General features: G+C 57.0%; 3 protein-coding genes across 8 annotated transcripts in view; all 3 read left to right on the forward strand.

Moving 5' to 3' along the window:
- The first annotated feature begins 9,314 nt into the window (after positions 1-9,314).
- On the forward strand, positions 9,315-27,420 carry CSF2RA (colony stimulating factor 2 receptor subunit alpha). 3 transcript variants are annotated; one of them, XM_037140584.2, is made up of 12 exons: positions 9,315-9,927; positions 14,094-14,189; positions 14,541-14,683; positions 15,681-15,804; positions 17,943-18,072; positions 18,171-18,343; positions 21,246-21,379; positions 21,862-21,891; positions 22,858-22,993; positions 24,649-24,745; positions 25,290-25,347; positions 26,233-27,419. In XM_037140584.2, exons 2-12 carry the CDS (start codon positions 14,120-14,122, stop codon positions 26,326-26,328), a joined length of 1,191 nt encoding a protein of 396 aa, XP_036996479.2. In that variant the 5' UTR covers positions 9,315-9,927; positions 14,094-14,119; the 3' UTR covers positions 26,329-27,419. The 3 variants fall into 3 exon arrangements, with proteins under 3 accessions (XP_036996479.2, XP_036996504.2, XP_053518823.1); XM_037140609.2 differs by lacking the exon at positions 9,315-9,927 and adding an exon at positions 11,835-11,910 and having other exon boundaries at positions 26,233-27,420; XM_053662848.1 differs by lacking the exons at positions 9,315-9,927; positions 24,649-24,745; positions 25,290-25,347; positions 26,233-27,419 and adding exons at positions 11,835-11,910; positions 23,082-24,062.
- Positions 27,421-27,432: 12 nt separating this feature from the next.
- Positions 27,433-52,294, forward strand: LOC119045499 (granulocyte-macrophage colony-stimulating factor receptor subunit alpha-like). The gene is made up of 13 exons (XM_053662850.1): positions 27,433-30,277; positions 33,425-33,525; positions 35,244-35,386; positions 40,817-40,943; positions 41,073-41,202; positions 41,716-41,903; positions 45,697-45,830; positions 46,099-46,153; positions 47,669-48,003; positions 49,120-49,315; positions 49,899-50,001; positions 51,302-51,383; positions 51,705-52,294. Exons 2-13 carry the CDS (start codon positions 33,450-33,452, stop codon positions 51,882-51,884), a joined length of 1,749 nt encoding a protein of 582 aa, XP_053518825.1. The 5' UTR covers positions 27,433-30,277; positions 33,425-33,449; the 3' UTR covers positions 51,885-52,294.
- Positions 52,295-59,158: 6,864 nt separating this feature from the next.
- The window catches only part of IL3RA (interleukin 3 receptor subunit alpha), a 17,308-nt gene continuing 7,901 nt past the window's right edge, over positions 59,159-68,565 (forward strand). Inside the window, exons 1-4 of one of the 4 annotated variants that reach the window (XM_053662855.1) lie at positions 59,159-59,325; positions 61,143-61,242; positions 66,671-66,789; positions 68,342-68,465. In XM_053662855.1, coding sequence (XP_053518830.1) covers positions 61,179-61,242; positions 66,671-66,789; positions 68,342-68,465 — 307 coding nt within the window. In that variant the 5' untranslated portion in view covers positions 59,159-59,325; positions 61,143-61,178. Of the gene's footprint in view, positions 59,326-61,142; positions 61,243-66,127; positions 66,294-66,670; positions 66,790-68,341; positions 68,466-68,565 lie in introns of those variants that run through there. The other 3 variants (XM_037140572.2, XM_037140551.2, XM_037140562.2) reach the window with 3 other exon arrangements.

Consider the following 68,565-nt stretch of genomic DNA (forward strand, 5'->3'; position numbering starts at 1 on the left):
CAAATGTAGCCAGCCTAAAATACAGTTGAAATCTAGGCTGCAGGTTTGATGTTTAGTCCGGGGCATATGGGAGAGACGTTTGTCTGGCACACATCGATTTTTCTGTCTGTGTCTGTGTCTCTCTATCTCCCTCTTAGTGTAAAAATCAATAAAAGCAATAAAGGAGCGAGGCTGTGACTCAGGCTGCCTCGTGAATGGACCACGACCACAGCAATGCTTCGTGAGAGACCCCCAGACACCCACGGACAAACATGGTGTGATGATCCTTTATCTGAATGGTGCAGCGTCCAAAACCAGAGTCCCCGTTGCAGAGGGAGGGTCTGGTGCAGGGAGGAAATGGGGAGCAATGTCCCCTGGGGACCGGGACCCCTTTGGGGTGGTGGGAGGGGGGCGAGGATGGAAGATGCCTTGGGACAGGCCATGCCCAGCCCTGGGGCATCGCGTCCTCTGAAGGGGCGAGCACTTCGTGAAGAGAGTTTCACTTCAGCAATTCTGTAAAGGTCATGTCACACCCGAGGGTTGTCCCGCCCACACAGGCGTGCTCATATCCTAAGGAAACAGCTGGAAAACGGTCCCAGGAACAGCGCAGAACGCAGGTCAAGAGCGGCTGTGTCATGGGCTCCAAGGGCCTGGCCTGTCTCGTGTGTCATAGGGCCACCGCGTGGGGACATCCTGGTCAGGCTCAGTGCTGCAGTCAACTGTCACCCTCCTCAGAAACGTCATGGAAAAAAAGCGTCTTCTCTTCGGTGCACGGTGGCCCTGCTCCGTGTCCCTCCCCACCTGACAGTCCCACCCTCAGCCCACCACCCGAACGAGGAACTGAGATGGTCGTGGGTACAGGCCGTCGCCGTCACACTCCCCGAGCCGTGGAGAGGGCCGGGGTGGCCTTTCAAAAAGCCAGGGGCGCTTTCTCTGGAAGGAAGCTCAGGGAGTTCCCACCGGGCCACCTGTCCCCACTGCCGGCGGAGTTCCCCTGCACAGGACCTCTGGCCCGGGGATTCTGTGGTTGTCGTGGCTGCCAGCGAACCCATGCTGAGGATACATTGTTAATAGCGCTATGGAACCCATGCGGAGGACACATTGTTAATACATCCAGCAGCATTATTGGACCCACGCTGAGGATACATTGTTAATACATCCAGTAGCATTACTGGACCCATGCGGAGGATACATTGTTAATAGTGCTATGGAACCCATGCGGAGGATACATTGTTAATACATCCAGCAGCATTATTGGACCCACGCTGAGGATACATTGTTAATACATCCAGTAGCATTACTGGACCCATGCGGAGGATACATTGTTAATACATCCACCACAACCAGTGATGCTGGGCATACACTGACGCATGAGTGGGACTGAGTGCCCAGGGATAGTCTGCATTCCGGTCACCGTGGGCGTGGGGGCACCCACAAAGACGTGCATCCATGGGGATCACACAAGGCAGTTTCCCTGCCCTAAACCGCCCCGTCTCCCCGATTCACCCCTGCCTCTGGCCCCATGACTTTTGGCAGCCATGGATTTGCCTGTTTGCGGCCCAATTTTGCTTTCTGTCGAGTGTCCTAGAGCTTGTGAGCACACACCATATATCCTGGTCAGATGAACTCCTGTCTGTCAGCCACCTATACATTTACATTTCCTCCATGTCTGTTCACGGTTTCACCTTTCTTTTTTTAAGTACTGGATGTTATTCTTTTGTCTGGGTGGACAGGACTGGCTATTTCTTTTTAAACCCAGTTCCCGCATCCTCATTTTCAGTGACGTTACCGCCATGTTCCCCAGGCAGTGACCACATTCAGTGGGACCACGGTGTGCAGGGCAGACCAGAGCCAGGCCGCCAGGGACCGCTGTGGTTGGTGTGTCTCGTTTACAGAGGTGTCCCATGCAGCAAAACCTCACAGGTTCGATCTCCCCTTGGGGCGTGTATCGAGGTGGTGAATTCTACGCCCGATGTGGGCACGTCTGAGAGGCAACCGATCCATCTCTCTCTCTCTCTCTCTCTCTCTCTCACATCCAGGTTTACTTCTGCGTCTGTCTTCCTTCCTCTCTCTAAAACCAGTAAGCGTGCTTATTAACTTTTTTTTAAAAAAGATCACGGGATAGACTGCGAAATACATTTTCATTATAAGGTGTAGCAGTGACTGAAATGAGAGCTGTTGATAATGGGTGTTTTTCCCCAAGTACACGCTCCCTTAGGAACTGCCCTCCTCCCCCAACTTGCTGAAAGAGTAAATCAGCTTCTCCACCCTGGTAACCGCCCTTTGAGCTCCATCTCCCTGCCCGGAGGGGTTGGTTGGAACCCCCTGCAGCCCCCTGGACACCTTGTCTCCTGGTGGGTGGCCCAACCTCGGCCTGTCTCAAGCTCCTTCCAAACGCCACCCAGGAGCAACCCAGCGGCAGAGCAGGGGCTGAGCAAATGCCCCAGGGTGACGGTGACTCACTGATCCTTCGGGACACCCGTGGGCTTCCTCCAACCTGGAGGCTGAGTCACGACAGCCCGAACTCTTCTGGGGAGGCAAACCCCGGTGTTGCCTTTCAAGATCGTGCCTGCAGATGGGCCCTGAAAATGCGAGCCCTTATTCGGACCATTCCTGCATGGCATTTTCTCCCCCATCCCCCTGCCCTCCCCCCCATCCGCGTTCCCGCCCCAGCGTCTGGGATGCTCACAATCACAGCATCAGGGCGATGCAGGCTGAGCTCTCACTTCCCCAGTTCCTGACGACGCCGGACCTCTGACTGGACCACGGAGTTCCACAGCTGTGTTCGTCAGAACGATGCCGTCTGTGGGTTTCTGGTGAACAGATATGTGGATTTTCCCACTTTTGTGCCTGCTCTTGGGATTATTTTTTTTGACATGCCAATAAACGGGTGTATGACATTGTGCCCCCATGCTTTGCCCTGAAACGGCGTGGGATTTCATTGGCCCAGGGGTGGAGGATGAAGTGCCACACGGTGGCCAGCAGAGGGATGTGGCCACACTGTGGTCATCTGCCCATGAGGACAGCTGGAACTCACGGCAGCCACACTCAGCACAGAGAAGGTAGCGAGTCTGTGAATGCTGTGGACGCAAAGGGGCCCCTGGTGAAATCCCACACACTGAGGGGGGCTGAGAGGTGGCCTCCCACAGTCAGACCTGGAAAGGAACCGCACGGCACAGTCTGAAAGGAGAGCTTCCTAAGGCAAAGCTGGTCCTGGGCAGCTCGTCCTGCCCGAGCCTGGAACACTGTCTGGCGAGTGCCCATCTTCCCCGGGACCAAACCTGTCTGTTGTCTTTTTGCCTCAGTAACACTCCTTTGGGACGTCCGATTTCCTTGGCTGCACCCCTTGAAACACAGACTCTGCACCTGGGGGAGGCCGCAAATTCCTCACTGTTACTGTTATCGGGTTAATTGTTTGCTGTGAAGAATCCCGCGCCCCCACCTGTGTGAAAAAAGTAATGGTAACCCCTTATGCCCCCTCCTCCGATTGTAATGTCTACAATACGGTGCTACACTGCCATTTTCTGGAGCATTTTCTCACTCCCTTCACATTCGGCTTCCGAGCAATGCTCACCATTTTGGCTCCAACAAACCTGTGAAAATTCTGACAGTTTGGTCGTTTCTGAGGTTGCCCGTGTCCAAGAAGCGGAAGCTAAAAGATACCCTGAAAACAGCCCTGGCTGCTGTGGCTCAGTGGGTGGAGCCCAGGCCTGCAAAATAAAGGGGTGCCGGCGTCTCTCCTTGCCAAGGATGGGGTCCTGAGTTCTGTGACCTCACCACTCCGAGTAAGCGTGAGGCCCTTTCAGGGAGAGAGCCCGGCTGGCTTGTCAGAGGCAGCTGCTGACCCCTAGTGACCAAAAGTTGTGTGGGAGGCACACGGAGGAAGTAACCTGTAGGGCTGGTTTGTCTGAAGCCCCGCCCACCAGGGCAGAATCCCGCCCACCTGGACTGAAGCCCTGCCCACCAGTATGGAAGCCCCACCCACCAGTACGGAAGCCCCACCCACCAGGACGGAAGCCCCGCCCACCAGGACTGAAGCCCCGCCCTCCAGGGTGGAAGCCCCGCCCACCAGGACCAGGGAAGAGAGACCCTAAGGGACACAGGTATGATGCTCTGTGCCTGGGCCAAGTGTCCCAGCTGCTCTGACCGGGGCCCCCGCTTGAGTTTCATTGTGTCTCCGACACCCAAAAAGTTAAAATCTGAACCTTAGTCTTCTCAATATGATGTTGTCTGGACACAGAGTGTCTACAGATGGGACGAGTGGAGGATTTGAGGGGAGGTCGTCCTGGGTCAGGGTGGCCCTGCATCCAGCGACAGTGTCCTGAGAAGGGACAGAAGAGGAGACGCAGACACGGAGGAGAAGCCACGTGGAGACGGAGGCAGAGACGGGAGGGACGTCTGGAGCCCCCGGAGCTGGAAGAGGCGGGAAGGCCCCTCCCTGGAGCCTGCGGAGGGAGCTTAGCCCGGGACCCCTGGATGACCGCAGAGGTCCGGTCTCCAGGGTGGGGAGGGTGGGTTTATGTTGTGTTCAACCCCTGCTTGGTGGTCATCCGTTACAGCCTCCCAGAACGTTCCTCACTCCAGCGTGACCGCCTTTCGGATGTGGCACAGAAACAAGCCGGTGTGAAATCCCCCAGAAACTCCTAAAATGGCCCAGCTCAGAAAGCAGCTCTGCCTGTCAGGGACACCCACGGCGAGGGAGCGGCGGGTGGCCATGGACCGACCCCCAAGGACGAGACCAGTTGGCCTGGCTCAGCTCTTGCCTTCAGAACCCACTCTCCAGGCAAGTAAGAGCACAGACCAAGCCCGTGGTTCTGGAAGACAGTGAAGAGTAAGTGCAGACAGGGAGAGAATGAGTGAGGTGCCTTGAACGTCTGTGCTGTCCCATGTTTGGGGTGAGGTGTGCGAGTGTTGGGGGGGTGCAAATTTCCTTCGTGGTCCGCAAACCGCAGCCTGCAGTCTGGCAGGCGATTTGGTCCCTCAATTTGTTTCTCGTACGGACCCCAATGGAACTGGGTGTCAGACTTCATGAAGACCGTTCTCCTAACCCTGAACCCGCCCTGAAAACTGTGGTCTCCCCACAAGGTCTCCTGCATGGTAGGAGGGGTTCGAATTTCAGCTTTTGTTGGGGGGAGGGGAGGCACGCAGTTTGACCCACGTGGGGACACTGGCCACAGCGGCTGGGGCACAGAGGGGCTTCATCTACCTGCCTTCTCAGCCGGTCCTGTCTCAGGGCCAGAGGGTCCTGCAAGGCAGGGTCCCTCGTGAGAGGGACCCAGGCTCCTGCGCCTCCTGCCTTCTCTTGTCCTCGAATCGAAGTTCTGGCCACCAGGAGTCAGCAGTGCGCTCTGAAACGCCAGTGCGGCGTCCACTCCGTGAAGCAGAACCTTTGACAGCTTCTGTTTAGGCGGCTTGGTGTGGGGAAGAGGGCGCAGAATTGCGAGCAGAGTCGCTGTCAGAGGTACACAGGCAGGGCGCCACTGAGCCCCTGACACACTTTGAACACATGTGGTTTATGGACGTGATTACCTGCCCCAAAAGTCCCCAGGCAGCAAAGCGGCCACTTCTGCCTTTTTGGTGGCAGGGACCCCCACCACGCTGGGCGGTAACAAGGGGTATTTGTCCCCTTCCCGATGAAGAGACAAAGGGTCCGAGTGGACCTCCTGCTTGCTTAGATCACCATGTCCCTCACGGTGGGGTTAAGACTCAAGCAGACAGGGACCGAGACAAGGCCCAGCCCTCACTCCTCACCTGCCCCCTGGCCTGCGACCCCCTCCGCTCCCCCCCCCCAGGTGCCTTGTCTGGGAGGCAGCTGACTCTCTGTGGCTCACGGAGGCAGGACAAACAGAAATCCTGAGGTCTCTGAGCTGGGAGTTCCACACCCTCCACGGTTCTCCCAGCCCCGGGACACTGGAGGGTTGCAGGGAGGGGAGGTGGTTAAGGGTCCGCAGCAGCCCCTGAACAGCCCTGCACACACCACACACCCGCTCTGCCTAGACACCCACCCATTCCTCGCCTGGGTCCGCCGGCTGCTCCCCCATCAGAGCTGCCCCCCCCCCGCCCCGCACTCAATAATGGGCAGGGCGCCCCAGTGAGCCGCAGACCACCCGCTCCTGGTTTCCACCCCTTGGATGTCCCAGTGCCCTGGTCCACAGCATAGGAAGCAGCTCACAGATAAAGGGGTGTGTGCAAAACTTCTCCTCTGGGCTTGGGGGGCACAGGCAACGGTGTCACCCTGTGCGGCTGGAGCTGAGGTCCCGTCCGTCCCGGGTGGACGGCACAGAGTGCCCAGTGAAGTCTGCATTTCAGGTCGGTGACAAAGTCTGTTTGGTGCCGATACCCCCGCCCGTGGCGGCGAAACGGTTTTTTAAGACAGAAGTGGAGTCGTGGTTGATCTGAAAGTCAAGGTGTCTCGTGTTTCTGGTCGCGGCACGGCACACTCTCTCCTGAGGCTTACACACCCCATCCAGCCACCCTGCTGGGGAAGCAGATGTCCCCTCGGTGGGGGGAGGGGCGGGGCCTCGGGACAGGCCTTTCCGAAAACAAAGGGAGGAGGGAAGTCTGGAAGTGCTCAGGGATTCCCAATCAGCAGGGACTTCCTGATTTCGTGGAACTGTGGTTCAGGAAGTCTGAGGGCCATTTGCCTCTCTGGGTGCTGAGGCTGTGGTTCCGGCAACTCTGGTGGCTCCCCAACCCTTCCTCACTGGGACGGGGATGGGGGATGTTTTCTGGATGAAATCATTCCCCCCAAACCGCACTGGCTCAGCCCCACAGAGCCGCTGAGGGGTGGGCGGGGGCAACTTTGCCTTTGCAAGGAAGCCAGAACTCCAAGGCATATCTGGGGATCTCCCACGGCTGACACGTCCTAAGTAACTTCTCGGGAATAGTGGATGAAAGGTTAATCTGTCCCTGATGACACCCAGGCACTTCTTATTCCATTGTTGCTTTCCGATGCGTTTTCATAAAAGTGGGTGCATTCCGGCGCTTCCGCAGGGCTGTTATTTCTTTGTACTCACCTCAGGTCGTGCCTTGCACGGTACCCTCTTCCTGGCTTTTGTTTGTCCCTTCCCACCCCCCCCAAACACATTGCAGAGCTGGTTCTGGGCCCTGCTGGGGAGGGGACTCATTTCTGTCAACAGTGGCACCGTATAAGGTGTGTGAATGGCAACACAGTGTTCACGTTGCTGGTACTGGTGGGCTTTCGGACTGCTGCTACTTTGTGTTACTTTGTTTGTTCGCTTGTTTCGCCCACACAGCAACTAGCAGACAGTGTGTCCAAGCACAGAGCCCTGTGGGGTAATTCAGGGGCAGCTAGCAAGGAATTGCGGTCATGACCGTGGCCCAGTTTGTCCCTGGAGACTTGTGGCCCCTACAGAGTGTCGGTCGGGGATGTGTGTCTGTCCACATGAGTGCCGTGTGGCCTTTATCAACTTTTCAAATGCTTCTTTTTATCCTAAGAGCATGCAGACCTTTTGTGTCTGTGTGTGTGGTTATGTGTGTGTATTTACGAGGTCTGTTCAGCAGGTGCCCAGCAGGTGTCTCTGTGAAAAATAGAGACATTCACGGAAGAAGGTACAAGATACAAGAAATTGTACATAGGATAATGATGCCTCAGTGCCCTTCAAAGTAGTCACCTTGGGACCGCACACGGTTCTCCCAGTCACCATCAGTTGCCCTGTTGTATTTTCCTGAATCTCGTCGATGGTCTGAAATCTCTTCCCTTTCAAAGGTGATTTTAGTTTTGGGAAAAGGCAGACGTCCCAAGGCACCAAATATGGGCTGTAAGGGGGCTGAGTCACCTGAGTGATTGGATGTTTCCCCAAAAAACTCTGCATGAGACGTGATATATGACTGGGCACACTGTCCTGGTGAAGCTGCCAATCACCAGTTGCCCATAGCTGCAGCCTTCTGAATCATCCAGTTTCCATGGAGAAATGTTCAAGCTGAACACAAAATCTGATGCAGATTCTTTGCTCTATTTGCTCATTTTGAATGTGACAGCCACACAGCGCACATGCTCACTCAATGGCATCTACCACCCCCACTGACGAGTACAGTGAAGTCGTCCTTGTTCACGCATGTGCATCCCAGTCCACTCTCCTTGGCTGCCCGGTTACACGGATCTCATGCAAACCGTTCTCTTGTAGGAACGATGGCTGGACTTTCTCTGGACAGACCTGGTACGCGTTTGTGTAAAAGACCTGTATCTTCTCTCCGTGCAGTTCAAATGTGTCCTCCGGGCCCGGCGAACCAGCTGCCTTTGCACACGGACACGCGTGTGTCTGCCTCTGACACGGGACTGGGAGCTCCTGGCGAGCGGGGCATGGTTCTCAAAGGACCGCGTGCTGGTGATGGCGTTTCTGAGCTGGTTCGGGAGTGTCCCGCCTCGGTTCCCTGGTCAGATTGGAAGACACTCACGACTGTCTCCAGGAGTCAGGGCCACACAGAGACCTCGGGGTGCTGTGGACAGAGACGCCCGCAGCACCTTCCGACACTCACGATTGAATTTAGAGACAGCCCCACCCCCAGGCAGCCCTCGGGCCCCCTCCCCTGGGTCCTCAGCCTGCTGGTCCCCCTGGCAGGTTTTGGGGGGACCCTGTGAGCCAAGTCCTTAAAGGGTCTTCTTTTCTCCCCATTCACACCCACGTCCCACGGGCTCTGTGTCTCGGAAGATGTCTGGCAAATACAGATTTTGTGCCCACATTGTGGTTCTAGAACTCGGCCCGGGGGTGGGGTACAGGAGTCGGCCAGTCAGGGCTGTGGTCCGTAGTTCGTTTGTTTACAATCATCCATCAGATCTTCACGACCTCCATCATCACCATGATGATCAGGATCATCTACACCATCCTCATCATCACCATCACTACCAGATTGCATCCCCCTTGCCCTCTTTGCTGACTCTACTTTTCCTCCAACTCGATACCCATCTTTTGGCCATTACGCCGTCCTGGTCATTCTGCCTGCCCCTGCCCACTCACAGCGGTCCCCCGCACCCGGCTGTCCTTCCACTCCTCAGCACTAAGAACCAGCTCATGACGGGGGTCTGCGGCAGCCACCCCAACTCGGCCACCTCAGGTGTGACGACCAGCCTGGGCAGAGCTGGCTCATCCCCACCCACGGCCTGAGGCCGCGTGACCCATGAGCTCAGCTTCCGTGCCTACCTGCCCACTCATGAAAAGACGCTCGTCCCAGCCTGGGGCTGCCCGTGGCCACCCACTTCTCCATCAACTCAGGAGGAAGTTACCACATTCTGTGTGGCAACATCCAGTTCCCTGCTTGCGTCCCCTCCCCCCCCATGAAACTGCTGCTCAGCCTTCTCCTGAGCAGCTCCTCCTCACCCCTCTGCCAGGTGCCCACGCCTGGGGCGCTGAGGAAAGACCTGACGGGGTGCATTGAACAGAACCGGCCCGCGTCCCAGAGTTCGCAGGCAGGCCTGCATTACCGAGGACAAGAAGACCACCCAGCGTGCTGTCCACTCTCAGCCCCCCCTCGTGAGTCTGCAAACTTCTTGGGAAGGTCCATTTCTCCATCGATGGCCCAGGGCTTTGATGACGTGGCCCCAGTGAAAACAAGAGGTGCACCACAGGCCCCTCTTTGGAAGACGACCTTCCCCCGGTTGCACCTGCTGCCCTCCAGGAACAGGCAGCCCGATGCGCGCATTCTGTTTGCTCGCCTTTCCTCTTTGCGGTGCTTAGAGAATGAACACCCACCTCCATTTCACAGGCACCTCTGCGGCGCCCACAGCTACCGCGTACGAAACAGAAATGAGGAAGAGCGGCAACAAAGGGGGAGGTTAGGGAATTGAACACGCAAGAAACTTCAGCGTTGAGCTGACATTTCCTGAGTGCAGTCCGTGTGCACAGCTTTCGGGCTGATGCTGGCAGGCCGGTGCGTGGGGAGCCGGAGCGCATAAAGGCGGGCGGGCGGAGCAGGACCCGCTGTCCTAGGGTAAGCCGGCGCTGCCTCCTGTGGATGTTGCCTGGGTTGTCACTGCTGTGTGTTTCTCTGTTTTTGTTGCCGCTGGTGGCGGGCCATGCCCCAGGTCGGTGGGGAGCCCGGGGTGGGACACAGGGGTCCTCGGAGGAAGGGCACCCCTCTGAGAAGCAGAGCCAGGCAGTGAGTCTAAGACGCGCAGGTGCTGTGTTTGAAGGTGTCCGTTCGCCGCGGGGATTTGGCAGCATGCACCGGCAGCTTCCCGGTGTCCCAGGGGGGACAGGGAGTGCCCCCAAAGGCTGGGGCAAATCTGGAAGCAGCGGCATGTACGTCATCTACAGGGCGAACAGGGGTCTCCGTGTGTCAGGAGATCTCGGGCTGGCAGCCCCTTTGTATCTCCAAGTCCCAGCAACCGGCCTGAGCCGCTGGCCGGGCAGAGCTGGATGTGTCCTGGGGGACCAAGGCGTTCAGTCCTGCATATGACCCGAGGCCGTCGTCCAGGCTGCAGGGAACTCGAAACCCAAGCGCGTCCAAGCGTCCTGCTGACCGCAGCACTCGGCTCTCCGCCGTGACTCACGGTCAAGGGACACTGTGCAGAGGGGAGGGCAGAGGCCGTCGCTCCAGGCTGACATCTCTAGAAAGCTGAAATCTAGGTCAAGGAGAAGGGGAACAGCGTGGTGACAGCCGAAAGAAGAGAAAGTCCATGCCAAACACCCAAATACGATACGAATTTCTGTTGACCCGAAATGCCCACAGCTTCCCGCACAAAAGCCACAGGGACCCAAGGCAGGGGGTTGCTAGGGGGTGGGGGACGGAGACGGGGCGACGGGTGTCCTGTCCGGGGACAAAACAGCCCTGGAAGCAGAGAGAGGCAATGGTGCCCCCCTCCTGTGTGGCCGTTCTGTGTCTCAGGCGGGCACGTCAGAGGGGAATGATTTTACGATGGTCCCGGTGACCTGACAGTAAATCAGGGAGATGTTCCCGAACTTCTGGTTTGGGGGACGTCTGTGGTGGCGGTGGCAGGGTGTGCCTCCTACGCTGGGTACGAGGGACGGACAAGGGACAAGGAGACAAGGTGGGTGGGAGCCCTGCTCCTTTCGGGCTGGAGCTGAATCCTGATGGAGGGGAGGGTGGTTCTTTCTGCCCGACCGGCCGCTGTGGTAACTACCGGTGTGATTAAAAGTGGAACCGTCGAATAGACTTCTTGGGGAGATTTTTAACCCCGGAGGCTTTTCTTCTGAGGGGAGTTTGCAGAACTTAACAGGGTTTCCCAATCGTGGTAAAAGGGCGTTTGGCTTTGGAAGACGTTCGTTTCGGGGCTCGGATACCGAGTCACTTCCGGGCAGCGTCCACTTCCCTCCTGGGGGGACATCGCTTTGGGGGCTGAGAGCTGGGGTCTCTTCCCAACCACGGGCGCCTGTGGCCACGGGGACCCAGGGGCGACGGTGGCGGGCTCTGGCAAGGGAGACACAGGCTACAGCCACACAGACCTGACACATCCCAGCCACTGTCCCCCTTCACCTGTTCTGTCCTCGCTAAGCATGGCTCGGCTGCCAGGGGTGGGGCATTGTGACAAGTGAGAAGGGTGCCAATGTGGGCGGAAGGCAGGTGCTAGGAGACAGGCGGCCACCACTGAGGTGGTCTCTAGACCGAGGTCACTCCCCTTTAGCTCCCACCCCAGGGCAGAGACCCCCACACACACACCTGCAGGGGGGCTGGGGTGGGCGTGGCCAGCTTTCAGGTGGAGGAAGCCGGTACTGCCCATCTCGTCCGCCGGGCACGGACCCGGAGGCTCAGATGTGGTGTCCGGGGCTGCAATTTCCCCACACAGGGCTGCGGCAGGTTGGGAGGGGTGGGTCGGAGGCTGGGTGGTGCCCCCGGGGGCTCAGTGGCCCAAGTGGGGGGTGGGCGGGGCTGTCCTGGGCCACAGCGGGGAGCGGATGGTCAAAGGCCTTCGGGATCTCGATGAACCGGCAGATGCTTCGAGAGACGTGGAAGGTAGGGGCGCAGGCGGGTCCGTGGGGAGACGGGACATTTAACCCTTGAACCCAATGTGCAAAGTTCAAGCTTGACGTTGCCAGGGAGCCCCAGAGAGATGGACGGGGGGCCTGGGACTGGAGCATGGTGGCTGGGTGAGACAGGGTGTCACCCAGGTGCACAGGGCTCTGAGGTGTTGGAGAAGGACCACGGGACCCGGGCATTCCCCCGGGTGACAGTCACAGAGCGGTCAGCCGGGAGGGGAATCCGGGCAGCACAGGGCTGACCGCCGGTGTAGAGGGGTCTTCAGCGGGTCGGCGGGTCTTGCAGGTACACGGGGGCCTTGAGAATCCCTGGGGGAGCCCTGTGGTGGGGCTGCCTGCTCAGCAGAGAGCGGAAGGGCATCTGTGGGGACAAGAAGGAGCGGCAACGAGAACAAGAGGGACCAGGGGACACTGCGGTGGGCGTGGTGGCTGGGCCCCCGGACGGGCGTGCCGGGCACCACTGGACGAAAGGGGAATTGATCCCCGGAATTGCCCGCAAGGGGGGGCGGACGGGAAGGAGGGAAGGAGGAAGGAAGGAGGGAAACCAGTGGCCCTGTGTTGCCGCAGACCCTGGAAAGCTAACCCACCAGGAACACGGGTGCAGCATTTAAGCCAACAGAGTCCACGAACCCAAAGGCACCACACAAAACGTGGACCGTGGGCCCCAAAAGAGAGAGAGGAACGTGAAAGAAAAGACAGGTGGTCAGCACAGGGCTGATGTCCCCGGGGCCACAGGGACAGGAGGGGCCGAGCCTGGCGTCCCCAAGCGGGCACTCGGGATAGATGAGCACCATAGACATTGGAGCCGCTACGGGCAAAGATCCCGCCCAGTGACAACAGCGTCGGGGACACGAGAAGCCGGGGGACCCACAGACGCCAGCCCAGCCCCGTGGACTGAGCAAAGCACTTGGCTTTCAAACTTCAGCTTGTAGATCATTTTCAATAGACCGGTGTTTACAGCTTTTTTTTATTAATGTGTCATGATTGTGATATTGCTATGTTTCCTGTGCTGGACTGTACTATTATCCCTATGGCTACTCTGTGACTATAACCCAAACGTCTCGGTCCCTCCACACTTTCCACCCCGCCCCCCCAGCTCCACCTCTCCAGCCACCACTGTGGCATTGGTTTTGTCCCTCAAATGCCGCGGATCTGGGACATCATACAGCATCTGTGGGCATGAGAATGTCTGGGGTCACTGAAGCCCCGCCCTCGCTGTGTGGCTGCCAGGGCTCAGACTCGGGAACTTGAAAGCAGAAGCCCCCAAGTAGGGGGTAAACTTAGAGAAATGAAACCTTCGCATGGAGAATAAGGGGGTGACTGTGGGCTGCGCCCTGAGCTCGGGCGCAGAGAGAAAGGCGTGTCCTGGCGCCAGGTAAGGCAGGTGCAGCGGAGACACACCTGGACATTCCGTCTTCTCCGTCCTTGGGGGCAGTGCATGTGCGTATAGGGACATGTGTCCTGGGCGCTCGGTCTGGCTGCTGTGTGGGGCTGGACTGCGTAACCCCAGGATGCCCACGTCCTAACTGCGGCTCCTGGGGCTACCTGGCCTTTCCTGGCTCGTGCATACACACGGCCAGAGACAAGCCTCCATCTGGAACCCAACACCAGGCAAGGCGGGAAAGGAGAGGCTGGCGATGAACCCAGTTTATTAAGAGAAACTTAGAACCCAGGCCTCTTGGGCTGCTGCGAAAGGACCTGCTCCCCTGTGAGAGTCGGCGGGCACCCCGGAACTACGAAGGGGGCAGGGTCGCAGGGGGCGTGGGGGCCCCCCCCCCGGTACGGAAACGCACTCCCAGGCCTGATTCGGCCGGGACCGTCGCCTGCTTCGCGAACCAGCGGGACACAGGGCAGGATGTGATTTCCGTCGGCACGGACCTCAGTGGCAGTCACACAGAGCTTGTCAGCGGGTGGCCACAGAAAGGGACCCGAGTTCCCGCCCGTCCAGCCAGGGGCCCGGACGGCCACCACGCCGTGGGACGCTCTGTCCCTCGTGCGTGGCGAAGGCACTTTGCAGGGGGGAGGGAGTCCGGGATGGTGGCCTGCGGGCATGGTCCCCGATGATCGGGCTGAGTTCCACATGTGAACCCCGCTGAGTCCGTCCGCCCAGAATCCCCGCGGCAGCGGGCTCTGCACAAGTGTGACTCTATCTCTCTCCAGGGTCGCCGTGTCCCTCCGGTGGCCCCATGGGTCCACTGGCCACAGCCGTCCTGGTCACGGTGCTGCTCCACCCAGCGTCCGTCCTCACCCAGCACGGTGAGTGTGCGAGCCCGCTGGGCTGCTTTCTGCCCGTCACTCCGGCGCGCGGGTATGGGGACACGTCCCAACGTGTGGCTCCGATTTCATGTTCTCTCTGATGTGTATCATGGGCCTTGTATGGGCCTTCCTCCCGCCACGGCGCTCGGCCGACGAGGAAATGGAGGCTCAAACAGAACCACGGTCTGGCCTAAAATCCGTGAGCTCACGGCGAGACCAGGGGTTGATCTCATGAAAGGGGGCTGGTGAGCCCCGACCCTGGCGTCCGCTCACGAGATGCAGGACGGGTAGGTCGTGGGGCGCAGACACGAGGGAAGAGTGATTTCGGAATCTGGCGCCCACGCCTTGCAGGTCTGCCCACCGTAGAATCCACCCCCAGTGTGAACCTGCAGTTCGACCCGAGGAGAATGACCTTAACCTGGAACTGCACACAGAATGTCACGGCCGTCGCGTGTGGCATGACGAGCAAGGACACGGGAATGCTGACAATGAGGGTAAGCGGGGTGGGGCACGCCACACCAGGCAGCCTACACACACACCGCGCCAGGTCAGCCACGGGCGGGCATGACAGACACACTTTCTGGAAGACACTGGAATGCCCTCAACAGCTCTCACGCTAAGTGCCCAGTAACAGGAGCAAATGAGGGGCAGCTGCAAACTTCTAAGAGGCTGGACCTGGCAGATGGGTGGCACCCTGGGGACCCTTAGCCACCCAAGGACAGGGAGATGGGGCTGGCTGGCAAGAGAGGGGACCCGGAGCAGCAGCATGACACCCCAGATGGGCCCTGGAATGCTCCCAGAATTTCCAGGGGTGAGTTTCAGGGAGCAGACATCCCCAACCACGGTCGTGGCGGGGAGACCCATGGTTCACTCGGTCACTTGCAGCCCTTCAGAGAAACAGGCCGCCAGCCCTCATGAACCACCGGCCTTTCGTTGGCTGGATCCATCCCAGATTACCCAGAGCAAGCCCTGAGAAACAAATAACATTGACCCTGAGTGGTGAACGGAAACAAAGTAGCAGCCTCATTTGGGTACAGTGTAGACGGGAAGCCTGGGCAAAGCTGTGGACTATGCAATAGGACAAGAAAATGCAAAAACATCCAAGAGGGCACGTGGGGCTCCGTGACATTTAAAGTGATGCAAGATGTCCCTACTCACGTTGGGGGCACAGTCAGCATCTCCAGAGACCTTATCAGAGACACAGAACCTCAGGCCATGCCTGGCACTCGCTGAACTAGAATGGACATGTCCAGGAGATCACTGCTGACGTGGGTGCTGTTCGGACGTTCTAAACGTGGCCCTAGGGTATGAACTTGAGGTCCCACCTGCCAGGTGGCGTGTGGACGTACACCCAGAGAAGGCATATGAGGGGTGGGGTGTTTGATGCAGGGAGGAAGACGATGTCCCGGAGCTGAGGTAGGAGCCATCAGGGTCTTGAGCAGAGGAGACAAGCCTGCTTTCTAATTCGCTGGCTGGTTGCAATCTCTTTAGCTCCGGAAGAATGCTTGCCAATGCTCATTTCAAGACCGTCTTCTCCACAAGGGCGCCACATTCACAGTGACAGTCAATATCGGCCAGAGGCAGATTACAGAAAAACTGCTCTACATGAACCCAGGTAGGAACGAGGTCACTCAGACCCTTCTCCACCCTGCTGGCATCAAAGTGGGTGCCTCAGTGTTCACCTCTCTTGAGAGCTGACTGGAACACAAGGATTGCATGTATTTATGTGTGTGCACTGTGAAATGATTTCCACAATCACACCAGCCCTTTTCTTGCTGCGACTGATTGATTTTTTTTTAGTGCAGAGGACACTGGATGTCTGTTCCCGTAGTTAGTTTCAAGGGAACGAGAGGTGAATGTTAACGAGATGGCCCCACGAGGTATCCAGAACATATTCACTCTTGCAACAGGGAGCAGTTGTTCCTTTTGACAGATATCTTCCCGTCCCCCAGTCCCTCTTCCCTGCCTTGTCGTTCTACTTTCCGGTTCTGGGAGTTCGACTGTTTGACATTCCACGTGTGGGAGATCAAACACTATTTGTCTTTCTGAGTCTGACTTATTTCTCCGAGCGCGATGCTTTCCGAGTCCATCCACTGCATCCCAAATAGCTGTCTCTCCTTTTTCGTGACTCAGTCGTATTTCATCCTAGGCATCTACCACATTATTTTATTCTCACTCAAGCATGTGTTTATTGATTTTAGACAGAGAGAAGGGGGTGAGAGAGAGAGACAGACAGATCGCTGTGAGAGAGAAGCATCATTTGGTTGCCTGTGTTATGCACCCCGACCGGGGATCAAACCAGCAACCTAGGTGTGTATCCTGCCCAGGAATCGGACCCAGAACCTTTGGGTGAATGGGACGATGCCCCACCAATGGAGCCCACCTGGCCAGGCATCTACCACGTTTTCTGGACCCCACTTATCCGTCCACGGACCACGCCTTTCTCTCCCTTTCTTCCCTGCTGTGAAGAACTCTGCAGTAAAAATCCCTTCAAGGGCTGGATCCTGTTTTCTGCAACTAACTACCCAGAACTGAGATTGCTGAATCATATGGGAGTTCTATTTTTACTGTTTGGAGGAAGTGCCTTGTTCCCCCAAACACGAGGCCACACCAAATGGCACTTCCACCCACACAGCGCGAGGGTCGCCGACCCTCCACGTGCCCCCCAGAACTCGTGACCCCTGGCCTTAGGTCAAGGTCCCTCCACCAGGTGTGAGGTGGAACATCTCCCTGTGGTTGCCGTTTGCATTGCCCTGATGGCGGTGGGTGACGCTGGGCACCTTCTCTGGGTGTCGGGTTGGCCAAACAGTAAGCTTAGTTTTTTTCCGTAGAATCAAAGACACGCTTTTCATTTTCACCTATAACTTTATTGATTGGGATATTTTGAGGATGTGGACAATCTCCTGCTAGTGGCTTCTAGTGGGGACAAGCCAAGGGTGCTGCTGAACATCTCGCCATGCCTAAGAGAAGCCCACGGCACAGAATTATTTGACACAGATGTCCACAGGACCAGGAAACTTTACACACCCCTTCTGACCCGTGCGATCAGTCACCGCACCTTCCCCGTACACGGCACAAGTCTTTTTGTGCATTTCTGTTGCATTGTTACCTTTCTCAAAACATTGTGTAGCTTCCTTCCATCTTCAGTGTTGAAATAGCTGCACATTCACCCATTTGGATGTTTTTTTTTAAAATGCACACTGAGATGACAGCTGTCACAATACATATTAACAAAATTCTTTCGAATGAAGTTAAACAGAACGGAGACGTCCTACGCAAAAAGCCGAAACAAACTTTTTGGCCAGCCCTGCCTGTTACCCACCTTTAGGCCTTCTCTGAAAAAAAATGTCCTTTGTACATTTTGCAGTCCAGTTATTTGGGTGTTTTATTCCTTGTTTTCTCTCGTCTCGAGTTGTTTAAGTTCCTTATGTACCTTGAGGACTAGCCCCTAACACTTGATGGACGAACATTTTCTCCCATTCTTCAGCAGGCTGGTATTTTGCGGAGCATCTCGATGTCACGGTTTATCAGGCATAGTTCTGGTCCTGAACCTCGTTTGACTTTGATGTGAGGCTGACGCTGTCCTTTCCGAGTGCGGCAGGTCTCCCTCTATGATGTTTTGGAAGAGTTTAAAGGGAGTTGGAATGACCGCATCTTTGGTGATTAGGTGGACAGACCAACCCTGAAGCCATCTGGTCGACCCCTTTTTTCCCCCTTCAGGTGCAAATTCCTTTGCTTTTTGTCTGTCTCCAGGCGGGAACAAAACAGCTGCACAAAACTTCTCCTGCTTCATCTACAACGCAGATTTCATGAACTGTACGTGGGCAAAGGGCCAAGCGGCCCCCGACGACGTCCAGTATTTTCTGTACATCCGAGACTCAAAGTAAGCATTCCCTTGGCGGACATGCCCGTGACAAACACGGCAAAGGAAGAAAAAGAGCCGTGTCCTGCTTGCTGTCTCACCCCTGGGGCTTCTTGCAGGAGGAAAACCGAGAGACAATGTCGGCACTACGCGCCCGAGGCAGGGACCCACGTGGGATGCCATCTGGACTTTGTCTCCGAGTTGCGTCACCAAACTTACGTCCTGGTCAACGGCTCCAGTGAGAGAGCAGGGATCCAGTTCTTTGATGCCATGTTGCTGCTGAAGAAAATAGGTGAGAAGCGGCACCCGCCATGAGATCGGTGTCAGATGCGGTTGGCGGTAGAATCTGCCTCTGTTTCCTGTCGGATGCAGGTAAAAAATTGGCCAGAGGCTGCAGGCTCAAAACATGCACAGTTTTTCTCATCCCACCCTGGAGATCCAGGTGTTCCAAGGTCTGGCTTCCTCCACAGGCTCCAGGGAGGGTCCTTCCCTCTCTTCCAGCTCCTGGGACTCCCAGCGTCCCTGGGCTGGTGGCCACGTCCCTCTCGTCTCTGCCTCCGTCTCCACGTGGCTTCTCCTCCGAGTCTGCGTCTCCTCTTCTGTCCCTTCTCAGGACACTGTCACTGGACGCAGGGCCACCCTGACCCAGGTCCTCCTCATATCACATCTTTTGTTCAGTCTCATCTGGAAAGACCCCGTTTCCAAATAGGTTGACGTATAATAGTAGAAGTTGCTCCTTTCAGGGCCTGCCAAGTTTAGGCTTCCTCTTGGCTTGTTCCCTCTGATTGTACGGAACCACGGGGCCTCAGACTCGGAACACGCTGCAAAGACAAGGTGTCCCCTCGGCTTTTATTCTGACATGAACACGGGACACATGCTGCTGTTGGTGGCCCACAGAGGAAGCAAAGGCCCCTCTACGGCCCCCGTGCCCCTGGGTATGCCCTGGACACTCGGGGGGTTGCCTGCAGTCAACAGCAAAGCCCCCCACCCCACCCCCAGGACAAAAGGGTGCCCTACGTGCCAGGAGTCTTACCTGACTCGGGGGATGCAATGAAATGTCTCCCTGAGCTAGACATGCAGCCCCCAGGAGAAGCAGGCAGATGCTACACCGGACCCTGCACAGAGTCCCCACGTGACATCCGGTCTCCGCTCTAGACATCCCCCTTCAGAGTCCTCCACTCCCTGGTCCTTGTCACTCCCTGCCGGAGTGGCAGGTGCGTTAGACATTCACAGGGAAGCGGAGTGGCAGGTTTAACGCAGGGAAATCCACTCAATGCCAACTCTGCTCATGCCCTTGGGTTCGCCACCTGCAGGCTCACCTGTGTCGGACCCTCCTGCCGTACACGCCTGGCCAGGGGTCAGGTAGACCGAGCAAGCCGGCCTCTGTCTATCCGCCTTCCCCACGGGGTCAGCCGAAAGGGGCTCAGCTAACTGGCCGGCCAAGAATCTCTGTGCTCTTTCCCCCTGTTTGCGACATTTTTACGCAAGCCCAGACATCCAAATATTAACTGGAAATCTAATGCTGTAATTTTGCAATCTAGAATAATACATCTGTAGTTGGCCCGGAGCTCCTGAAATGCTTGGAATTTCCGGTCAGGAGAGAGGGAGAGCGGTGTCTTTAGTCGGGTCGATGGGGTGAGCTTTGCAAAGGCTCTAGAAGCTGGGGCAGGTCAACACGGGTGTGTGTGTGGGGGAATCATGTGATTAGAGAGCTGGAAGGTTCCGCCTTGACGTCAAGGTAGGCAGGGAGGGGCTGCAGACCGAATTCAGTCAGTTATTTCATCGACTTGCGAACGCAATTTAGCCTTTGTGAAAACGCACAAGGACGGGATTCATGGAGCGTCCAGGGCAGTGAGCCCGTGGAGGTTCAGGGAGAAGGGCGCACTGTTTGTTCTGAGTGTAGAAATCCAGGGTTTGAGGGACAGCGTCTGGTGCCTCACACGTGACCAGAGCTCCCCAAGGCCGACGTGCATTCCACGGGGTCTTCAGCCCCAACAGGGCGCCGTACTTGGCCATGTTGTAAAAACACAACCTTACATGGTTCCAATGACCAGCCAGGTCACTGGGTGGGGAGCTCACTGGTCACCAGTTAAAATGGAATCCAGACAAGTACCAACAGGTACTGACTAATCCCTTCCCTTGCTCACCCAGCCCCCATACCCAACCCTCACCCTGTCCCTACCCTACCCAGAAACCAGGTGTCTGTGCTCTGTGTCTATGAGTCCCTTTCTGTTCCGCTGCCACATTTACCGAGGACACCGCGGTGCACGTTACAGACCCGTCTGACGGTGGCCGGGTGCCTGGATGGGTAGGAGCGTCATCCCTGTGCACCAGAAGGTCGCAGGTTCAATTCCCAGCCTAGAATACATGCTCAGTCCCTGGTCAGGGAGCAGACCATAGGCAGTGGATGGATGTTTTCCTCTGAGGTCGATGTTGCTCTGCTCGTCTCTCTCTTTCCCTTCCTCTCTCTCTGAAATGAAAAATAAATACGTATACATTAAAACATCAAAACAGTCTGTTAAGAAGGACTCAGGGGCAGGGCCGCCGCGGGGTCGGCTCAGACGGGTGTGTGAGGCCCCCTGGGAAACTGTGCCCCGCTGTGGACCCTGGGTCCCCCCGCCCCTCACTTTGGGTCACCCCACAATGGCCGGTGGGCCGCCTGCCTCTCCTTACCACCCAGAACCCTGCAGGGAGCCCTCACGCCCCCATCTCAGGCCACAGGGAGGGGGTGGGGGTGTTTTTGGTTGCTGTGTCTAGTTTCCCAGCTCCTTTTTACCCAGCACGTGTCCCAGGAGGGCCTCTCGGGGACCCTCCCACAGGCCTTCCACGCTCTTGTCTCGCAAAGCCCACCTTGTGTCTGCCCACAGGCTCCCTGGCCCCACACTTTGCCTCTCGCCTCTGAAGCTTGGAGCCACCCCGTGACCCCATGAGCCTCTGTCCTGACCACTCCATGCTCCGCTAGGTCCCTCCCGAGGCCCCCAGACCCCAACCGCCTGTCCTCAGCACAGGGCAACCAGCTAATCCCCTCCCCCAAGTGCCAACACGAAGGCACGCCCACGCCCCTGTGGACCCGCAGAAGGGGACCCTCCGAGACCGTCTGGCAGGAAGGGTCTCTCTCATTCACGGCCACGGTCTGCGCTCCGGGGCCGCACCGCCGCCCCTGCTCAGCGGCGCCCCCTGCGTTCTCCCGACAGAAGTGCACAGCCCGCCCAGCAACATCACCGTGGGCTGCAACGCGTCCCACTGCCTCATCCGCTGGGAGAGGCCCAGGAGCCACCTCAGCACGTCCGACAGGGACTTCCAGTACCAGCTGCACATCCAGAGGCAGGTGAGCGAGGGCCGCGCAGCGCACAGAGCCGGACGGTGCGCCCAGGGCCCCGTGGGAGGTCTGGGGGGGGGCGCATCGGGGACCCATGCAGGGGACTAGCGTGCTTGGCGGAGCAACAGCCACACAAAGACCACCACAGAAAGAAGCGTCCCTGAAAGTAGATTCAGAGGCAGACGCACAGACGAGGGCGGCAGCAGATGCGTGTTCCACCTGCACGCAGGGGAGACCAGGAGCGACCCCCTGCTCCCTGTCCCCGTGGGTTTTAACGAGGCCCCGTCGCCCGCTGGGGTCTCCAGCAAGGCCTGCTCACGTCCTGCGGACCAGGCGCGTGCGTCCGCGTGCACTCCCTTCCCGGGTAACCACCCTGCCCTTGGCCTTGGCTGGTGGCTGCCTGGCTGCCCGGCCACGCCCCCCCAACACCAGACCTCAGAGATGCCTTTGCAATAGAGAAAGGGCAACGCTTTTTCTTGTCGTCCTTCCAGGACAAGGAGCAGCAAGGTGACAACCAACTGGTGAGTTAACGGTGTGACGGAAACCCTCGCTCTTTGCAGCCCCAACAGAGCTGGTCAGACGCACAGAGAATAAACGCTGACCTGGTCCCCTGGTGGCCAGCGTGGGGCAGGGCTGTCAGTCACGGTTCGCGGGGGTGGGGGGTGGGGCATGTAGTCAAGGGGACAGAGGGGCCCTTCTGGGAACCCCCCTCTGGGTGGGGCCTCACCTTTGCCCACGCGCCACGTCCCAGTTCTTGGACTGGATCCCACACCCTCTCTGCCTGTGCACCTCCTCTTGCTCCTTCGGGTGGATGCGGGTCAAGAAGAGGCCATTCCTCCCAACGGCGAGGAGATGACTTCCTCCCTCGCGTCCGGACGCGTGTGGGCACCCAGCTTCCCCGCGAGCCTCGGGGGCACCGTCCGCGCCTGCCGCTGCTCTGACCGGGGTACCGTCTGTCCCCTACGGCATGCGCAAGCTGACCTCCATGCTCACGCGGTTGCCCCCAGGGACGGGACCGATCTGCGGCTCGTTCCGGTGGCGTTCGCTGCGGAAACCTGTCTGCGTGGACACGGGCACTTCTGCCAGCCCCGCGGTGGCGACTCTGGAGGGATAAATGTGGGAGGCTGAGTGCGCGCCCCCTCCCCCCCCCCGCAAGTGTGCAGCAGGGAAGCCAGAACTTTGCAAAGCGCGCGATTTTACATGGTGCTGATGTCCCCACACGGTGATGGAACGGCTTCGCTTTGCTGGCAACATTTTCCTTCGATCATAGGAGTTTCACGCAGAAAGAGAGTGTGGCTCTTACTCTACGGTCCGTTCCCTGTTTGCAACTTGGAAAGCATCACCATCCCTCTTCCCTTTTCTGTTCTGTCACTGTCTCGCTGACGCTGACTCTTTCGAGCTTTCTCTCCTCCAACTTTGCGGTTCTGCCTCTCTCGCTTGGCGTTCTCCGGAGCGGAGCGCTTTCTCACTATGTCCTCTCGGCCAAGGTGGAGCTCTCTGGAGACTCGGGGAACGCGTACGACTTTCCCAGCCCACAGCCGAGAGCCAGACACACGGTCCAGATGAGAGCGGCAGACACCAGGGTGCTTCAGTGGGGCGCCTGGAGCCCTCCAGCCGAGTTCGGTAGGTGCCCCCGCGGCCGGGTGGGGAACCCTCACACCCGGGCGGGAACCCTCACGCCCTGACTTGACCTCAGCACCAATCAATCCAGGAGCCTGAGAAATTGCTGCGTGGCAAGGACTTGTGCACTTCGGCCCCCGTGGCGCTTAATAAAGGATCGTGAACCAACCGTGTTCCGTCCCCACAGGAAGGGGCGAACAAACAGCCTCCTTTTTCCAGCCCCCACACCACGAGGAAATAGCCCATCCTGGTCACGTCCCACTGGCCCAGCCTTGGTCCCCGGTGAGGGGACAGTGCCCATCGAAATGGGGCCTGGTTCCCCCAACAGAGACGTTCTTGGAACGGAATGAACACCCCAGGCCCCTGGCTTCCTGCCGCCAGCCAACTTTTACGACTTCTTAAGAATTTCGGGATGTCGCCCTGACCCCAGTCTGGCCCTTAGAAAGTGTGCGGTCTCGCACCGCCTGGACATTTTGATACATTTTCGTGTTCCGCGGACACTGTTAGGCAGACAGGTGGTTCTTTTCCTTTTCCTGACCCAAGATGCATGGCTTTTACGGCTTCCGGGGCAGAGTTTGTGTGAAATGTGTGCCCAGCAACACTTGGGCATCTGGAAGGGACCACTCAGGGCAGTATGGAATCCATCTGCGGTCTGGGGTTTAACAGCGGACTTTGGGGTGTGACTCCAAACAGCCAGAACAACCAAGAAAACGTCAGGTCAACTGGCGTTTGTAAAGATGAAAAACTTGTGCACTCAAGGACACTCTCAAAGCAGTGAAAAAGAGAACCCACTAAACAAGAGAAAACATTTGCAGGTCAAGTATCCCGTAAGGGGTGCGTCCCCAAAAGGTAGAAAGTAATCTCAGATGTTGTCAACAAAAACACTAAGAACCCAATATAAAAATAGGTTAAAAATGGGCAGTCCTGGCCGGCGTAGCCTGCGAACCAAAGAATCGCAGTTGGATTCCCAGTCAGGGCACGCGCCTGGGTTGCAGGCCAGGTCCCAGCAGAGGGCGCCTGAGAGGCAGCCACACATTGATATTTCTCTCTCTCTCTCCTCTAAAGATAAATAAATAAAATCTTTTAAAAAATGGGCATCAGAAAGAATAGACATTTCTAACCATGCAGCTGGGAACTGGTTCACACACAATCAGCGCATCAGCTCAAACAGGCCCGTTTTAGAAATAATATATAACTTTTGTCATCAGGCACATCTTATGTTCATATTCCAACACCGCGAAACAGTCCGTTCGGTTTTGAGAATTCTTACAGAGTTGATGGCTTTGACTGGATTTTTAAACGTGAACAGATTAGCCCTGGAGGGGGTGACTCAGGTGAAGGGAACATCGTCCCATGCACCAAAAGGTTGCAGGTTCGATTCTCGGTCAGGGCGCATAGGGGAAGTAAGTGAGTTTTTTTTTTTTGCTCTCTCTTTCTCAGCAATAAACACACTGATAGGTGAGGATTAAAATAAAATAAGAAACACATACATACGAGGAGATACCATGTGCTCCGTGACAGAAAGAACACATCAGGAGTAGTTACTTTTCGTAGGTGACTGTCCCCCCTGGGCACATGTACTTCGATGTGAGTGTGCCAGCCAAGGAGCAGGGACCAGTCACCGCAGAGGGTCCCCGTGTGTCCTTCTCTGTCCTCAGGCTCCCGAGAACAGGCCCCCAGCCTGGTGCACGTGTACCTGCTGGTGATCCTGGGGACCCTCCTCGGCGCCCTGACGCTTGGCTACCTCTTCAAAAGGTAACCCTGGTCGCAGGTGGCTGCCACCCTCCGCCATGGGTACCTCCGGGATATTCCTTCCAAAGTGGGCTGATTCTCATTCTGAAGATGAAGGCCGCGTGCGGACAGTCCAGGCTGCCCCGGGTCTGCGGGTCAGTGGCCACCTCGCCAGGGGCGGCCCCCAAGGAGGTCATGTTCTGGTCCTTGAGGGGCACCCTGGACACACAGTCCAGATGCCAGCTGCTCTCTGGGCCCCACACTTGGGCCAGAGCCCGGTCATTTGCAGAGCTGGGTGGTGCTGACAACATCGCTGTCATGCTTTAAGCTACTCAGCACCCCTGTCTGTGTCCACGTCCCCCCATAACCCTTCCTAAGACTGCGGGGTCTGGCACAGCCAGCCCCCTTGCCAGCAGCCCGCCAGGCATCCCAGCCTCCAGCCCAGCGCCCAGCAGCCACCCACCCCCAACCCCCAGCGTCTGAGGGGAACGGAGGGTCCACCCTGGGCTCTGGAGGAATATTATCTTCTCCATTCACTCTTCACACTTTTTTTTTTTTGTCACGGCAGGTTCGTTGGGACTCCAGTTCCACAGGTCAAGGACAAACTGAACAAGGATGACGATGAGGTTTGTATGGGGGTGGGGTGAGCCCAGAAATGTCCCATCAGCTCCCTCTGCTGTGCCCGCCCAACGGGGCCTGCACCATGTGGCTGGGACGCCGTGTCCTGGCTCGGTGGCCTGGTCCCGGCGTCAGGGGTTAAGTCTTCTTGGAGAGCTACTGTACATTGCTGCGTAAGATAGTCACTTTCTGACCCAGATTTTTCAGGGAAAAATAACGGTCGGTGCACATTATACTCGGGTGTAATGATTACTTACCATGGGTATAATAATCTCGTGTATAATGCACCCAGAAACGTGGGTGCCCCTTATGCATGCCAAAATACGGTAACTGGGGAAACAGACAGACAGACAGACAGACAGATGGGGGCCTGCCCTGGTCTCTTGAAGGATGTGCGCAGGGGTAGTGACGCAAGACAAACATCTGTCACTCCCGACACCTCATGCATCCCTGTCTCTGGAGTGGGCACTTCATTTTGCTCTTGAGGTGACTCTGTTGTGCCCCGTGGCCGCCCCACAGTGGACTTTCCCACAGTGGCATGGCCACCTGCTCACCCCACCCTTGCGCTGGACGGTACTCACTTCCCCATCAGGACTCCACGCCCTGGCCCCCTCCTGGCTCCTGGTTCCCGGGGGATCTGCAGGGTCCCGCTCCCTTTCATGTCTGCAGGCTGAGCCACTCCCCTTGTGCTCCTGCCCGAGCTCCGTCCTGCCCCAGGACCTTTGCACGTGCCGTATGCAACCTCACATCTGCCACGCACGGGGGGCTTCGCCCAGGAGTACTAGTCACGCAGCAGCCACCAGCCCATCGGCCTGGGGTGTCTGTGTGCAGCGCCACCGCCGCTCCCCAGACCCTGGAACACCTGACACGCTCCTTGTCTTTCCCCTGCGCAGATCATGTGGGACAAAATCCCAGCAGCCCCGGGGAAAGCGGACGGCGAGGACATCCTGACCGTGCAAGAAGTCAGAGAGTCCACGGTCAGCGTGTGAGCCTTGCACAATGTCGGCCGTGAATCGTTCTGAAATGGTCTGTGTGTTCCATTGCGTGGAGCACGAATACATCTCCGTATTTTTTTTTTTTTTTTTTTGGCTTGTAAATCTTAAGAAAAAAGAAAAAAAATACCTACCGAGAAGGACTCCTGGTAGCTCACAGAGATGCCTGCACAGCCCTGGGTCCCGCCCACTGAGCAGCCCTAATAAAGCAGTGCCCAGGATCCTGCTTTAACCAATAGGACTAAGAGTTTTTCCCATCCACCCATCCAATCAGAGCTGCACAGCCATACTCTTTCCCCCCCCATTGTCATCTTCACCAATCAATCAGAGCGGCTCATTTATGACCAATCAGGACAGGGCCTGTTGGACCAATCACACTTCAAGAAGTTGGAGTCCTCATTTGCATGAAAACAGACCAATCAGGGACTGGGGGCAGGGACTTGTGTCTATAAAAGTGGCTCCACGGACTGTGTTGAGCAGGTTCCTCCAGAGTGTGCTGGGTTGTTTTATAGCAGCACTTCCCCTTTCCTTGAACGGGGCCTTCCTGTGCTATTGGGTGCGTGCACAATACTGTAGCCTCGCACCTCCTACTGGACACTCTTGTGCTAAGTGGAAGAAGCCAGACAGCGAACGAGGTACCATGTGGACTCACCTATAAGTAGAACCTAATGAAGAGAGCAAACTGATGAACTAAACAGAACCAGAGATGTGGAAAGAGGGACCAGACTGGCAGTGACCAGGGGGGAAGGGGAGAAAAAGAAGGGGAAGAAGAAAACTCAAGGAGCATGTACGAAGGACCCACGGACAACGGAGCATTGACCCTTGGTGGAACTGAAGGGGTCAATCAGTAAAAATGAAGACAACTGGAATGGCAAAACAATATATTTTTTTAAGTGGCCTTTTACAAAGGTGCTTGTCATTAGTGGGATTGCGCAGTGGCCTTCCAATGAAGACTTCCGGCCTCTGCGCCCCCCAGAAAGAGCTAGATCTTACTTCGAGTAGGTCAGATGTGGCCCCCGCTCGTGGCCGCCGCCCTGCTGGCCAGGACACCTCGACGTCCCCTGTCAGAACTTGTTCCCTCTCCTTCCCCCCCCCCCCCCCGTCTCCAGCTGTGCTTCACCCAGGTTGAGACTGTCCCCTGCTCACGGCAGAGGTGCCACGTGGTTAGTGACCGCGCGGCACAGACCTGCCCTCTCACAGTGCTCAGAGCTTCCTGCCCCCCTCGTGCCAGGGCCGTCGGTGATGCCGTGAGGCCGCCAGGAGAGGGAACACCATCGCTCCTCTGAGGGGCGTGCCACACGGTTCTACCCCTGCCTCTGGGCTTATAACTATTGCAGCTACTCTTCTGTCATCCACCTGCCTCTCCATCCATCATCTGTCTATACGTCCACCATCTATACATCCATCATCTATATACCCATCCATCTATACATCATCCATCCGTTCATCTGTTTATTCCCCATGTGTCTATCCATCTATCATCTATCCATTCATGATGTCTGTATCTGCTCATCCATCCATCCATCATCGGTCTAGTCATCTGTCTGCCTATCTTGCCCATAATCTATCTCACCTTCCTCTTTTTCTTTCTTCCTCTCTTCCCTCTCCCTCAAAATTTCCACTCTGATGCAAGTGGAGCCAACGGACCTGTTTGGCCCGAGGGTCCCAGGGTCCCTTCCTCCCTGTGACACCCACATACAGAGCCTCCTGACCGGGCAGGGGGGGACCCCCATCGCAGGGACGCCCGCTGCCTTCTGTGGGTGGTGGGGCCAGTCACAAGAGTGGCACAGAATGTGGAAACTCCAAGTCACCATGCGTATATGTCCATCGCCCTGTGTTCCTCCCTCTGGTGGGTCACCCACCACCTCGCGTGGGACCCCACAGTCCTGCAGGGCGGGGCTGTGTCCCTCCAAAGCCCTGGAAACATGTCCTAGATGGATACGTGGTTTGCAAGCCACAAACAGGCCCGTTCGGATCACATGGTCCCGGGAGCTTTGGCGCCCCTGTGCCCGGTAGGACACCCTCATGTCCATCAGACGGGGCTTCCTGTGAGTTCTGTTAACTCTGTGAGTCTCGCCCTTGTGGTGGGCTGCTGTCCTCACAGAGGACAAGCACAGGGTCAGGTCTCATGGGTGATGTCCCACGGCAGGGAGCCTGTTCAGTGGTACGTCTGTGAGATGCACTCCCACGCTGCTATGTGGCACAGAGGGCTCGTATCCCCTGGAGACCTGTGGAGGTGACTTTGTAAGGTGAGGAATTTCACTTCTATTCCTAGTCACTGACAGTTTTTTTTCATCATAAATCATGCTGATCTTGGGCTTCTTTTCAATTCACCGTTTACATTTTTTCCATGCTAGTTTTCGTTCAGTATTATTTTCTGTGAGTGTCGGGGGCACAGCATAGTGGTCAGAAAACCGCACGCTTTATAAAGTGATCCCCCGATGTTTCCCACCTGGTCCCACACGGAGTTACCACAATAGTACAGATTCTGTCCCCTGTGCGGGACTGTACGTCCCCGTGACAATCTGCGATGACAACGTGTACTTTTCCACTCCTTCTCGGTTTTCACTCCGTCCCCCACCCCCCTTCTCTGCGGCCGCCGTCCCTCTGCTCTCTGTGTGGATGAGTCTCTTTCTGTTTGGATGCTGTCATTGTTTAGACTCCTCATACAAGTGAGCTCATGTGGCATTTGTCTTCCTCTGCCTGGCTCCCTTCAGTGACCACCGTGCTCCCTGTAGGTCTGTCCACGCTGTTGCCCGTGGTAAGATTTTGGTCATTCTTTCCCTCCTTTGTCCTCTGTCTCCCATGTCCTGTTCAGCACGGATCCATAGTCCATACTGATGGAGTCTACAAATGAACACCCTGACTATGAACCTCCAGCCCCATCATCCCGTCCACCCGGTGGTCACACTGGGGGTCTCCCACCCGAACCCCCAGAATGTCGCTGGACCGGGCTCAAGATGTACACCCCGTTCCAGGTCAAAGCAGACGACCCCCTCTCGCGGCTCTCCCGGGCCCTAAAAACCTCCCCTTTGTGCTGCGTTTGGGCGGAAAAAGATCAACCCAGTCTCAAAATAAACCATACGGATCTAACAGTGGTGGGGCATGAAACCAGGCAGTGGTGGGCCCATGGACAGCCGGGCTGAGCCCTCGGCTGGGGACGCATCGTCGGCAGGTGCGTAACAGCCCATCTGGTCCACGGCCTGGTCTTTGAGGACAATCAGGAGGGAGACTCAGCATGTCACGCTTCTGCAGGACATGGCGGGGCGGGTCCCCACACCCACCTGCGATCCAGGTGTGCAGTATTCTCCCAGGGCGCCTCCTGGGACTCTCCAGCTTGGCCCCGAATATACGGCTGTCAGGCAGGAAGCAAGAGACAGGGTCCCCCGCCTAGAAGGACCCCATCCGTCAGCACCGGGGGGGGGGCTCTGTGAGGTCGTCACGAGGCAGGGACATGCAGATCCTGCCTCCCTGCCTGGGGCGTGGGCGGGCACCGGCCGGGCCCAGAGGTACAAAACCGGACACTGAGGAGTCACCCCCGCCCCCCACTGAGTGGACAAGACGGACTGAGCTACAGAAAGGGGAACCCGAGGTGAAGATAAAGAAAAGGGCCTGGAAACCAGCAGCCGGTGCGGTTCGAGGACTTCCCGTCTGCAGAGACGGTAAGGCCGCTGGGCTGCAAGTTGGGGCGCAAGGCGAGCCGGACCGTAGATCGCGCATGCTCGGAGGGCTGACCAGGTGGGAACTACTTTCTTCCCAAATAAGAGAAGCCGAAGCAGCTCTTTCTGCTTCTTCTTGTGGCCGAAACCCCGCGGGCTGCCTCCAGGACCCTTGGGGACGTGGGTACAGGCGGTCACCTCCAGAACTGGCCCAGAATTGGAAACAGCAGCACCTCCCACAAGCCCTGGAAACAGTCCAAGAGAAGACTCACCAGGTGGATCAGCCAGTAAGTGGACTTCTCGATACATGTGGGCAAGGTTGTGGGGGACGGTGGGCTTTGCACAGGAGGGACAACCCCGCTCTGTGGGTCCCTCAGGCAAAGCCGGACAGAGGAACACTGGGCTTGTCACCAACGTGGCCGGGGCAGGGGCAACAGGGGCGGCAGGCTTCTGTGTCTGCGTCACTTTGTAACACGCTCAGCAGGCGTGGCCGGGTGCCCACGGACCCCCGTCTGGAGGAATCACACCTGCCACCTGGGTACCCTCACCTGCCACAAGGTAGTTCTTTTGGGTGCTTTGCAATCATCCAAGTTGTGACAGGTTGGTCTGGGGCATTGGTGCGGCTCCCACCTGCTTCCCCAGGGCTGGGCGGCCTTGACCCTGGAAGCGAACAGAACAGGTGACAGGTAAAAAAAAACCCAGGCGCAGGTGTCCCAAACCTCCGACGGCCGGCCAGCATCAGAATCTGCTCGGCAGCCGGGGACAAGGGACAGGCCACCGAAGGACAGGGACACAGATTTGGGGACCCACAGGAAGGACAGACCCTGATGCCAGAATTAAAAATAAATCAAAGGAACCTGTTTAATTAGGTGTAAATATTTCCCGTGTGGTGCAGGTTCTGGTGATACTGTTTGAAGCCTTCGGAACACACGGTGAGCCGATAACATAGGAGTTGCCAACACAGGTCAGGAGGGAGGACATTGGGATAAAATGTGTGGGAGTCAGATTTGCAGGGGCGGATCATTGCGAGGCAGAAAGCAGGGGGTTCACCGTGCCGTGCCCCCCATGAAGGTGCCCGCGACCAGTGCCCACACGTGGGCAAGCACTTGGCAACCACCCGAGAGTCCAGCAGCAGGTTTTTCCCAGGGTGGTTGTGGGCTTGGGGCCAAGAGGGAAAAGCAAGAATCACCGCCCTTAAGTGAGAGAGAAAGAGAGAGGGAGAGAAGGAGGCCGTCAGGACAGCTGACGGACATGTCATCGGCTCAAGGGAACAGAATCTGTTTACATGTAAAAGGCAGAGTCCTGGGGTCCCCTGGGGGGCAGAGTTGTCACCTGGTGTGGCCTCTGGACGGGGCTGCCCTGTCCCCGGAGTATCCAGCGCAGAAATGCACACACACCCAGCTTTATTTTTCTGTGACTCGGCCGCATCGATCCTACGGCGAGCTGTCTGTCCTTCCTAGGTGAGGGACAGCAGGAGGCGAAGCAGACACACACAGGGACATGGGGACTAAAGGGTTGCAGGGGTGCCAGCTAGTTCCCAGAGTGCGGACTCCCCCTAAAGAAAACTGGACGCTGTGAGCCATCGTCCCCAGAGGTGGAGCACAGGGGTGGTGAGGGGCGTCCCCCCACCGGTTCATCTGTCTCGGGGGGCCTTCTGTGCACCCTCTCCTCCCACTGAGGGGACCCCGGGGGTCTCTGAGATGGGAGCTCTTCCCCTCCCCGGCCACCCGCTCAGCCTTCCAGGGGACCCGAACCCAGCCCGAAACACACATCTTTGGAACCTGGGTGGTGTTGACCTACAGCCCACGGGAAACCAGCCCGGTCCCTTCCTGCCGCAGCCCGAACAGACCCAAACCATAACCCTTTCCTTGCCTTGGGAAAGGAAACTCAGTTGTAAAGACACCTCTGAGCTTCAGTGAGGCTGCAGACAGATCGTATCTCACAGGGACGCTTATCAGCAGCAGCAGAAGCCCACTCTTCCCGAACTTCTGCCCCCGGCCTCCCTCCCCACGCCACCCACAAGCCCACACCCTTTTTCCTGTGTTCGCCCTGGAGATACAATACAGGGCTCCCTCCACTGGCCACCTCCCGGAGTCTCACTGGGTGTGTGTGTGTGTGTGTGTGTGTGTGTGAGAGAGAGAGAGAGAGAGAGAGAGAGAGAGAGAGAGAACTCAAGAGACCATCACGTCATGAAAGCTAGCTTTTCTGTCCATCTTTTATCCGTTTTATTTGCAGGCACCTGGCACAGAACGGAAGATGCCAGACAGGAGATTTTTTCCTCCCCCGCTTCCACGCTCTGGCCGGCCCTGTCCCAGACTCTTGCCGGGTTCCGTCCCATCTAGAAAGACTCCTCACGCACTGAGGAGACACAGAGCAGAACCGAGCTTACCTGTCCCTGCCAGGCAGGGTGGTACATTTGTGTCTTGTCTCAGGAGCTTGGCAGCTGTCCCCCCAACAGCATGGATCCGGTGTCCTGGGGGCCCGTGACCCCTGAGTGGCTGGCGGCCTCCTGGCCGGGCCGGGCCCTTTGTGCGAAGGTGTCCCATTCTCAGCCAGGTCACCTGCAGCCTCCCCGCCGGGAGATGTCTGTTTAGCAGCAAAGCTGTCCCCGATACTTTGTATCTAGCCCTGACAAAGTCATGCAGTTACCGTTAGGAACAAATCCATTGAAATGAGCAAAAGGCTGCCCCTTTCGATCACCAGAGCTGGAGAGATTTCCTCAGCCCCTCGGCGGCATCTGCTGTTGAAAGGCAAGGGTTTCTGCACACCTGCCGCCTCCCGCCCCTTCCGCTCTGCAAACACCGCAGGCAGCCTGACCTCCACTGACCCTCCCCCAAACGCTCTGAGCCAAGGTCACTCCACAGCTCCCTAAAGGTCAGGGCCTCTCGGCTCCTATTGCACCTGGCCAATCAGTGGCTTCTTCCAGGGGGCCGCCCCATCTCACGAGGCTGCCTTCATCGCAGTTTCTGCAACACAGCCTGCCCCCAGCTCCTCCAGGCCACACTACTCACCACAAGGACACAGAGGCCAGTGACCTGCCTAGGACATAGTTTTTCCCCTGGCGTGATGGTGGGACCTTTGTGGGGACCAAAAAATGACAGACCACAGGGGTACCGGGCAGCACTAGACAGAGGTGCCTCATAGTGCAAAGTGGCTGCTGTGCACCTGCCCCCTCATCACATCTCCCTTCTTTTTCCCACTGGCGGCCTCCCTGCTCCCATGTTTCAGCCACTACATACGAGAAGATCAGCTGACACTAGGGTTCTCAGCGCATGGGGGAGAGGAATCTGGTGGCCAGGGATGCGGGACTAGGGACAGACGGCCAGGGCAGGAGCCCAAAGAGCCCTGTGATGACCTCGGAGTGTGCTGAGCAGTGGAGGGCCCCTGCCTCCCTTGCAGTCTGGTCTCTAACTGAGGGTGTCTCCTCTTTGCAGGTGCAGGTCCAGTGGGGGGACAGACATGGCCTTCCTGTTGGGCTTCGCCAGCCTCCTGGTGGTGCCGCTGACCTCAGCGCACTGCGCGGACCCCCTCCTGGGTAGGTGCAGGCAAGTTTGTCCCCGACTCCCGAACGGGGGACAACGGGCCGTGACCCGCAGCCCCTCCCTGTGCTGATCACTCTGGACATACATGCTTTTTCATCCCTCATGCAAGGTCCCGGCTGCAGCTGCAAACCCCACACCACCAACGCAGCCCCGGGGGTCAGACCTGCCGCCTGGACGGCGGGACCCTTAGGAAGCTCAGTGTCTTGCCAATGGGGAAAAGCTGTCCACAGGGGCGGCGGAGGGAGACAACCGTCTTGGCATTGACAGAGCACCCAGCCTGAACGGCAGGTCCCCGTCCCTGTCCCTGGGGTTGTAACTGCCCACGCCCTGCGCTGGGTGCGCCGCGGGTGCCGCTGAAGTCCGGCGCCTTTCCCCACAGGACACGGGTGTTCTGGGATTCCCCTGACAGGTGCTCCCCACACCTGCCCACAGGTGCATCGATCCATTGGAAAAAGTCATATCCATCCTGAAAGGACACAGAGGGAAACTCTGAGAAAAGAGAGGAATTGGAGAGAGTTCCAGCCCCAGTTTTCTGGGTTTAAAAAAGAATTAAACATCCCTTTTTTTTAGCATTTTTTATCGGCTCTTCAGTTTTATTTATCTTTTCATTTTATTTTTCAATTAGAGTTGACGTTTGATATGACGGTGTGTTACTTTCGGGCACCTGGCAGAGGTTACACGCTGATGTGATGTCCAAAGTGTGCCCTCCCCACACCCGATGTTCCCGTCACCCGCCTGGCACTGGACATCGTTGTCACTGTATTTGCCTTTGAAAACCCCTTTGTGGTCCACGCCCTCCTCCACCCGGGACCCCAGCTCACAGGGGATAAAGGCCCGGAAGGCAACCTGCCCACTCACAGCAGAACTCGGGGGGGGGGGTGGGTGTCAGGAGGCAAATGGTACTCACTTCCCAAATAAAATACGTCCCGGGGATGTGAGGCAGTGACTGTAGCTGCTACAGTATGGTGACGATGTCACACTATACGTCGGAAACTTGCTCAGGCAGCAGACGTTAAAAGTTCTCATCCTCAGAAAAAAAGAATTCTGCAACTCTGTGAAGTGGTGGATTGACGAGACTCTGGGACCGCTTCTGCACTTGGGTGTATACACCCGCCACACACATACGCACACACACAATCAGCAAACCGAGAATTGGTGCATCTCACACCGATACAATGTTACGTGTCCGTGATGTCTCAATGCAAAATGTAAAGAGAAGTCTCCGTGTGGATTAACCTATGCATCGTAATGTATAGGCTACATAAATGCAATCACACCTCGCACACACACACAAAATACAAGGTGAGCAGAGTCATAGCTCACTCCGTGTACCCGCCCACAGTGTACAGTCAATTGCAATGTCTCCACATGGTGCCTAATAATTGTTTCCCATTTGTTAAAATGGTGGTTATCACAGCTGAGGTCCTGGAGGTGAAGGGTCTCCTCCTCCAGGTATCCTCTGCATTCCCCGGTGACAAGTGCCTTGGAGAACCTTTCTCATGCTTATAAATTCCCAAATTTCCCACTTCAACCCGGTCCCTTGTACCTTATCAGAATTTGGCCTCAATAAAGAAAAAAAACCCAACAAAACCATTCCAATCCATCTCCGACACTTTGAAAAATGCCTCCCTTTTGTGGTAATCACGTGCCCTGAGGGGAAGTGGGTGTGTTCCTCGGAGAATGTTTTATTTTGTTCTGTTTTCATTTGCAGCACAGGAAAACGCATCTCCCGTTATGAACCTGAGGCTGGATCCCAGGAAGAGAATGTTAACCTGGAATTCCCGGAGAAACGTCACCGCGCACCAGTGCCAAATCGACACCCCTCCCCACTCGTCCACCAGGCAGAGGCCCGAGGTGAGTTCTCAGCATTCCAGCCCAAGGGCCTTGCTCCTCGGAAATCTTTGAATTTCCCTGAAATGCCTCTTCGGTCCTCTACCTGATCCAAATTCCCCGTTGTGCGGCTCTCGTGGAAGAGAAAAAAACATTTCCTCAGTCTCCTAGGCTTTGTGACAGGGGCCGACACATTAAACAAGGGGGAAAAAGAGAGAGAGAAATGACTGCAAGCATGCCTTTTGTTCCTACGTTGAATGCTTGCACAGGAAAAGAAGTTAAAAATCTAAAGGAACAGATAGACTCAGGAGCTTCTGGACAGGACGTTTTAACAAAGGGCGGTACCGGTGGAGAAGAGACAGGGGAGGGGGAGGGGATGGGGGCTTTGGGACTGACCATCTGGCGGATGGGACCCAGGCAGCTCACCCCCGAGGTCACTGGGAGTGGGCTGAGGAAGCAGATCCGAGGTGGGGCCGGGACTTCCCTTCCACCCCTGATGTGCCGGAAATGCTTAAAAAAAATAGCCACTTGAGTACAGCGCTGCGTGGAGCCTCTTTATACACGTGAGAACCTTTTTATGGTGTTTCCTCCCCAAAGCGATGCCTTTGGAAATGGTCTTGGAAAGAAGGCAGATCTAGAAATTTGCTAGAAATTGAATCGCCTTTGGTCTCGAATGACAAGGGCTCTGGGCACCTGCGGTGCCGAGAGGGTTCTTTTCATGTGTACACATGAGTTCTCTCTCTCTTCACCACTTAAAGGATTCCAGGAGTCCCCTTTAGGGTTCTGCCTCCTGCTACAGAGTTACAGTTGCCCACCCCGGTGGGAAATATTTGAAACATCCTTGTTGTTCTTCTCGGCTTCCCAGCCTGTTAGCAAATGTTACATTGTTGCTGGGTACTCAGGTCTGACCTGGCTGCTGGGTGTGTGCACCGCTTTTGCCTGCCTGCTCCTGAAAGGATACAATGTAGCCAGTTTTCACCCACATTGACACTGTATCCAGTGTTGCAAGTAATCTAGACAGGATGTGAAGGCTGCGGGGAGGAGGCTGCGGGGAGGAGGCCGGTAGGCTGTGTGCTAACGCCATTGCATTTTATAGAAAGGCCCTGGCCTGGCTGGTGGAGCTCAGTGGGTTGACGGCGGGCCTGTGATCCAGAGGATGGTGGTCTGATTCCCAGTCAGGGCACATGCCTGGGTTGCAGGCCAGCTCCCAGCAGGGGACACATGAGAGGCAACCATACATTGATATTTCTCTCCCTCTCTCCTTCCCTTCCCCTCTAAAGATAAACAAATAAAATCTTTTTAAAAGTTAAAAAAAAAAAAAAAAAGAAAGGCCTTGAGCATTCTCAGAGTTTGGAGTTGTTCAACGCTGGTCCTGAAACCAGTTACCGAAGCTACTGACTGATGGCTATACTGCCTTTGCTTCTGGCTTTGTTTTTGTTTTTAAGATGTTCATTTATTTTTGGAGGGGGAGGCAGGGAGAAAGAGAGGAAGAGAAACACAAATGTGTGGTTGCTTCTTGCACGCCCCCTACTGGGGACCTGGCCTGCAACCCAGGCATGTGCCCTGACTGGGAATCGAACCAGCGACCCCTTGTTTTGCAGGCTGGCACGCAATGCACTGAGCCACAGCAGGCAGGGCTTTTGTCACCACCATCCCCCCCACCCCCATGGATTTGGCACATACACAATATATGTTCATGCCACCGAGGCGTCTGTTGGTTTTGAAGAAATCTGAACGAATATCACAACTCTGGTCAGCAGGCTCCCATCTGGCTGAGGAGGGAGAGGCTCCCATAGTCAGTGCCCACCCCTGGCTGCCCTTTGTCACCGTAACCTGAGATTTCCTCTACGTGATACTGCGTGAGGCTTCCCGGGGGGCTCCTGAGAATGTCCAGATCACCCGCAGGGCAACACGACATTTTGAATGTCCACCATGCCGCTGAGCCACACACGTCCCACAGGGGAAAACGGCCAACTGTATGCCCTCCTGGACCACAATACAATAATTACATTTTTTTTTCCCGAAACGTTCTAGCACAGAGCCAAGTATCAGGACATAAAATCTCCTGCCAGGGCAGCAGACCGTGTTAACAAAGATTAAGTAGGATACCAGGGTGTGACGTGGGCCTCAACAGAAAACCAGAAATTATCTCCTCCTTCCGACGGTCAGCAGGCCACAGCCCTCGGCGTGCATGTTCCTGTCTTGATTGGAAGTTAAAACAAAACTAGCTCCTTTCCAAACAAGTAGGAACTACAGCTGCAAACAGAACCCTCACAGGAGCGGGGAGGCAGGACCCAGGCTTCTTGCCCCCTTTGCACAGGAAACTTCCTGCCCCTGAGGATACATTCTTGGGGTGCACAAGTGACCAGTCTCCCCGGCTTTTAAGGAGACCACGCCGCTGTAGCCTGGCACCTTTCCTAAAGGAAACGCATAGAACAAGGCGGGCATGTCCTTGCCCTCTTGGAAGTACGGACAACTTCATGTCCTGTGCCGGCCCACTGCCGAGATGACGTGCCCCGCTGTCCCCAGCCACGCGCCCGGCTCTCTCGAACCTCCTTTAAAAACTCCTTAAAAACAGACAGACACCTGTGCCCGACGCGTGGGGGTCTGATGTTTCTGCTGCCCCCTGGCTGCTTCCAGAACCTTCTCCCAGAAAGTCGGGCGGAGAACAGACCCCTGAGTGCAGGCTGTGGGGACTCTCTGTGTCCCCAGGGTGACATGTCCCCTGCGGTCCCTATACAAAGGGCTCTGACCCAGCCCATTCCTGAGACATCCCCGAGCGCCGGTAGAAAAATAGAATGAACCACCAAGCCCCCTCGCAACCCAGAAAACCCCTCTCCCAAGGTGCAAGGCAAAGAAAATAGATTTAGTTGTTAGTGAGTGTGAGGCCTTTGGTGATAATAGACACGCACCGTGGAAAGGAGAGCACGGACGCCCCCTGATGGTGAAGGTGAGGAAAAGCACCCTTGTCCACACTGGGAAGCACGGTGGGCAGGGGCCTGCAAATTAGACAAGAAACGCGGGAAAACGGTGGAAACGGCGTGCAAACTCCACAGGGTGTTAAAAAAAAGTCTGACCTGGCATGGGGAGGCACCATAGAAAGAAGAGGGAGCCAAGCAGGCGTTTGGTGCCCCCGGGGCCGTGCACTGTGGGAAGGCCGACGGGGGGGGGGGGGGGGGGTCGGTCTGTAGTGGCTGTGTTCACGCAGCTCCTGCTTGGGGCCGGGTTTCCCTGTCCTTCGTGGTCGTCAGTGTCCCCAGACGGGGGCTCCGTGGCCGTCCTTACTTATTTCTCAGACGTCTCCGCTTTTGCCAGGCCCAGGAAACTCCAGGGAGGGCATCTTTCTGCCTCTGTCGGCTGCCCGTTTGCCTCCGGCCGAAACGCATCTTTGCCCCGACTGGGGGGGGTGGGGCGTTCTGGAGCAGATGGAGGCCGCCGACTACAAGCGGGGGTATTTCTGTGGCTGGTGAGGGGTGCCCATGGTTGGTTGCTTTGTTTCTGCACCGGTGCTCTGCTGGAATGAGGCACCCAGTTAAAGGAAATGTCCCCGTTGTTCAGCAAGCCCTGCCCGGAGGTTGCAAAAGCATTTGTTTAGCTCCCTGGGCCTCAGAAGAGGCTGCCATCTGCTTCCGGCTTCCTGCCCGGGTTCCGCGGGTGGTGGGCCGGCGTTCCTGTTCTGTACGTGGTCCTGCCGTGGTCTCTCTGTGCGTTTATCTGTCCCCGCAAGGCAGTCTGTACATCGCAGGCCTTTGGCCAAGAGGTGGCCGGGACGAACAGGAGTGTGAGCCTTTTGTGTAGCCGAGTGGGGACAGCCCACTGCATGCCCCCCTTGTCGAGGGAAAGCTGGGAGGGTTGTTGCTTCTTTATGACCGAAGGGGGGCTGTGCCATGAGGAGGCAGGTGACAGCTAGGGCAGGGCCACCTCTCCCCAGGACATCTGCAGGGGGGTGGAAAGGGACCTCCTGGGGTCACAGGTCAGGGGTGACCCCGCCCCAGCTGAGATGGGGGGCCGGGCAGAGGCTGGGCATTTGTCCTTACGCTGTAGGCATGAAGGTCAACTCAGACACCTGGTGGGGAGGGGCGGTGTGGGGAGAAGGCAGGTGAGGTCCAGGCAGCCGGTGCCCGCCCACCCCACAGAACCCGGGTGCCGAAGCCCCGAATCCGCAAGGCGATGATGTGACTAGCAGGCGAGGCCTTTCGGAGGGTGAGGACCTGCAGGCCGGGCCCTGTCAGGAGCTGTGCGGGGCCTGCAGATTAAATGGACAGGGGCTGATGGAGAAGCGAGAATGCATTCCATTTTCTCCCCCTCTTTTTATTATCTATACAGTCCCAAAAATATCTAATATACATTTACATATAAATATAGTGTATCAATATATATAATTTTATTGCATGCATTTATATATAAGTCACAGGTAAATGTATAATTTTATTGCATATGTTTGTATGTAAGTCACAAATAAATACATATATAATTTTATTATATATAATTTTATTTTATATTGGCTGGTTTTTAGTGTTTTTTTTAAAGATTTGATTTGTTTACCTTTAGAGGGGAAGGGAAGGAGACAGGGAGAGAAATTTCAATGTATGGTTGCCTTTCGTGTGTCTCCTGCTGGGAACCGGCCTGCAACCCAGGCATGTGCCCTGACTGGGAATTGAACCTCGATACTCTCGTTTGCAGGCCTGTGCTCCATCCACTGAGCTACACCAGCCAGGGCTATTTTATATTGTTTTAATAAATGTATTTTATTTATTCATTAAATAAAACTTAATAAAACAATCCATTTAAAAATATGTGTTATTTTAAATATATTCAAAAATAGTTTATATTATTTTAAAATGTATTTTAAATACAATACGTTATAAATAATATATTTTAAATACATTTTAAAATAATTGTACTTAATATATATTAAAGTGCATTTATATGATTTTATAAATATATGTGTTTATAAAATATATATTTTAAAATATATTTTAATAAACATATTTCATTGATTACGTGGATAAAATAATATATTTAAATATATACTGTAGTATTTATATATTTTAATATAAATAATATATTTTAAATGTGTGGTATTCATATTTAAATAAAGGAATATGTATTTTCTTGTTGCATATGGAATAAAAACTATCTGTATAGTTTTTATATATATATATATAAAATTCAGCTTGTGCGTTTGGGGGCCCCAGACAGGGGCCAGATGCTGGGCAGGTCCTCCCCCGGCTCACCGGCAGGTCCAGAAGGACAGCTGGTACCGGACGTCCCTATAAATATGGTCAATTGCTAACGATGTTCAATGTGCCCTCGGAGGCACGCGGAGGCCTTCCCACAAAACTCGCGGTGACCCAAAGTCCCGGCGCGACCCGCCGCACCCCTGGGGGGGCGCGGTCCCGGACCGAACCGGGAGCGCGGGAGCGCGCCTGCCCCTCACTCTGCCTCCCGCAGCCTGGAGACCAGGACGCGTACTCCTGCCGCTTCCCCAACGCCGTGCTGCACCGGGGCGCCATGCTGACCGTGATCGGCACCGCGGACGGCGCCCCCTTCCGGTGCGCGCTAAGCTTCCACAACGCAGGTGAGGGCGCCTCGCTGCAGACCCGCGGTCCTGTGCAGCAGCGCGCAGCGCTGACCTCCCCGCGCAGGGACCGCGGATACACGGGGTGTGGGGGCGCCCTCGCTGACCCGCGTTCCATTGCCCTCCCAGGCCGGGAAGGGTCCGGGGCCGTGAACTTCTCGTGCGTCATCTCCAACGTGCAGCTCCTGAACTGCAGCTGGGCGCCGGGCCCCGCTGCGCCCGGGGACGTCCAGTACCAGCTGTACTGCAGGGACTGCTGGTGAGCCGGGGAGGGCCTGCCCAGCATCTGGCCCCTGTCTGGGGCCCCCAAACTCACAGGTTGAAGAAGCCTCTGGCCGGTCCCCGCAAGCCAGGGCTCTTGCTTCCAGGACTTGGCACGTCCAAGGAGCATGGGAGAGTGAGAACGCCAAGGGGAAAGGGGTGCAGTTCAGCTTCCGCTCTTTCCTGTGCAAAATGCTTCCTCGGTCCTCTCAGACCGTGGAAACGGGCGCCGTGCCCTAGGAGGGAGTGCGAGGGGTGTCTCCGCCCCACTCTCTGAAAAGGTGGCATTTCTTCCTGCCATGGCCAGCTTTGTGCCATGACCTGGCACGTGCATTCCCTTCGGTTTCCATGCGTATCCAGTGGCAGAATTCCCTCCCTTCTCTTGTCCCTTTTCCGGAGCGTTTTCCGGGGGTGGGGCTGGAAGTTAGGGGGTGCTGGGGTCGTCTCGGTGCCGTGTCTGCAAAAAGGGTGCCCGCCGTGCCTCCCCCTTGATGTTTTTTGGAAATCATAGGGACGATGACGAGGAAGTGGAGTGTCCCCACTACATCCTGGACGGCGCAGGGACGCACGTGGGCTGTCATTTCGACGCACTCCCAGAGCCGCAGCCCACAGACGCTTACCTTTTCCTGCTGAACGGGACCAGCAGAGAGACCGACATCCGGTTTGTGGACTTCCCCCGGTTGAACGCCATTCAAATCGGTGAGGCGCTGTCTCGCGTGGCACTTCTCCCCCCACCCCCCACCCCCCACCCCTGGGAGGCATCTTCTGTCACTGCGTTGTGGTTGGTGCCAGCACTTTGTCGGGGCGCAGCCGGGCCTCAGCAGCATCCTGGGGTCGGGAACCGGGCCCCCCAAACATGCGGAGCTGGAGGTAGGGCGTTCACACCAGTGCCCTGCGGTGGGAATCAGGACAGGTGCATACCCCCGACCCAGGCTGAACGAGCTTCTCCTGCAGCCGCAAGAACTTTCCGATACCGATGGCGGTGATGTCCTAGAAACTTCCCAAAACACGGAGGGAGCAGACGCTAGGTCGTCACGTCTAAGAAATACAAGGACACCCTCTGACCACAGCATGTCCATCCACGGGTCAACGTATCAGCCCCTTTTATGTGTGTTTCTGTTGGAAGACACCCTCCTGAATGTATGGCTGTTGCATTAACCTTGACCTTGGGGCCAATGGCTCTGTCCTTTAAGCCACCCACCCCAAAGCCTAGCGGTCACACAGCTTCTCTGAGGCACATCACAGTTGTCCTGTGCTTGAGGAGAACAATGGAAAGAAGAAAGCTTTTCTCTCCCCTCTGAGGTTCTGAGACGGGGGCTGTGGAGGCACCTCGCACGTGCGATGGGAAAATCATGTGTTTTAAGTTTAATTTTTACCTCTTACATGCATGGGGCAGCTTTATAGAAATAAAATGAACTCTGCCCCCCCAAAAAATGGTTCAATGCAAGCATTTATCTACCATTTTTTAAAGATTTTTATTTATTTATTTTTAGAGAGGGGAAGGGAAGGAGAGAGAAGGAGAGAAATATCAATGCGTGGTTGCCTCTTAAGTGCCCCCTACTGGGGACCTGGCCCGCAACCCAGGCATGTGCCCTGACTGGGAATCAAACCTGCAACCCTTTGGTTCGCAGCCTGCGCTCAATCCACTGAGCTATGCCAGCCAGGGCCTTATCAAGCATTTTAACAGAGCACAATAAATGGGGAGGAAGTGAGCAGAAACACACAATAGGTCTGCCCTTCCAGAAATGGTCAGTATACGGGGTTTCCAGCGGAACACAGGGATTATCTTAGTAAGCTCCTTTGTGCCAATTTATCTTTCTTTTCTCCCCTTAGGAAAGAGTCTATTTAAAAAAATTTTTTAATATATTTTATTGACTATGCTGTTACAGTTGTCCCATTTTTGTCTCCCCTTTATTCCCCTCCATCCTAGTTCACGTTCATTGAGGTAGGTTCAGACCTCTCAGAAGCCCGCCCCCCAACCTTACTTCATGTCCATGGGTCGTACATAGAAGTTCTTTGGCTTCTCCATTTCCCACACTGTTCTTGCCCTCCCCCTGTCTATTTTCTGCCTACCATTTATACTTCTTATTCCCTGTACCTTTTCCCCCATTCTCCCTCTCCCCCTGTCCGCTGATAACCCTCCGCGTGATCTCCATTTCTGTGATTCTGTTCCTGTTCTGGTTGTTTGCCTAGTTCTTTTTGCTTTGTTTTGGGTTTAGTTGTTAATAACTGTGAGTTTGTTGTCCTTTCACTGTTCCTGTTTTTTGATCTTCTTTTTCCTAGGTAACTTCTTTAACATTTCATATAATAACGGCTTGGCGGTGATGAACTCCTGGAACTTGACCTGATCTGCGAAGCACTTTATCTGCCCTTCCATTCTAAATGGTTGGATAGATTCATCTTGGATGTAGGTCCTTGACCTTCATGACTTCAAATACTTCTTCCCAGCCCCTTCTTCCCTGTAAGGTCTCTTTTGAGAAATCCACTGACAGTCTGATGGGGACTCCTTTGTAGGTGACTGTCCCCTTATCTCTTGCTGCTTCTAGGATTCTCTCCTTCATTTGAATCTTGGCTAATGTAATGATGATGTGCCTTGGTGTGTTTCTTCTTGGGTCCAACTTCTTTGGGACTCTCTGAGCTTCCTGGAAGTCTATTTCCTTTGCCAGATTGGGGAAGTTCTCCTTTATTATTTGTTCAAATAACTTTTCCATGTCTCGCTCTTCCTCGTCTCCTTCCAGCACCCCCATGATTCAGATGTTGAAGCCTTTAAAGTTGTCCTGGAGGTTCCTGAGCCTCTCCTCAGTTTCTGAATTCTCATTTCTTCATTCTGTTCTGGTTGAATGTTTTTTCTTTCTTCCTTCTGCTCCAAACCCTTGATTTGAGTCCTGGTTTCCTTCCATCACTGTTGGTTCCCTGTGCATTTTCCTTTAGTTCACTTTTTATCGCCCCGAGTTTTTCTTCTATTTTGCAACCGTACTCAACCGATTCTGTGAGCATGCTGACGACCAGGGTTTTGAGCTCTGCGTCTGGTAGGTTGGCTACCTCCTCATCATTTAGCTCTACTTTCTGAGCTTTGATCTGTTGTTTCATTCGGGGCATATTTCTTGTTCTCTGCATACCTGTTACATAGAAGGGGCGGAGCCCTAGGTGTTCACCAGGGCGGGGCAACCCGCATTGCTGCTTTGTGACGCTGTATGTGGGCCCGGGGTCCGAGAGGGAGCAGTGCTGCTTGCTCCCCTCTCTGCTGGATTTCAGTCACTTTCTCCACTACCCACGAGCAAATCGGGCCCTTCTGGTGCTGACCACCCAGGTGGGTGCTCTGTGTACGTTCTAGGACCCTGTGGGTCTCTCCCCCCAACTTTCCTGTGAAGCTGAGAGTCCCTCCCACCGCTGCAACCCCCACAGGTTTTCTCAGTCTGCAGTCTGAGGCTTCGTGTCCACATGCTGGACCCCTGGGTTGCATGGTCCACCTTGCTCTCCAGTTATTCCTCCCGGTTTACCTGCACACAAACGTGGGACCACCAGCTCGGCCAGCCACCACCTCGCCCCGTCCGCCAGCCGCTGCCTTCCCACGAGTCCTCTCTGCCCGGCTGCCCGGCTCTGCCCCTCCTACCGGTCCGGGTGAATGTTTCTTCTTTGGCTCCTTGGTTGCCGCATTTTCCTAATAGTCTGATTTTCTGGTAGTTCTGGTTATTTTTTGTCTTTAAGTTTGTCGCTGTCCCTCTGTTGGTTGTGCGAGGAGGCCAAGTGTATCCACCTATACTTCCGTCTTTGATGGAAGATATGCCCATTTATCTCTGTGCCCACTTTGTGCCCTGGTAATGGCTGTAAGAGTTTCCCAGAGGGTTGATTTGGGGGTGACCCATGGTATTTAGGGAGCAAAGTTGCGGGTGTAGAATCCGTGCATAAACACGATTATTGGTGGACACATAGGAAAGGCACCCGAGCCCTGAGTCCCTGGGGTCCCTCCAAACTCATGCTTTGTGGATTGTGTGTCAGAGTTTCATCTTCATTCTGGGTTGAATCAACATGTTCCTCTCCTTCTGGCCGGGGCCCCACCTGCGTGGTATTTGGTTGCAGGCTGATCATCTGGTGCATGGATTGGGGGGCGGGTGTCCCTTAGATGGGCACTTGGAGGGGTGGGGATGACAGGAGGCCAGCCCGCGTGGCTGGCTGGACCTAGGTGGTGGCCGAGTGGGCCGCGGACGTCGTTGGTGAAGGGAATAGAGAAGGGACAGGAGGAGGCTCTCACCAGCCATTGGGAGAGACGGAGGCTGTGGCCCGCGGGGGTCCACCCAGCAGGGGTTCCACGCACGCGAAGGGGCTTTTCTCAGGGGCTTGGCTGCCCTTAATGTCTTGCTTCGCAAGACAACACTTTCTCCCTTTTATGCAAGAAACATAAAACAGGACTCATCAGAGGCAGGCCGTGAGGTCTCGTCCACTGAACACGTGTTCACATCGTCGAGTTGTGTCCGGTGTTGCTTTTTTGTAGAGAAGCTGAACCCCCCATCCAACTTGACGGTCGACTACAACGGCTCCCACCATGTTATCCGGTGGGACAACCCCAGGATGCGATTCGACTTCCTTTGGAGTAGCCTGTGCTATGAAGTGGACGTCCAGGTGGCGGTGAGGACCGGGGCCGGGGCCGGGGCTGTGCCGAGGGCTCCTCCCCTTTTCTCCCGTGTGGAGTCCAGGGTCACGAACGGGAGCTCAGTCTGCTGCTCTGTGTGGCGCTACCCGCAGCTTCTCTCCGTCCTCACAGGGACATCCGCTACTTTCTGACTACGCCCGGCTATTTCTCTTTCTTCTCCTTCTTCAGCTTTTGGTGTGAGGGCTCGGAAACTTGGCGGGGCCCACGGTGTGGCCGTAGCTGCGCTCTATCCACGGGTTCCAGCCTCTGATGCTCACGTTTACGTCTGTGGTGCGGGGAGAGAGGCCTTTCCTGTTTGGTGGGAGGCCGTGGCCCCGTGCCCTTCCCCTGCGGGACAAGGTCTGCTTGTGCCCGAGCCACTGGTTCCGAAGGTTTGAATTTGAACCTCTCGGCCTCTGCAGCTCTCGGCCTTTCCACAACCATCTGGCCACCCAGGTCGGGCCCATTCTGGGCTGTTCTATTCTGTCCGTCTGTGTGTCTGTCTTGACACCAGTTGGATTCCTGTCGCTTTGGGGCGACTGTGGAGGTCAGGACGTGTGGTGACTTCCAGTGAAGATGGCTTTGGTTGCTCAGGGGTCTTTGCCGCTAAATGTGAATTTTGGGGTGTGCAGGTGCAATGGTGCAGGACAAACAAACAACAAAAACGAACAAAAAAGGAGTTGTTGCAGTTTTGATACAGAGGACATTGACTCTAGACACCAGCCGGGGAACAGGGTCATCTTCGCCGGACAAAGTCTGCCGACCCCTGAACGCGGGGGGTGCTTCTACGTATTTCTGTTTTCTTCCGTTTTTGGTGGGACGGCTCAGAGTCGTCAGCGACCCCATCTCGTTCTTCTTTTGTGAAATGCGTTTGGGAGTATTTCGCTCCTTCGGACGATGGCGAGATCGTGTTCCTGATGAATGAACACTCTTCCCAGAGCTTTGGCTCGTTCCGGGATTAAAATTGGAGCCCTGGACCTGGCCTCTGGGAAGTGTGGACCCTCAGGTGACCTCAGACAGGTCACACCGTACAGGTCTCTCGCTTGGATGACCTCCAACATGTCACCTCACACAGGACACACACAGGTGACCTTGGCCAGGTAGACTCACAGGTGACCTTAGACAAGAGATCTCAGCAGGTGGCTTCACACAGGTGAGCCCAGGTTGGTTCTGTGCCACACACCTGCCCCCAGGCTGGCCCAGGTCTCCCCTGCCTGGGTCCCCTCTTGCTTAGGAACCGCAGATTCGGGGGGACCCTCTGCAGCCAGAACTATACCGGTGAAGTGAAGGGTCAGCCGCCACGCTCAGCCAGGTGTGCTCTCTGCAGAGTGCCCGGCACACGCACTGGTACACACACCCTGCAGAATGGCTCAGGGCCTGAGACCCTCACAGCACGAGGCCCACTTACCCGTTACTGAGACACCTAACGGTTCTCCCTACACACTCTCCTTTTGCTGCCCCTCATAAGGTCCCTGGGGCAGATCCATGCACTGGCCGGAGCTCAATTCAGAGGAAGGGCATTGTACATTCCGTGCAAAACCATCTCCTCTACCCCGTGAGGTTCTGCACCGGGGGTCATGCAAATGAAACCAACAAACAGCAGGTGAATGAACATCAGCCAAAAAGACCAAGTGTATTTCTGTGCCCTGGGCAGCTCACCAAACAGCTGAGTCCTCAAACAGCTACCGTTTGGGGCTTCTCTGCCTACCTCCGTAGAAGAAAGAGAAAGGAAGGAATAAAGTTTCTACAGGGATGAAGCATGTATTTTTTTTTTTTTTAGCAAAGACAAATGAGAGGCAAGAAAATGGGGGGTATGTTTGTTGACCCAGGTAAGGAGTGGCCTTTTCTCTTTTCTTGGGGCCATTTAACTCCCCAGGAGATGTGACTGGGGACAGGTTCCCTCACTTTCCTCCCCGGAGTGAACCGACCCCAAAGAAGGAATTCACGCGTCCGCATTCTCCTGGGTGTCCTGCTTTCAGCTCGATTAGGGGAGCTCCCCAGAAACTTCTTGCTGCCCCTGCTGAATCCCAAATAGTTTCAGCCACGAAGAACATTTGCACCGGTCCTGGGGGTCCGGGTGGGGCCCCGTGTTGGAATCCGATGTTGCAAACGCAGCCTCTGACCGTCTCTCGTCTGCTTCTCCAGGGCACCTCTTCCCGGGAAGACCCCGTAAGTATCTGTTTTCTTCTGTGCGGCGTCCGTGCCGTGGCTGTTGGCCCTCACGGTGCAGCCCGCCCTAGGTGGGTCCCTCAGCTCGACTGCGGGGGTCTGGCCAGCACCCCCTTCCAGGCTCACCAGGGTTTGGGTTTGGAGGGAGAAGCCGTGTTCTTCATGCTGCTGGATACGGTGGTCCCTTCAGCGTTTCCGGTTCGAATTGTAGCGACCTGAGCTGTGTGCACCCCAAATGCATGCCCGCCTGGCACCTCAGGATGGGACCTCACCCGCAAACAGGGTGTCTGCAGGTGGGAGGAGGGAAGGATCTGAGAGGAGGGCGTCCTGGGTCAGGGTGGCCCTGCGTCCAGTGACAGTGTCCTGAGAAGGGACAGAAGAGGAGACGCAGACTCGGAGGAGAAGCCACATGGAGACAGAGGCAGAGACGGGAGGGACTCAGCCACCGGCCCGGGGACACCCGGGTGCTCCTTGGTGGCCGGGGACCCCCCAGTCCATCTCGCTGGTGTGGCCGGCAGCTCTGCTTCCATATGCCTACTTTGGGGCAGCTGCCCGGGGGGCCGTGGTGAGCGGGACAGGAGGCAGCCTGGGACCTGCCGCATCTGAACGGAGCCGCCGACAAAAGCCACCGTCTGGGACCACACACAGCACAAATGCAAGAGAAACTCACTCAGTTCCCCGAGTGGCTTTGCAGACACAGCGCGAGCCGTGGAAGACCGGGAACTCGGCCTGCCCTGCCCAGTTCCGCCCCTGTAGCCGGGGCTGGACCTCTGAGGGTGCTGGGTGGAATTGCTGCAAGGCGTGCATGCCCCAGTTTCGACTGCAGCTGTGCCACCGAAACTGCCAGCATGGGGGGGACTCTTGTCCCCCTGACTGTGTAACCAGCCCCCCTCCGATGATGCAGGGGACTGTGAGGCCCAGATGTGCAGGGGGCCCCTCACATCCCTCCGGTCTGGGCCTGAGACAGGGCACAAAGGGTGGGGGAGAGACAGTGGGGACGGCTCTGGGTGGAGAGGGGACGTCAGCGGTGACACAGGGCGCGACTGTCCCGCTCCAGCTCCTGAGGGTCCCTTGCCCCTGCCTGCCGGTCGCTACAGGCCTGCTTTGCTTTGGAAGGTTTCCCAACTCGGACGGGAGAAGAACGTATACGTGGTGCCGGGGGCGGCAGTCGGAGGCCAGCACTCGGTCCGCCTGAGGGGGAAGACCCTGCCCAGCGTCATGTGGAGCGAATGGAGTACCACAGTGCATTTCGGTGAGAGCCGCCCCGGGCTGGGCGCTGCCTCCCTCCCATCCTCTGTCCTGGAGACCAGGCGTGAGACACCCAGGTGTCCCAGGGGCCGGCAGGGCATGAGTTCTGTGTGGACACCTGCACGAGGCAGAAAAGCTGCCCCGCCGAACACCCCACCCAACGCCCCCTCACCCGAGAGTAGTTGTTCAGTCCACGTGGGAGCCTCTATCCGTCTAGGCAGCAGCTTCACGGGTCAAGCAGTGGTCCAAGCTACACACACATAGCCCCCCACTGTCCCCGCCTTCCCATTTCACAGTTACACATTCATTCCTCTGGCTATGTCAGTGCAGTGTGGAAAGTAAACACCCACCGAGAAGGGAAGCATCGCGTGGCGTGGCGGCCGCATGGAAATGTGTTCAGTGAGCTCTGTCTTGTCCGCAGGGCGTCGGGAAAACGGGGATTCAGTGAGGCGGGGTGGACACAGCACTCGGGGAGGGACAGATTCGTCACTGCTCATGTTTCCAGCTGCCCCGGTGCCAGTATCTGGAAGTCCCGTCCACCTGGGTCCCGCCCTGCTTCCCCCGACCAGAATCTCATCTCCCCATCCAACCCCAACCCCGAGGGCTGGTGCCCTCTGACCCCCTGCCCCCCTTCCACTGCCCGGCAGGCCACCCAGAACCGGAGGTCAGCGGCACCTCTATGGCCCTGGTGGCGCTGCTGGTGGGGGCGGTCGTGTTAGTCATCGCCGTCCTGACGCTGCTGTGTACAAGGTGAGTCCCCCGCACGCCCCCCGACAACCTGAAACCACGGTGCCCCGTGCAGGGACCCAGGTGACGCAGAGTGAGCAGGGCAGAGAACCCAACACAGGAAGCCGGTGGGAGTGCTGAGAGCTGGGACAGGGCAGCGGGGGCGGGCCCCGGAGCCGCCACAGGGCTTCCTTGCACACACCGCGCCGGCTCCGCCCGGCACCGAGGTCCGAAGACTCCCACCCCGCTGCTGCGTGCTGTGGGCGGCGCAGTTCCCGAAATACGCACTTGTAAACCACAGAATAGACAGAGCCCCTGCACTGGGGCCGGGCCGGCACCCAGGGATGCCGTGCAGACCGCCGTGCCCGGGTTGGCATCTGGGACGGGGAGAAGCAGGAAACGATCCCTCAGGCGGAGGCTGCAGCCGCCGGTCCGGAGAAGCTGCGTCACACGTGGGACGGCTCCACCCTGTGGGCGTTGGCACAGGACAAAGTGACCTGTGCACGGGGCCGAGAGCCACCCTGTGTCCCACAGAGCTGTGTGCCAAGGGGACAGGAAAGCAGATGGGGTGAGGACTGGACAGATGAGCCCAGGACTGAGAAGGAAACACGCTGTGGAGAATCAGCGTCACGGTGCCATGTCAGCTGCGCCCACAGCCACGCCTCCCTGCTGTGGGTGTCCCTGTCCCCTCCCCTTTCTCCTCCACAAGTGCCGTCCCATGGGGACGCCAGGTCGGCTCCGGCCTGAGTCCGCGCTCCCGAACAGCCATGGTCGTGGGCCTCCGTAAACGCTGTGTCCCGTCTCCGTGGGAACCCTTTCACGGAGGGGTGGACACGTTACTTTGCACGTGGAGGAAAGCTGTGACCGATGCCAGGATTTCTCATGAAGACGTGAAGCCAGGGGGCTCTGCACAGAATAACCTGTGTCCTGAAGACGGTTCTGAGCCCCCGGTAGCATGTCCACACTGAGGTTCTACCCAAAGCCCTGAGCCCCCTGCAAAGGGGGAACCGTGCTGAACCTGTCCTTGCTCACGCCGGCCACCAGGGGGCAGCAGGCGTTTTCCGTGTCTCCCAGCTGGGGTTGCTGTCCCAGGGGGTGGGTGGCCCCGCGGGGGTCCAGGGTCCACTTGGTACGGAGATGAGGCCCCAGGACACTTGGCCAGGGTGCCCAGTCAGGGTTCTCGGTGTCTGCGCACAGCCTCCTGCACTCAGCGACTCCCTGCTGGTAGCGGGACCACCTAAAAGGGAAAGACCGCCCCCCCCAGCATCGCCTTGCCCCCAGCTGCGAGCACGGGAGACCACCACGTGCCCACTTTCCCCGACAGGTGGCCCCTGAGGCGGACGCTGTTCCCGCCGGTGCCTCAGGCGAAGACGGAGCTCGTGGACAGCTTTGCCACCTCCCCTGCGGTGAGCAGGCCCAGGGGACACTGACCCCCCTCTGTCCTTGTGTATTGGCGTCCTCTGGACACTTCTTATAAATAGAGTAAGACCCCCCCAGGGGCGTAGGTGTTTGGCGTCCCTCACGGATTTCTGTCCATGCGGCAGCCTGAGTCACAGCCTCACTCCTGTTCACGGCTGCGTAATATTCCACGGTGTGCCGTGCACTGTGCTGGTCTATTGCCCTGCTGAACCCTTGGGCTGCTGGCTATGCTGGTCCTTCTCCCGTTTTGCGACGGGTGACCCAGGGACACCGGCGAGTGGCCCCTGCTGTTCCGTATCCTCTCTTAGATCACCTGGGACGGGGGCCACCGGCCACCAAGCCTGCAGGAAGCCGAGGACATTGTCGCCGTGGAGGAAATGCTGCCCTGTGTGAGCGGACCAGCAGAACCCGCAGAACCCGCGGACCCAGCGCCGCCCCGCCCCAGCTCCGAAAACTCCCGTCGTGAGTGTCCTGGCCTCGACGTGTAGAACTTCTGCCTGGAGTCGAAAGCCCCCCTGGGATCCCGGCCACGCCGTGGTGGTCTTTCCTGTCGGCTTGCCCCCGCCCTGCCCCACCCCTCGCTTCTGGACGCCTACCCCCAGGAGGCGGCCCTGCCCATGACTCTGAAGCACCTAGCAGGTGAATGAGCTCACATTTGGAAATGGAGACACGCTATTGCTACGCTGGGGCGACTCTCAAAGCCATGAGAGAGGCAGACCGTGGACATGACTGAGGGAGCACTTCAGAGCAGTTTCCCCGGCCGGGGCTGGGGGGTGAGAACCTTCCGCAGCAGCTGGGCCACCCGCGGGTGGGGACGAGGGGTGGAAGGCAGGGAGCGTGGCTGGGACAGAGGAAGCTCCCTGGGGCCCACGTGGCAGGCTCAGCGCTCCGGGCTGAGCATCAGGGCTTCCCAGTCGGGTCTGTGGTTGCTTTTCCGGGGGGGGGGGGGAGGCACAGTCCTTCCTCATGTGAAAGCTTTAGTGCAGGTTTGGGGGCCTGCGTAAGGACCAAGGACCACGCTTTCCTGTCCGATGGCTGTTTATCTACGTGACCAGGCGGATATCTACGCCTCATATCCGCCACAAAGAACATGAAATAAAGCAAAGCGCGTGTGTAACAGGACTGGCAGGTGCCGACTACGTACGCTGGTTTCCGAAAGCTCGGCGCCATCCCACCATCCGCTCTCATCCGCGGGCTTCCGACAGCTCGTCCGTCCCAGACGGTCCCACGCGCAGCCCAGGGACAGGCGGCCCCCTGCCCGCGGAGCTCGAGTCTGAGCCGCTGCAGAAATGCCTCCGTGTTTGTGAACAGACCCGTGTGGGCCGCACGGTGCTTGGACAAGGGGACCTCGTCGTGCGTTTGCCTGCGGGGACCTATGCACCGCGTCGCCTCTGCAAAATGGGAACATACGTGGTGCGGCACCAGGCGTGATGCGGCGTGTGCGCCTGTGTGTGGATGCGTGTGGACACGTGTTCATGCTGGTGCATGGGTGTGTGAGAGAGGGTGCACATGTGTGTGTGGCCTGTGCTCATGCGTGTGCATGTGTGTTTACAGACACACACCCATGAGAATGTGACCCCAGGGCGTGCGGCGTGCTCATCATCAAACTTCAGGAAACTGTTAGTCTTCCGTGTGTACGTTTGTGACGGTTCACAGAGCCCATCTCTACTGGGGAAATAAGCTCGTGCCCTCGGTGCCAGAATCGGGTGTGCACGCGTGTTCTGAGGTGGGAAGGCGCCAACAGTGGAAGGCTGGGTGGGGCCCCCGCAACCGCCGGCGTGACGTCCTCCTCTGCGCCCCCACAATGCCCGGGACGCACTCGAGTGCCCCCCCTGTGGCCGCAGGGGGTCCCCGTGCGGTGAAGGAGGTCTTCTCTCAGGAGTGTTTATTCTCTTAAGAGAGGCTGCAGTGTCCGCCATCCGCACAGAGAAAGTGGCGGTGACAGAACCGGTGCCTTTTCAGGAGCAGAAAGCAGAAGTGGGGGTGTGGGTGCCCCAGAGCAGGAGAGCACCTGCCTCGTGGGTTCCAGGGAGTGGAGGGGCTCGGTTCTTTGGATTCATACACCCCGACTTGCTAGCTGGATGTCAGGGTCCCCCAATGGGAGGGAAAAGTCCACCCCCCATAAAACAGTGTGTGCATGTGAGGCCATGGGCAGAAGCCTGGCCTTCAAACACCGAGGGGTTTGCTCGAACCCTTTCCCCTGGCACGTGGAGGTGGGGGAAGAGGATGCGCTCCATTGGAACCCCCCTGGGCCCTCGTCACCCGGGGTGGGGGCCGGGCAGGCCCTGCGGAAACCCGGGTGGGCACCCGCCACCTTGAACTCACACACCGGACTGACCATGCCCCCCCCGCACCTTCCACACTGACCCCCTCCCTGAACGCACCGGCCCGAAGTTCCAGCCGTCCACCGGGCTGTCCACAGGGCGGCCGCCTTGGCAGACCCGGGGTCCCTAGAGCTTCCGTGGCTCTGAGCGGCCCAGGCTTGGAGCCCCAGCAGGAGACGTGGCCGCTCCCGGTGGACGCTCACTCGTGGGTGCCCCACAGGTGAGCCCCGTGGAACCTGGACCACAGCACGACTGTCACACTGCATTTATGGCAGGACACTGAGTGGCAATCCTGTAAACGATGCCACCGCTGCAGAACAGAGCACTAGGCAGCTCTGAAAAGCAGGGCCGGGGAATGCCCACGCACGCCCAGGCTCCCAGGTCCCAGCTCGGCCCCCCCAGCCCCTCTGAGCCCCTGACTGTGAGTCTGGACTGGACCCCGAGGACAGAGGGTCTTCCCAGCACTCGGCCGGTGACAGTTGTCACATTCGGGGACGGGGACTTCACAGTGTGGCACTGTTCTCAGACGCAAGCTCATAAAAACATGCCTGCCACTCTCAGAACACACGACAGAGTCGATTCAGGCGTCAGGTAGCGCTAGGGGACAACCTCAGTATTGTCCCCAGGACTGCTTCTATGCACAGAAAGGTCAGATGTCCATCCATGTCTCTCTCTCTCCAGGAAAAATATAGAGGGCATGACAATTACCACCACTGACATGAGGTAAAGTGACAACAGTGACCAACCACCATCACCATCACACCCCATCTTGTCACCCCAAAACAGACCCCATCCCCATGAGCCCCAGCCCCCTCCCCCAGCCACTGGCAACTAGTGACCTCCTCTCTGTCCCTGTGGATTGGAGTCCTCTGGACATTTCTTATCAATGAACAAGACCCCACAGGACCATGAGTGTCTGGCATCTCTCACGGGGCATCCTGTGTTCAAGGCCCGTCCACGCTGCAGCCTGAGTCAGAGCCCCGCTCCTGTTCCTGGCTGCGTAGTATTCCACAGGGTGGGCAGCCCCATTCTGTGCATCCGTTTATGTGTTCTCTCTCTCTCTCTCTCTCTCTCACTTCTGTGTCTAATACACCTTTAACGATGAGCAAAGTGATTGAGGAAAAGGGTGTCAAACAACGCCCCGAGGTGGCAGATCCCAGGCACCCCCTGGTCTCTGAACAAAATGACAGGCGACCATGCTTGCCCATTCCTGACATCTCACAGGAAACGTTTTGTGCGTCCCCAGTGGAGTTGAATTTATCGGGGTGACGTCAGCGACTAACTGAACTGGAGGGCGCAGTCTGTCACCCATCACAGGCTCCCACACCGTGGGTCTCTGCACGTTTGTGAACGGCCCAGGGAGACCCGGACGAAAGCAGGGCAGGGCGGGGCGAGCTGTGCCGATTTCAGGTCGGTCCTATCTGCTGTCGTCCCCGACGACAGCGTGGGTGGGGCTTCTCCGCTCGGAGAAGAAGACAGCGTTCCCACCCAGCCGGTACGTGGGGGCCACTCACCCCAACAGCGCTCGCGGATGAGGCAACCGGCATTTCACAAGGGACCACAGCCGACGATGATAAGGCACATTTTTCCTTTCAGCACTGGCCGCTCTTGGGTGGGGTGGGGTGGTGCCGAGATAAAGGGCGGCCGAATCTTTCAAAACGGTTTCCGAGCAGAAAGCAAGGTGTGTTTTCAGGGAAGGAGCTGCCTTTATCGCGGGCGCCAGCTGGGGTCGGACCGAAAGACGGCCCCTGTCGCAATCTCCCTCCACAGCCCCGCGGTCAGTGACAACCGGGCGAAGAAGGTCAGTGTCTCGTGGAAGCAGAAGTGACGGCTTTGTGCATGAACCTGACCCCCACGGGGTCTCTGATGGACACCCATGTCCGAGCCTGGGTTTGGACTCCACATCAGAACCTGGGAAGTCGGTCCGTGGCTGTGCGGGTGGCTGACGAGGGGCTGGGCTGGGTGGGGGGCGTGGGGAAGAGAAAAGGGAAATGCGATTATTCTAGGAGGGTCCAGGGGCAGCTAAAATCGCTGACCACAACGCAGAGACTTCAAACGACAGAAGTTCACCCTCCCCCGTCCTGGAGACCAGGTGTCTGAGGTCACCCAGGGGTCCCGGGGGCTGCGCTCCCTCCACAGGCTCCAGGGAGGGGCCTTCTCCCCTTTCAGATCCTGGGGCTCCAGGCGTCCCTGGGCTGGTGGCCGCGTCCCTCCCGTCTAAGCCTCCATCTCCACCTGGCTTCTCTTCTCTCCCTTCTCAGGACACTGTCACTGGACGCAGGGCCACCCTGACCCAGGACGACCTCCTCTCCGATCCATCGCCAAGTCTCATCTGCAAACTCCATGTTTCCATAAGGCCTTGTCCCCAGGTTTCAGGGAGATGACCGTGGGGCCACCGCTGTCCAGCACGGTCACTGAAAGTGGCAGGCAGGACCCACGTCCCCCGACAGCTGCTGGTGATGAGCAAACACATGGGTTTCAGCCTGGTGCCGGTCTGCTGGGTCTCTGCAGAGAGCAGAGGGCACCTGCCAATCACATGGATGAGCAGGTTCCAGGGCACCTGTCAATCACGTTGACGAACGCACCTCAGAGCCAGTGCCTGGGAGTGTTGGATCCAGCAGCACCCTCCCCCTGAGGTCGGGGGCGGGCAGAGTGGCTCAGTGTGTGTTTTGGGGTCCGGGGAAGTTCTCCAGGGAAGCCTCCGTCTCAGGGAACCCTGCTGGAGGGGGCAGGCCATGGAGATCCCACCCTTCTGACCCCTGGGGCAGAGCAGCGGCTTCCTGGCCCTGCAGACCCCGGGGGACCCTGGGGGCTGGCATGGTCTCCACATTTTCTCGGACCGTTGTCTGCAGGACATGCAGCACACACGTGTGTCGGAACAACGGGATGAGGACGGGTGGTGAGCACCCCTCGGGTTCCCTCGTGGGCGCCGGGACGTGGGCGCTGGACTTGCTTGGTTCCGGGTTGGGGCATCCAGCTGGTGGGCGGCACGAGGTCTGTTCCGGGGCCTCAGGTTCTAGGCTCCTCCCGGTGACCGAGGCCCCTCAGAGCTGCCCGGCTGCGTGGCAGCGTCTGACAGCCCTCCTGACCCACAGCTGTGTGGTCTGGGGCCGTCGCTCCTATGCATGGCCCGCCGAGGTCTATAGTCGAGGGTGCACCTTGCCCGGCCCTGTGGTGGCTGCCCCTGGCCCAGCTGGCTGGCCCCGGGCAGGCCTGCCCCCTTCCCAGTTCCCGTCTTTCCTTCCCTTGTCCCCCACGTGCACCACCCTGCCCTGCCCGGGCGGCAGGTCCCGCTCCCAACGTGGGTTCCCCGACCCCCTACTCCTGGGCATCCATTCCCGTCTTCCGTTCTCCGGTGTGTGGTCACCTCTGTGTGACTGAGGGACGATGCAGGTCGCTGAGCAGCGGGTGGACGAGAGCCAGGTCTGCGGAGCGGAAGGTGCGGCCTCCCGAATCCCACAGGATGAGGTCCGCGCCAGGGGCACCGTCACCGCCTGGCTCTGAGGCGGTGCTCGCCTGCCGGTGCCTGCGTCCCCGAAGCAGGCACAGCCGGGACGTGGGACCCGGGCCCCCCTCGGGCTTGGCCGCTGGATTTGGGAGACGGGCGTGGGCACCCCCAGGGGCTGCCCTGCGTGGACCGGACCTGCTCACGCCAGAGCTGCAGGTCGAGAGCCCCAGGGTCTGCGCTGTTAGCAGTGGACGGAGTTTCCCTGGGAAAGTCTCCTCCTCCGGTGGCAGGGCCCAGGTGCCCGTCCTGTCGCCGACGGCCACCCAGGATGCAGAAAGGGATGCCTGCTCCGCGTGGTGTGTGCGTTGGCCTTTCAGAGGGAAAAGAAAGACAAAGAGAAAGGAAGGGAGGAAAGAGGGAAGGAAGGGAGGGAGGAATAGGAAGAAGGAAGAACGAGAAAAAATGGGGGAAAGACAAAGGAGAGAGAGAAAGAAAGAAAGAAAGAAAGAAAGAAAGAAAGAAAGAAAGAAAGAAAGAAAGAAAGAAAGAAAGAAAGAAAGAAAGAAAGAAAGAAAAAGGAAGAAAGGGAGAGAGCAACAGACCGAAGATGTACAGAGAGAGAAGGACGGAGAGAAAAGGGAAAGACAGAACGAGTAAAGAAAAAACGAGAGAAATGGAAAAACACAGAAAGGAAGGAAAACAGCAGGCAAGAAAGCAAAGACACAAAAGCAGAGAAAAAAGAAAAAGAGCGGGAGAAAAACAACCAGGGAGAGACAGCCAGGGTGCAGACTGGAGCGCCCCCCCCCCCCCCCCATGGCCTCTCCGGCCAGGGCTCCAGCCCAGGCTCAGCCCTGGGCCCTCAGGTCTCAGCAGCCCCGCCAACCCCTGCGCCTCACGCACGCTGCCCCCCACGGTGCACCCCAACTGCTCCCATACGCTGTGGGTCCCTGCACACCGAGTGTCGGGATGGCCTGAAGTCTCACCAAGAGGGGCATGACCCCCCCCACCTCTGCTGTGGGTGAAGGGCAGGGGTCCTGGTCCCGCCCTTCCAGGGAGAACGGTTTTTGTCCCAACCTGGGGTTGGTCAGCCACCAAGACCCACGATCCCTGGGGTGACCTGGGGCAGCCACAGCCAAGCCCCATCACCTGGGGGCTCCAACCCACAGGGACTCACCATCGCCCGTCCTGGAGACCCAGCATCTGAAGTCCGGGCGTCCCAGGGCCGCGCTCACATCCGGAGGCTCAGAGGCAGAGCCTCCCCAGGGCCGCCTTCCCCGCCGCCCACTCCCTTCCCGGGCCGCGGCACGTGGACGCCACCGTGTTCCAGGGGGCGCGCACCCGATGTCAGGACAGCGGCAGCAGGCAGTTGGCAGATTCATGCGCGTTCTGAGGTCCCAGGCAGATGTCCATGGGGACGGGGGGGGGGGGGGCGGGGCTCAATTCAACCCAGGAGCTCGCGTCTTGGGAGGGGGGTGGCGACAGGGAGCGAGGGCCAAAGGGAGGGACGCAGGACCAGGGGCTTTCCTGAGGGGAGGGAACAGCCTACAGCCAGAAAGGAAGCTGGACGTTGGATGCAACCCCCCAAACTGCTTGGGCAGTGGCGGACCAGGCACTCGGAGGCATCGCGGGGTCCACCCTCCCCGCCCCCGACCCCCGACCTGAGGGCACGCGAGACCCTTTCCCGCGGGACAGCTGCCCGGCTCTATCAGCACCTGCGGAAAAGTTGCTCAAGTCTATTTGTACGGGGATTCGTTTTTCGGGGGACAGCAAAGAGGAACCAACGATCACAAACAAGACCAAGCAAACGGCGCTTTTGAAAAAGGGCCGCGTCTCAGGGGAAAGACTCTGCTCCTGTTATTCTGCCGAACCCCAGATTCAGAGAGAGAGAGAGAGAGAGAGAGAGAGAGAGAGAGAGAGAGGCTTCCTGGACGAGATGCCCCCTGGCCACCAGCCTGGTTGGGGGCAGGCGGGGGCCCCGCCCAGGTGGCTATAAAAAGCTGGATGGGGGGAAACACACACTCTGGTTTCACCTCAGTTAGGTAGCAGAGAGGGCAACACAGTCCCAAAGGGAGGGGCCCGAAGGGGAGGAGCCCCAGGCCCGCAGGCCGCCAGCCGGGAGGGGGCCTCTCTCACTGGGGACTTGGCTGTGCACCCCAGGTAAGGTGACGCGGAGTGGGCGCGGAGCTCCCACGGGTGTCCTGGGAGCACCCCGCGGCATGGGAAGTGGGTCAGGCCACAGGACGGCGCCTCTGCGCCCCACATTCCCACTCTGCGCGTCCTGGAGGGCCGCCATAGGACGCTCCCCCCGCACCCCATCCCGCCGTGCTGGGGGCTCATGAGCTGGGGGGGGGTCGAAGGCCTCTGAATATGCACTGGCTCGCGCACACCCACCCTGGTGGGCCCTTTGCAGCCTCGAACGCCCCGGGCAGGTCGATCCTTAGAGCCCTGGGTCAGGACCACCTCTCAGCCTGGGACCTTCGGGTCAGATACTGACCAGTGAATGAGCGGACAGAGACCCGTCCTTGGGGGCCGGCCCGCGGCCAAGCCCCCCCCGATACTCACAGCCTTCCTCACTGCGGCTGGCAGAGAGACGGGCTGAGGTTCCCTCCCTCCAGGCAGACGGGGTGGTGGTGGGCGCGGGGGCGGCGCAGGGGGACGCTGAGTCCCGACCCTCTAATCTCGCCCCTTCTCTGCCAACCGCAGCCTCGTGCGCGCGCTCCAGGCTCAGGAGCCCCCTCCCCGGTGATTGGGGGACCGCGGCGAGGGCGGTTCTTGGAAGCAAGTCCAGTGCGGCGGGCGAGGGAAGACGCAGGCGGGGGAGGGGGCTTACGCGGATGGGTTCTCCGCACCGGCGGCTCCGCCCGTCCGAGCGGAAGGCAGGCCCCACGCGTCCCACCGGACGCCCCGCGAACAGCAGGCACCGCGCCCGTCTCCAGGAACGAGAGACACGTGCCAAGACTGTGCTCGCGTTTCAAATGCGTGGGCGGCTTCAGCCTTTGATAACCAGGGCCTGAAATGTCACCTATTTAAGCGAGGGGGTGGGGGCGCGACCCTCGCTCGCCTCCTCCTGGTCCCTGTGCTGCAAACGGGACGGCTGGACCTGTGTCCCCAGACGCCCCCACGAACGAGGCATGGAGGCGCCCCTTGGGCCTTGACGATGTTTCCGAGAGATGCGTCAGCGCCGGCGGTGGGCAGTGGGGGCGCCTCAGGAGCGTGTGAGAGGAGGCCGTCTTGGATGAGGGTGGTCGTACAGGCAATGAGAGGTCCTCAGGGGACACGAACACGTGGGCCCACCGGGCGAGGGTCCAGAACAAAGTCCCGGCGGGGACTTCTGGGCAGCCCAGGGCTCCCTGTTCGTAACTGGGCCCCTTCGGAAGTCCGCCCGAAGCAGCCCCTTCCGAGATTGCTCCGTTTTAATGACACTTCCTTCCACCACCGAGGCGCTTCGCGGGGCTTTTCCTGGCGGCGCTCTGGTCTCCGGGATCTGGGCGGGCCGGGAGCCAAGGGGCCTCGGAGAGCCCAGGGCGGGCGCTCCTTAAAGGCACACTGACCTACACGCACGTACACACAGGCGTGCACGCACAAAGGGCGCACAGGCAGACGTGTGCGCACACGCACGGCACGCACACTGATATGCAGGCATGCACACCTATGCGTACACAGTGTGTGGCCACATGCAGACACTGGCGTGCGCACGTGCAGCCGTGGACACACAGGAACGCACATGCGCGGGCACACGCATGGAGAATGGAGACACGTGAACACAGACGTGCTCACCGCCGTGTACACACAGGCACACGCCCACCTGTGCACGTGCCCACGTGCCAGCACAGGCCCCAGCGCCTTCCTCCTGCCCCCAGGTGCCTGCTCTGCCACCACGCGGATCCCAAGGGGGCTCCCATGGCCCCCTCCTCCCCGCCGCCCTCCTCAGTCCCTGAAGCCACGCCCACACGGGGGTCTGTGTTCCCTCCCAGCTCCTGCGCCCCGCAGGGGGCCCGCCTGTCCGCCCCATGGCCTTGCTGCGGCTCCTCCTGCTGCTGACGCCCGTCTGCTGCGTGCCGCCCACGGACCAAGGTAGGCGCACCGCTCACGGGGCACTGGCCGGCCGCTGCGTCCTGCTCTTAGTGAGACTGGTGGTGCTCACAGTGGGACCGCCCTGCAGAGCGAGCACGAACCGCAGGCCAGGACCTGGAGCCCCGCGTGCTGGGGCTTGGCTGTGGCTCTCAGAGTCCACTGTGAGCATTTTCCGGGTTACTTACTGCAAAAACACCCGTGCTTTGGCACTCAGCCTCCACGCCTGGGGTCCTCATCCTCCCTCCCTAAAACTACCGTGTTTGGGGGCGACAGGGTCCCGGGCTGCCAGAGCAGCGGTCCCCTGGAGGTGTTCTCCCCATGGCGAAGGACGGAGGCCACAGCGGTGCCCACAGTGACACAGGGCAGGCGGCTCCTGCTAGGCTGCCAAGGCACAGTCCTTCCAGCTTGCTGGGCATTGTGGCAGTGTGTCCGCTGTCCTTCTGTCCACCCAGAAATCAAGGGCCTTTCCAAGTGAGCGTCAACTGCACTTACTTACCTGCGATCCATGAGAACAGCTACTGGGGAAGCGCTGACTCAGGCAGGAGCCCACGCAGGGTCCCCAGGAGGAGCAGACACAGGGGTGGCACCTATGAGAGAGGGGAGGGGACAGGGACACCCACAGCAGGGAGGCGTGGCTGTGGGCACAGCTGACACGGCATCGTGACGCTGCTTCTCCACAGCGAGTTTCATGCTCAGTCCTGGGCTCATCTGTCCAGTGGTCACTGGCTTTCCTGTCCCCTTGGCACACAGCTCTGTGGGACACAGGGGGGCTCTCGGCCCCGTGCACAGGTCACTTTGTCCTGTGTCAACGCCCACAGGGTAGAAGCACATGACCTGCAAGGCCGCTCCTCAGGGCCGGCACCTCCATTTTAAAGGGGCTCCATTTGTATTATTTTTCTCCACACTCAGGGACATGTTGGCACACAGGAGATATTTTTAAACCTCCAAGGCCTGTGCCCAGCTGCTCTGGGCGGTTGCCTCACCCAAGACGGCAGGGGCTGCGGTCCCGGCCACCAGATTTCGTAACCCTTGCCCAGGGCCCTCCTTCCCCAAAGGGGCGTGGGGGCAGGTGTGGGGTGCTGAGTGGGGGGCTGGGATGTCTGTTTGGGGCGCCGCCTTGGTCTGCCGGGGCTAATGGCAGTTTTCCATTAACACGGTTATTTCTGACGGTTCTGGAGATTGGAAGTCCACCCGCAGAGAGCTGGTGGCTGGTCCCTCGTGAGACCCCCTTTCGGTGGGGTGTGGTCTTTCCTCCTCATGGGGACACAAATCCCATCCTGGGGACCCACCGTCCTGGCCGTGTGTAATCCCCGCCCCCTGGCAAAGCCCCTCCCAACACCCTGGGAGTCGGGGCTTCGGCACGTGAGTGGGGAGAACACACATTCCGTCCATCGAGCTGCTCCAACCGAGTGCCACAAACAACAGACGTTCACCCACCATCCACTCCCCCCCCCTTGTTCTGGAGACCAGACGTCTGAGGTCCAGGAGTCCCTGGGCTGGTGGCCACGTCCCTCCCATCTCTGTCTCTGTCTCCACGTGGCTCCTCCTCCGAGTCTGCGTCTCCTCTTCTGTCCCTTCTCAGGACACTGTCACTGGACGCAGGGCCACCCTGACCCAGGACGACCTCCTCCCAGATCCTTCCCTCGTCCCACCTGCAAAGGCCCTGTTGCCATACAAGGTCTCGTTCCCGGGTTGCAGGAATCACTTGGTGACCCAGAATGCTTCCTGGGCGCCCCTCCCGTACGTGCGGGAGTTTGTAGGTTCCACCGAGGACTTTTTGGGTCAGGTGCTCCACATCGCTTCTGCCCTATTTCACTGGCCAGCACATTCTCCCGGGGCTGCAGCCAGGGACCTGAGAGATGCACAGAAGCAGGGGCCTGTCTGGCAGGGAAGGGGCCCTGCAGTTCTGAGACCCTCCCTCCCCACATCCTGGCTTTCTGAGGGCCCCTCTCTGGGTCCCCACTGGGTCAGTAGCAGTGGCCGCGTTGGCAGTCTCTGCAGGGCCATGGGCGTTCCAGCATCACTGACCACAAGGAGGAAGTGAGTCTCTTTCTAGGAGAAATTGACTAAAGCCTAAAGGTTGTAGGCAACACGCTCCAACATTGTAACAACACCCTGCCAAAGACCCTAAAGCACCCACCTCGTTCGGTTGCACCTGAGGGGCTGCGGACACAGGACATAGTGCAATAGAAGAGTCACCACCAGATGCCCGGCCTCCATCACTGGGAGGCCGCGTGGTTAGTCACTCACTATTGAGTCTGAATTAGCTTCTGTGTTTCCATATTTGAAAAAAAAACTCAGGGTCAGAACTCTGCCTTTTATTTCCAGTTTGCTGAGTTTTTAAGCCCAAATGGTGTGATTTATTTTTTTTCTAGTCCCAAATGGGTGTTAATGATTATTTTCTGTTTGTTTCCTAGTTGGCTGAGGTTTTTTTTTTTTTTTTAAGATTTTATTTATTTATCTTTAGAGGGGAATGGAAGGAGAGAGGGAGAGAAACATCAATGTATGGTTGCCTCTCATGTGTCTCCCGCCGGGAACTGGCCCACAACCCGGGCAATGTGCCCCGACTGGGAATTGAACCGCAATCCTTTGGTTCACAGGCCTGCGCTCAATCCACTGAGTTACACCACTAGTTGGCTGAGTATTTAAGCCCCATGGCTGTGAACTATTTTTATAAATCCCAAATGGGTGTGTTCATTTTCTTTCTGCTTCTATTGAGAAGATAATCTGTTGTTGTTTTTTTTTTAAATAAGACAAATGATATCGATGGTTAAAACACCCTGACGTACCTGGAGTAAGTAACTCTCTCGAGTCGGGAGGTATTATCCGTTGAATGTGTTGCTGGATTTTCTTCGGAATTCTCTTGGGAAGGAATGGTGTGTCTGTGTTTATGAGGAATATTGGCCTCTCCTTTAACTTGAACGTCTCGGATTCGGCATCAGCGTCACGCTGGCTTCATCAAATCCGTCAGGAAACCGTCACTGGCCCCTTTTTCTTTCTCAAAAGTTGGGGCACATTGATACCATTTCTTCCCTGATAAGCAGAAAGTGCCCCCCCCCCACACACACACAAGGCTTCCTTCCATGTGGGAGGATTTGTGTTAGAAACTGTACTCTTTTCTCCTCGATACATTTGTGGCAGCGGCTCTACGGGATGAATAAAGTATCCAGCTGGTCAGGGTTTCTCTTTCTAACAGTGTTCATTTCTGTCTTTCGTGGAGTTTGTTTAGGTTACATATTATTGACTATATTGACGTGACTGGGTTCCAATTTCTTTTACGTTTCTTTTCTTTTTAAAGATTGTGTTTACTTACGTTAAGAGATATGGGAAGTGGGGGAGAAAAAGAAGAAGAGAAACCCGCATGTGTGGTTGCCTCTCGTGTGTTCCCTGCTGGGAACTGGCCCACAAATCGGGCACCTGCCCTGACTGGGAATTGAACCGGTGACCCTTTGGTTCTCGGGCCAACACTCAGGCCACTGAGCCACACCAGCCAGGGTGAAATTTCTTTTATTTGTCAATCGCAGTGGCCGTGTATCAGTATATTAATTTCAGGCTTACACCGTGGTGATTATATAACTCGCAACATCATCATCCACAAAGTCTGGTACCCACCTGAGAAATAGGTCCCGTTTTCCCCACTTTCCTTCATAAATTTGGTCGTTTTCTGCCTCTATTTTTCTTTCTGGATCATTCTAAGCCAACGGCTATCAATTACATGAATCATTACACACACCCAGCTTTTGGGTTTTTGGGTGGGTTTTTTTTTTTTTTTTTTAACTCTCTGTACCCATGTCCCGGTTCCCTTTCAATTGACTTTTATAATATATATGTTATTTTAGGGATTCGGTTTTCCTACATAATAAAATTTTAAAATAAAAAAAATTATTCTTAACTTTAGATTGCTCTTCTTTCTTGCACTTCTCAGGTCATTGAATTTAAACCTTTCTTGTCTAACATAAAAAATTTTTAAATTATGAATGTCCTTCTAAGTCCTGTGGTAGCTGCCTACCACATTGTTTAATTTTATTTTTATTGAGTTTGAGACGTGTTCTCGATTTTCTTGAGATTTTTTTTCTTTGATGACCCATGTGGTGCTTAGAAGTGTGTTGTTGTATTTACCAATGTTAGGCGTTTTCCCAATGTTTAAAATTGATCTTGAATGTGATCCTGTTACAGCGAGAAAATAGGCTGCAAACGAGCTGAACTGTTTTTAATGCACCAACAGGTAGTTCAGGTTTTATATGATGGCAGTGTGAGAAATAATTGCTTCTACTACTTTAATTTGAGCTGTATTTACGGTGCTCTGAGGGGCGTTCCAATAATAAGAGGCATTGGTCCGTTTGGGAATTCTATAACAAGGTGAATATCGCTGAGTAATTATCATGCCTCATATTTTAGGGCGTAGAGCAAAAAAAATAACTATTCTATTGCAAAGCATTCTGAAAGTATATTCCGTGTGAGAGAGTTTGAGCTAAATATCTACACCAGAATTTATTGTCATTTCTCAGTGCAAATAACATCCTAGGAGGTACCCGGTTATGAAAGGCCCATTTCATCTGCAAGAGGGTCCCCCCCAAAACCAGAATTTATTTACAACATATCGCGCATTTATTTTTCTCCATCTATACTCCGTCTATACTCCAGTCCTTTCGAAGGACTTTCCACTGGATGCAACACACCTTTCCAGACATTTGTTTCACGCTGCAAAACGGTGTTCGCATGGGTCGATGTTGATGCCTTTTCAGTGCTTCTGCTGTTTTTTACTTTCACTTCTTCCACATCGACAAACGGTTCCCCGTGGGGGACTTTTTTCGCCCGGGGAACGTGAAACAAGAAGTCGCTCAGGGTGCAATCGGGTGAAGGGGGAGGCTGGGGCACTGGGGTCACACCCGTCTGGGTTAAACACTGCTGAACACTCAGCACGGTGTGAGCAGGCGTCGATCACCCATCATGAAATGGAGAAGCGCCTTGAAACAGTCTTCAAAAAAAAAAAAATTCAGTGACGCTGAATGCAGCCTCTCACAACAACACCAGCTGGCACACGGACACAGGTGGGTTCGGAGAACACTCACCTAGTCGGGGGAGCCTGTCCTATAAGGGACCTGTCCTCCAGATGGTAATTCTGAGGGTTTTTCTGGGGGGGGCAGTTCTTTCTTTGTACACCGGGAAGGCAGAAGTGATCTTCCACCCTGAATGTTCTCCCCCCCCCCCGTTAAGGGGGGATGGGGGGTCAGCTCATAAGGGGAGTAAGACACTATTGCTTGTGACCTCTGCCAGCTCTGGCAATCCCTCCCTTACGCAGAAAGCCACGGCCGGGGCGTCGTGTCGGCTGCTTCGAAGGGAGAACAAAGTCGCCCCCGCCCCTCCCCCCCCCCCGGAGGTGCTTCAGCACCTGTATCTCCTCTGACGGCACTTGCTCTCCTTGCAGACCTCAGCCCGCCCATCACGAACTTACGGATGGAGCCAGGAAATCGGAGGCTGGCCTGGGACCTCAGTGGAAATGTTTCCAGCATCAAGTGCTACGTCAATGGGGCTTTATCCGGAACGGTAAACCGGCCTCCCCCAACGGGTCTCGCTGCACATTCCCGAGTTTTTCTGTGACGGCTGCGCCCGCCTCTGGCTGCGCAGAGAGGCGACCTCCACGCCAGGGTCCTCGGCTGGTTTGGTCATTGGGGTACCTCCTCTCTCTGCCCTCAGAATATCGCTGCTCATTTACTTTTAGGTCCTTTTCTCCCTGGTTGCTCTCTAAGCCCCTTTTACGCTTCGTTCTCCTTCATTTGTTCTAGTTTCTGTCCTGTTGTTACGGGATTTTACCAGACTTCTGTCAGCCTCTGGTGGTCTGCTCACATTTAAGAGTCGGGGACTAAAGATCTAATTAAGGGGAGGGAGAGCAGATGGGTAGGTGTGAGGTCCGGGGGCTTCCCGCACAGGGTCTCTAAGGGAGCGACTAGGGAAGGATGCTGGTATTAGCATCACTGGGGCTCTCTCTCCTCTGGGGCCGATCCGATTTGCCACAAAAGACACTTCTGGTGTCCTTCATGGACACACTCAGCTGCCTGCACGCTGGGACCTACAGGCAAGAGGACTTGCTGACGAGATCTCCGCGTCCCTGTTTGGCACAAACTCAGGGCATGACGGGCACAGTACTTGGGCTGACAGGTGGCCCCAGGAAAGCAGGAGGGGAAACAGCTGCCTCTCCCACACTTTGCCGGCCTCAACGCTCTTCTCCATACGTGGGTAGCAGCTGCAGGCGTTACCGGATGAAACAAGAGTGAATGTGTGTATTTATAATCTAAGCCGGCAAGATCTCAGAAAGTCGGACGTCTTCCTGTGATTTTTTTTTCTGCATGTCGGTACCAAGTAGGAACACCTCATGACTGCGATCTGTTATGTTTTCCTGTGATCTCCGATTCAGAGGGTTCCCGTGTAACCCCTGGCTCCTCGGCCCGGCCTCCCCAGTTGCCGACTGGCGCCCCCAGCACAGGGGACCTTTCTTACGGCGATGAACTCACACCGGTTACCCACAGTGCACGGTTTCCACCGAAGGTCACTGCTGGTGTCGTGCGTTCTACAGATTTGCACAAATGTGTGGTGGCGTGGATCTCACAAAGTGTTTTCTCTCCCGTTTAAAAAAAAAAAAAGAAATTCTGCATCATGACTATTCCCTTTCGCTCTTCCCGAAGCCCCAGCAAGCCCTAGGAATTCGCAGTTTCCCTCTGTCTGCATGCACCCCTCATCTTCCCAGCATGCAACTGGGATGGAATTGAGCCTGTAGATTAAATTGGGAAGAGCTTTGCAGTTTTCATAAAAAATCTGAATATTGCCCTGGCTGGTGTGGCTCAGTGGATTGAGCGCCAGCCTGAGAACCAAAGAGTTGCTGGTTCGATTCCCAGTCAGGGCATGAGCATGCATTGCTGACCAGGTCCCCAGTAGGGGGCGCGCAAGAGGCAACCACACATTAATGTCTCTCTCCCTCTCTTTCTCCCTCCCTTCCTGGCTCTCTAAAAATAAATAAATAAAGTATTTTTAGGAAATCTAAGTATCCTCAGTATCACACTCAGTATGTTCTCTAAACAATACATCCCTACTTCTGTCTTAGGTGAAAAACAATCGTTATTGCTTACTGCACGCATTTCCCAAATGTGAGGCGTCAAACTACACAGTTCACGCCACCGTGCCCGGCGGGAAGCAGTTTTCCGCGTGGATCAACTACCCCAGGCAAGGTGAGCACAGGCTGTTCTGTTTCCGTTCTCTTTTGCCTTCGACCAGGACTTGCTCCGTGGAGTGTCGAAATCAGCCCTTTGACCTTGGACGGATCTCCAG

The sequence above is a fragment of the Artibeus jamaicensis genome, unplaced genomic scaffold (genome assembly GCF_021234435.1).
Source record: "Artibeus jamaicensis isolate MK-2021 breed Jamaican fruit bat unplaced genomic scaffold, CSHL_Jam_final contig_3056, whole genome shotgun sequence".
Taxonomy (NCBI): Eukaryota; Metazoa; Chordata; class Mammalia; order Chiroptera; family Phyllostomidae; genus Artibeus; species Artibeus jamaicensis.

What these genes read in the sequence shown, in the direction of transcription:
- CSF2RA (XM_037140609.2), top strand. Translation starts at nt 11,853, where the DNA reads ATGGTCAAAGGCCTTCGGGATCTCGATGAACCGGCAGATGCTTCGAGA. An exon ending in CTGTACATCCGAGACTCAAA is followed by an intron (nt 18,073 to 18,170) that starts GTAAGCATTCCC and finishes GGCTTCTTGCAG; the next exon opens with GAGGAAAACCGAGAGACAAT. An exon ending in GTTGCTGCTGAAGAAAATAG is followed by an intron (nt 18,344 to 21,245) that starts GTGAGAAGCGGC and finishes TTCTCCCGACAG; the next exon opens with AAGTGCACAGCCCGCCCAGC.
- LOC119045499 (XM_053662850.1), top strand. Translation starts at nt 33,450, where the DNA reads ATGGCCTTCCTGTTGGGCTTCGCCAGCCTCCTGGTGGTGCCGCTGACC. An exon ending in CTGCGCGGACCCCCTCCTGG is followed by an intron (nt 33,526 to 35,243) that starts GTAGGTGCAGGC and finishes TTTCATTTGCAG; the next exon opens with CACAGGAAAACGCATCTCCC. An exon ending in GTTGAACGCCATTCAAATCG is followed by an intron (nt 41,904 to 45,696) that starts GTGAGGCGCTGT and finishes GCTTTTTTGTAG; the next exon opens with AGAAGCTGAACCCCCCATCC.